General features: G+C 46.7%; 2 protein-coding genes across 5 annotated transcripts; both read right to left on the bottom strand.

The window, feature by feature from the left end:
• Window positions 1–2,291: 2,291 nt before the first annotated feature.
• On the bottom strand, window positions 2,292–13,877 carry CDC6 (cell division cycle 6). 3 transcript variants are annotated; one of them, XM_075561787.1, is made up of 12 exons: window positions 13,733–13,876; window positions 12,040–12,259; window positions 11,150–11,434; window positions 10,826–11,025; window positions 10,379–10,551; window positions 9,891–9,997; window positions 9,353–9,492; window positions 8,163–8,263; window positions 7,017–7,081; window positions 4,030–4,232; window positions 3,400–3,540; window positions 2,292–3,051 (listed from the first exon to the last, which is right to left on the bottom strand). In XM_075561787.1, exons 2-12 carry the CDS (start codon window positions 12,215–12,217, stop codon window positions 2,962–2,964), a joined length of 1,683 nt encoding a protein of 560 aa, XP_075417902.1. In that variant the 5' UTR covers window positions 12,218–12,259; window positions 13,733–13,876; the 3' UTR covers window positions 2,292–2,961. The 3 variants fall into 3 exon arrangements, with proteins under 3 accessions (XP_075417902.1, XP_075417901.1, XP_075417899.1); XM_075561786.1 differs by having other exon boundaries at window positions 2,294–3,051; window positions 10,379–10,554; window positions 13,751–13,877; XM_075561784.1 differs by having other exon boundaries at window positions 2,294–3,051; window positions 10,379–10,554.
• Window positions 13,878–17,349: 3,472 nt separating this feature from the next.
• WIPF2 (WAS/WASL interacting protein family member 2) lies at window positions 17,350–58,858 on the bottom strand. Of its 2 annotated transcripts, none has more exons than XM_075561782.1 (8): window positions 58,696–58,858; window positions 34,273–34,404; window positions 31,307–31,439; window positions 30,480–30,596; window positions 29,332–29,988; window positions 22,908–23,117; window positions 21,846–21,947; window positions 17,350–21,147 (listed from the first exon to the last, which is right to left on the bottom strand). In XM_075561782.1, exons 2-8 carry the CDS (start codon window positions 34,333–34,335, stop codon window positions 21,107–21,109), a joined length of 1,323 nt encoding a protein of 440 aa, XP_075417897.1. In that variant the 5' UTR covers window positions 34,336–34,404; window positions 58,696–58,858; the 3' UTR covers window positions 17,350–21,106. The 2 variants fall into 2 exon arrangements, with proteins under 2 accessions (XP_075417897.1, XP_075417898.1); XM_075561783.1 differs by lacking the exon at window positions 58,696–58,858 and adding an exon at window positions 58,382–58,511.
• Window positions 58,859–62,903: the final 4,045 nt, after the last annotated feature.

Raw genomic sequence — 62,903 nt, 5'->3', positions numbered from 1 at the left:
CCGCCAGGTACCAGGGGTTGTGCTACTCCTCAGTGCCAGTCACATTGGCCTCCAGCTAAGGACTATCCTCAAATGGAAAGGCAGCGTCCCATCTTATCAGGTGCGGGGAGCTGATGAAGCCCCTGGGGGCGTGAAGTAGAAGCCTCCTCGTGGTGGTGATACAGAAGGGCCTGGCAGCCTGCTGCCAAAGCCCACTGCCTGGAGTCAGTCCCAATCCTTTGAGACCCTACAGGAGAGCAGAACTGGCCCTGTGGGTTTCTGAGGCTGCACATCTTCATGGAAGATGCTCTCCTGTGGAGCCGTGGGTGGCACCAAACTGCTGACCTTGCTGTTAGCAGCCCCACAGTCCATTTTGCCACAAGGGCCAGACCGCTCAAAAAAAAGCCTACAGAGCAGTTCTGCTCTGGGATACTGGCTCATCTCACTCTACAGCACGCTTGGGTGGTTTTCGCTGGTTACCCTGCATATGATTCCCAAAGGTCTAACCTGACCGACTGTGAGGAGGGGCCACGAACAGGTAGCGTTTGTGAATGGGGGGTACAGTATGAGCCCACAGGGCCTAACAAGCAGGGATGGGGACAGACACATGGGACTCTAACTCCAATCCTGGTGCTGTCAGTTCTCCTGGTGGCAGTACTAACTCGAGTATTTTCAATCCTTTGGTGGTCTTAGACCCTCTTTCCCTGTTCTTACTGGCGTATCGTGTTCGGGCAGTCCACAGAGGGTGGGCAGTGGGCTGTGGCCACTCTTGTGATCTTGGGGGAGCCTGGACCTCAGTCTTGCCAGCTCTGTAGCCAGAGGCAAGTCTTCATGGAGCCAGCTCTGGGGCTGAAACCCAGACCAGCTTTAACATGCCTGTGTTCCTAGAGCACTACCTCCGTGCAGATGGTGGGAAAAATCATCATCTGCTGCCGTGGGGAACAAAAGGAGCCAGAGTATAGACACGCAGCCCACCACCTTCAAGGTCAGTCAGCATCTTTGACACCACGTTACGTGAAGCAGCTTCTAGCTCTTCCCAGCCCACTGAAGACCCCACCTCACCCTACAGCTCTGAGTTCAAGGTAAAAAGCGAGCAAGAAAAAGCCTTCCTTCCTTTAACTGTTCAAATGACACAGGTCCTCCCTGACATGTCTCTGCTCCCGCAAGGGCGGTGGGCACCACACAGGGACTGGAAGTCGGCTTCACGCTTCGTTGACAGAACCAGCCCTGTTCCACTTGCTGAGGTCTTAAGAGCAGCAATGACCTAGAAATTGACAGTGGGAGGGAGAAAGGAAGAAAACAAACCAATATACGGGAACCCTCTTTCTAAATACAAGGGGAGAGAGGGGAGGGGGCGGGGAGAGAAATGTGATCCTGGCTGGCAGCCCTGAAGGAGGATTCGCAGCAGCCCCACTGGGAGGCAAGCCTTGTTCCCAACTTAAGCTCCAGTGAGGAGGCAGGCGCCGAGCCTCCAGCCCAGCGAGGTGGGGAGGCCACTCGTTTCTGGGCAGGAGCCCACTGTGGACACAGAACAGACAGCAGCTGCCCACAGTGTGGAAACAAACTGTAAAGCAGTCACGTCTCTTAAGGCTGCAGCATCCAATAAAATGTAATTTAAATCAAGCCTCGCATCTGTTCTCAATCCCATTCAGTCTCTGCTTTCCGTCAGCCTTCGGACAATCTTTGCGATTATGCTTAACCCTTACAGCCCCAAACACCTTCCAACCTTTTCAGTGCTGGAGGAATGAGGCTCCTAGTTTGTGAATGGCTTCAGAGAGGCTGGATGCTCTCGGGGAAGGTGGGGGTGGAGGAGGGCAGTGTACATTTCAGCAGGCTCTGCTTCACCCATACCACCTGCCATAACCCAGCTCACATTGCAGAGATCGGGGGGCAGGACGAACACAACAGTGGCCGGGCGGCCGTTCGTGCTCGTATCAAGTTCCTAAATGTAAGGCCTTGTTGGGGAGGCAGAAGGCAAGCAGCAGAGCAGTTGGGGACAGCAGAGGCTTGGTCCCTGGTCCTCAGACTGATGCCACACAAGCAGTTGCTTGAGTTCTAAGAGCACAACAACTTCCCACAGGAATCCAGTCCCTTTGCCCCTCCAAAAAGTACCCCAGCCCCAAGCCTGCACTTCCTAAGGCAGCCAGTGTTGTAATGGTGCCCTCTGCTGTCCTCAACCAAAACTGCCACTTGACGCCACTGGAAACCAAACCCAGGAGAGGCACCTGGAGTAAACATATGGATTAATTTGCCTAATGAGATAAATAGGTTGCTGTACACACACACACCCCACCATCCCACATTCCCAAACTCAGGAGTCTTGACACACGCAGCTTCATCTGGGGACAGCTTGAGAATTTTCACATTACCACCGGAAAGCTTCTAGATGCTTAAAGTGCAAGTGCTTAGACAAAGACCATGACTGGAAACGAAACAGATTCACAATCTGTAGCATTCCGTTTTCCTTTGCCACCGGCCCGATAACACGACGAATCTCTAAAACGTCGGCGTGTAGTCACGCTTGTGGTGTGCACACGGAATACTCCCAAAGAAATTCTTTGACCAAAGTGTCCTCCAAACCGCCGCGAGGGACTTGCTCAGTGTTTCCTGCATCATCCTTTTCCAGTCTTCATACTCCAACCCAAAACACATGAACCCCAGAGGTAAACAGGTGCACATCCCACACACACACACCCCTGGATACTTGCAAGAGTGTTCGTAGGAGACAGAGGAATGGCAGAGGTAGTAAAAGAAACTGACAAAGATTGGTCTACTTGGTCCTTGTTATGGGTAAAAACAAAAAGACTCGAGGATACTTTTCTGTGCTAGTGTTCACACGTCTGTAGATTAAAATTCATTCGTTTCCAGTAAAGAGGTGACACTTGTTTCAGGGCCTGAAAATAAAGTTCACAATTGAAGACTTCACAGCTCCACAAATGGCAGCTGACCACTTTCGGGTGGGGCCTTAAGAGCGAGAGGCGGTTAGGACAACCCAGCAGCTAAGATCGTCCCAGTGAAGGTTTTGTCTTTCAGAGCATGTTCTATTTCCTTCTCTTCAATCTTCAAAAACACCTGGAAAAAAGAGAAAAGTTTTTCTTTCCATGCAGAACCCAGAAAAAGCTATCACCACACAAAGCTCCATCACAGGAAAAACTCCTCCTCCAAAGGAAACAAGTTACATACTGTCCTTTCTTCTGGCCACAACCAACTATTTTGTCCTGTAGAATGGAACTAACGCCAGAGGCAAAATCCTCCTTGAAAAAAAACAAAATCGCCTCAACACCCTGGCCCCATCCTCATACTTTAAACCCCACCTAACAAGAACCAGACTGTTTATCTAGTTTTTTATTTTTTCCCTTTGGCCAAGAAGTTCTCCAGAACAGAACCATGAAAAGCGCAGTCAGAAAGCAGCAGCTATACCTTTGTGAAGCGGGTTTCCTTGTTTTTCTTTAACCCCAAAATGCCCCTGGCCTCCAAGAGCCCTGAAAGTGACAAACACTCCGACTGGTCCACAGCTGTCACCTGCTGTTTCTGACAGACGGTACTATAGGCTTCATATAACTAGGAGGAAAAAAGGGAGAACAGGTGTTAGCGAAGTCACAACTTACGAGTTACCTTACAATCTTAAAAACACACGCCTGGGCTTGCCTAAAAGAGATCTGAATCCCTTTTCAAGATGCTAAATTCTCAAGCACAACCCACGAGAAGGCCATCAGCTGGTTCTAGCGCCAGAACTTACAGGTGCCCTGGTGTCGCAGCGGGCCATGCACGGGGTTGCCAGCCAGTGTTGACTGTGGCTCGAATTCACGGAGACGAGGCACTGCTTCCGTGAAGGTTACAGCCTCAGATACCCTAGGGAACAGTTTCACCCTGTCTTCGAGGGTCACTCTGAATCGGCATAGACTTGACTGTGGACTGGTTTTAGCTTTTACTAAACAAACTGAGCTTTCCTAAATCAGATCAGCTGGGGCCTAGTCGGCCTTTTGGAAAACATCTGCTCTGTGAAGCAGCTTCTCGCCTCACCTCCGCCAGCTGACACTCCTGACTTACCTTCCCCAGAGGGACCTCTTTGGTTTTCAGCTGCCTGGTCAGGAGCAGAAAAGAGCAGACTAGGATCTTCTGTTGGAGAGGGAAGGAGTCTTGCTCTCCTTCTTGGCCCAAAGGCATCCCGTTCCCATTAACTTCTGAAATAACTTGGGCTATGTGAGCAAGACCGATTCGCTTGGGAATCACAGGCTCAGAGGACGATTTACCTAGAAAGTAAGTAAATCAATCACGCTTAGTTAGCTTTTTAAAATAGGGTGTGTACTTATGTGGAGATAAATGACACTAAGGTTTAGCGACAGCAGTGGTTCTCAATCTGTGGTAGAATGATCCTTTCACAGGGGTCACCTGATTCATCACAGTAACAAAATGACAGTGATGAACTAGCAACGAAACTAATTCTATGATTGAGGGGGGTCACAACACGAAGAACTGTATGAAAGGGTCGCGGCATTTGGAAGGTTGAGGACCGCTGAGCTACAGGAAGTTCAAGGGTAGCTGTATGGGGGCAGAGCAGAGGTTCCAACTCCCTGGAAGCCCAAAGATGGGAGTGGAATCACAGGTAGGGGTTGCATTGTGCCCCCAACCCCCTGAAAGTGTACTGGAACCTCAACCTCAGTACCCATGTCTACGTTTGCAGGTAGCTGTGCCAATGACGTCATGTCAGAACAGGGTGGATTCCACCTACACGTCGTCTGTGAAGAACAGGGGAGACTGATGACGAGAGCAGCCGCATCTTTAATCTGTAAAGGATCATCAACTACGAGACCCAGAGAAGGGGCTGACACAGTGGAGAGCCGGAGTTGGACTTCCAGTCTCCAGAACTGGGAGAAAATAAATGTCTGTTCTTTATAAAGAACACCACCCGTTTGTGATGTTTTGGGTATGGCAGCCCTTGGACAGGAAGCCAGGAGTCCTGGTGGTGTAGTGGTTACGATTTGGGCTATGATCCGAATGGTCAGCAGTTTGAAACCACCAGCAGCCCCCAGGGACAGAGATTGGGCTTTCTACTCCCATACACCGTGAAGTCTCAGAAACCCACAGGAGGGTCCGCTCTGAGCCAGCACTGACTCGATGGCAGGGAGTCCTATTCTGAGGACGTGAGGCAAATACTACCATGAGAGAGAGGCCCACATGACACCAGGGAGGGAGGGTTCTTGTTCTGGTCAGAAGAGCAAGCTCTTTTGCCCTGTGTAGCAGAAGTTCAATCACAGACAAAATCTTCCTCAGAAAACAGTCATCACACAGAAAACTACCAAAGTTCCTGATATCTCAAAGGTAAAGAACCGAATCTTAAAGCAAAGATGGCGGCGATGCTTGGAAATTAAGAAGAGGAAAAAAAAGTTTTTACAGAGAACCCAATCCCCTGAACCCAATGACGGGGCTCCCTGTGGTCTGTAAAGTCAAACGCCACACCAGTCCTCTGGACGGCCTCTCCACACGACCTGTGAGATTTGGTTCACTTGCCCACACAGTCCAGCAGCACTTGTAAAGACGGCGTGGGATATATCTTAGTAGATAGCCCCGTGGCAAAAGTTGGAGGTTAGGAAGCTGCCAGGAAGCAGGCCCAGGACTATGGCCCCATTGTTGGGAGATGCCAAGTGGCAAGATGGGGAGGGATTGCCCCAGAGTGACTGCCTGAGATGGACTGCAGCCCCCTGACAATTCCTGTCTCCTTGAGTACAATAAGCAGGATGCTGTAGACAACTAGCCGGCAGCACCAGAGATCCCTGACCAAACAAAACCTGCACGTTGAAAGGAATCGAGAGATCTGTTCTTGCTCCGCACCAGACAGCAGAGCCCCCTCTACAAAATCCCACCACGTGATCATCTCTTCAGTGCCGGAGAACACCCTGTTTCACAGAAACCCAGGGAATTCTAGGAGTGGAAAGTTCCTTCTGTGATCTAAATTGAAGTCAGGTCCCTGTAGCCTTCTGCAACCTTTAAAAGCCAACACCACGCATTCTAGAAGTCAAAAGACAGGAATTGGGTTAGTCTACTAATTGATGCCAAGAACTTACCTCCTCTTTTATATTGGAAAGAGTGAAATAAAAAACCCCATTCTGTTTACCTAATGTGTTCCTGCAGGCCTTTAGGAAATTAGAGAAAGCCGGCAGCCGTAAAGCCACGTTACCAGCCCGAAGGATCACTGAGATCTTTAAGGTCCCTCAAAGCGGCTACAGTTCCTTTTCATGACAGGAGACTCTACAAGGCTGCGACGGGTGCTAATCAAATTCTAAGATTCTTGCAATTTTAAATAGTAAGAAAACGATTTGTCTTAAAAAAAAATTGGAAAAGAGAAAGAAGAAACCAGCACCCAGTTTACACATTGGCATGTATTGCCTACACCATCAATCAGCCCAAGCATGAAGTTTGGCTACTTCTTACATACTGATTTTATTGTAACAAGTTGATGAAAAGAAGTTCTAAGTGAAACTATAGTGCTACCAGCAAATGTAATCATTCCTGGCAGGTATAGAGGTACAGGAAATCAGCAAATCGATGGGTCTCGTTTCCAAAGGTTACCACTGGAAATCAAAGACTGGGAAGACACTTAGTTTGGGGCCACAGATGACAGCGAAGCGGAGAGGGACATTAATCTCGTCAGTTTTAAAAGCCTGCAGTTCACTGTAGGAAGAGGATCTGTGATATCCCGATTGAACTCCGCTCCGTCACCTGGCCGGCCTTCATTACCAGAACCTCCCAGCACCGAGACCTTACATGCACTCAGCGTACACACCCAGAGGACAGCTGACCCAGAGTCTCATAAGGCAGGGCTGGCAAGGACACGTCCTTGGTCCCAGCCATGCATGTTAACGCCCGAGGGAATGCGTGTCCAGTAAGGTGTGGAGGATGCGGTGCTGGCGGGCAAAAAAACTGAAAAGGACCAAAAGTACAGACACACACATAAAACAGGCAGTTGTGGATTTCACTCTGTTCATTTCACCTTTCAGAAAAGCCAAGTTTCCAATACAGAAAGATCAACTACTTACATTCGGAGTGTGGTTTGAGGATAGTTTGGCTTTTGACATCTGACTCGACAATTTCAATAGCTCGCCTATTAAAAAAACAAAGTTTTACTTATAACCAAGCACCTTAATTAAAATTGTTTTCTTAATAATGTTTAAAGACTCGCTCTCCCCTCAAACAAAACAGGGTTGTCTCAGCTGAAAGGGGCTTCGCGGCCTTGCAACAATTCATGATTGGAGCATTTGAGAAACTCCAGTACTGCTGCTTCCTCTTGCGGAAGTCAAGAAGGTCAGCACACATGCAGCTGAGGGTCACAGCTTGGATACAGGGAAAGTGGCCTGGATGGGGAGAGCAAGTACAGGGTGGGCATCTCTGAAGAGTGAGCTCAGGCCACATGTACTAGACCCACGCTCGATTTCGGCTGCATGGAGGCCTAACCTCCCCGCCTGCATGGCCATGACTCACAGCTGCAGTCTTTCCCCAAGTTCCTTGCTGATGAAGGGACTCTCAAATCCAGGATCATGCCATCTAGCCGAGGAAAAGCTCTCTCCCACTGCTCTCTCCAAAGTGCTTTGCCCACAGGAAGCCATAAGCCAGACCTGGATCTTCTGCATGACAGTAGCAGGAGGCTGGACCAGCAGGCTAGCACAGCGAGTATCGTTTTAATGGACCCAGTGTCCCCACTGGGAAAGCAGAGTTTCCATCAGTCAGCATGGTGCGCTCCCCAGCAGGGGGGGCAGAGGGATGGAGGAGAGGGAGGCCTGGAGGATCACAAACTGGAGGGCAGGGTGCTCACAAAAGCAAGGGAAAGGGGGGGAAACTCTAACGGCAACGATGGTTCAGGTCCATAAATAAACCTGCTTGAGACCAGCTAATGGAAAAGTAAACTGGAGTCTTTTTTTAATACAAATGTAATTAACCAATCTATAATCACCACAGGGAGTGCCAGCAACATCTCATTTGTTTCTCCCTCCGTAGGTAATGGACTGATAATGCTTCAGACATTAACACGGTGGAAATGCAGAGCTCCCCACTGAGACACAAGCCCTCCTTTCTGAGCATAAAAAGTCCCAGAATGGAGCCTCTTAGGCCATCGTCACTTGAGTTACATGAGACAATTAACAGTATTTCTTTTTTTAATAAAAGCGACCCACAGGGCCATAACTCACCTGCAAACATCCAGCGCTTTACGAACGTCACCCGACACAGCTGAGACTTTGCGGGCACAGAACTGAATGGCAGCATTATCCAGAACCTGCTCTCTAGACACCTTTGGACAACACAGAGAAAGGGACTAGGAGATTTCCCTTTTCTGGAATCTAGGGCCCAAGTCATAAACATTTTCATAGCTAAGCCTAAACGTAATGGACCACCCTGTTCCTCTAAGACAGTGGCTCTCAACCTTCCTAACACCGTGACCCTTTCCTACAGTTCCTCATGTTATGGTAGCCCCCAACCATAAAATTATTATTGTTTTATTTTTTAAAATAATTTTATTGGAGGCTCGTATAACTCTTATCACAATCCATCCATCCATCCATTATGTCAAGCACATTTGTATATTTGTTGCCATCATCATTCTCAAAACATTTGCTTTCTACTGGAGTCCTTGGTATGAGCTCATTTCCCCCTCCTCCCTGCTCCCCCCATAAAATTATTTTTGTTGCTACTTCATCACTGTCATTTTGCCACTGTTAGGAATCAGGCGACCCCTGTGAAAGGGTCCTCTGACCGCCCCCCACAAAGGGGTCACGGCCCACAGGTTGAGAACCGCTGCTCTAAGAGATCCTCTTTTTGCCTAGAAGTAGATGGAGGCGTTCATGATGGGTTTCACACGGTTCAGCATTTTGTAGGAATATGGTAGATTCAGAAATGGGGAATAGTCATTAGAATACAAAAAAAGGTTCGATAGGCCCAATTTTTAACAGCCAGGAAGCACTGCAGTGCCTCCTCTAATTGCTACTTTCATTTCAACCCGGGGGCAGCCAGGAGAGGGCGCCAGATGCGGAAGTGCAGGTATGCGCTCTCACTACAACCGTAAGAGCCCCACCGCTGGTACGGAAAGCAACCTAGGCAACATACTCTTGACGCATTGTGAGTAGGTTTTCCCGGAGCCCTGGTGGTGCAGTGGCTAAAACATCCAGTCGCTAACCAAACAGGGTGCTTCAACTCGCCCAACGGCCCCATAGGAAACAGACTGGGGCCACCTGCTTCTGTGAAGACCCACAGCCTGGAACATCGAAGGGGACAGCTCCACTGCGCCTTAGCGCTTGACTGTCTTGTAAGGTCGGACTGAACATGGCAGGGGGCGATGCTTTCCCACCACAGGTGCCCCAAAGAACATATATTCGGCACTTACTTGATTAAGCCGATCCTGCAAGATAGTGGTTATCTGATTTCTGGTGTAAGGTGGGAAGTTCAACAGTTGGGGCTTGTATTTTCCAACAGCTTGAAGCCTGGGCAGAATCCTGTCTGTAAGATCCAAGGTATTAGCAATACCTAAGGAAGAGATGAAGACTAATCATTAATCAAATCACCCTGGAAGAAAAGCCAACCATTTGAAAGTAACAGAAAATTCCCAGTTAGAATCCAGCACCCCGATGGCTTCACACCGGGCCCCCGGGAGTCATTAGTTAAGTCATGCAGTCATCCCAAAGCACTCTTTTTAAGTGAGATATAGAAGGCATTAACACCAATCAGCAAGACCAGATTCTCCAAAAATTAATGACCTCTGAAATGTAGTATAATGTAATTCCTATTCAGACTTAAAGTACAATTAAAAGTTACTGCTATCTTAAGCACATAGGTGGTTTTTAGAGAAAGTAGGAGGTAAGTAAGCTGAAGAGAGATGATGGTACTTCTGAGTCACCATGTAATGTCAGCGAACAAGCACTAACCAATCAACACCAATCGAGAGCTGCTTAGCCATGGCCATTCAAACAGTGTGTACAATACGTCCTGCCCCTTGCTGTCCAGCTGGTCCATCTCATCCAACACCAACACACTGCAGAGGGAGAGCAATAATTAGCATCTGGCTCCACCTTCCCAAACCCCCAATCTGCTTAGTCTGGGCTGACTATAGGTTCCATTCCTAGAGCCCAGACCCGTTCGAGAGTATCATCTCCTGTCCCATGTACAATCCACTGTTGAAATGACATGACAACCCTGATCACGAAATGGGAACACCTGGGTACCTTCAAGTCATTAAAAAAAAAATAATTTCCCCTCCCAATATGGAATTAGAAATGTGTTTTTCTTCTTCGCTTTGACGTTTATCTACCTGCCTCCTCTCACATATCAAAGATAGGAAATGTTCTTTACGAGCAAACTGGTGGCTCAGATGGGAAGGTGTGGGCAATAGGCCTTGCAGCAGTGCAATGCTTACATCATCGGGCCCTTCTCTGCAGTTACGTGTTTTTCCAACTTCCTCATCATGTCCTTCCCAGCTGGCCTGGATCCTCCTTCCTGGTAAATCTCCTGAGCAATAGCTGGGAACACGGCCTGAGCATTCTTCAAGGACATGCAATTCAGCATGATAGTTTTAAAGCCTTTCAGTTCCTTCTAGAAAAAAAAAAATAAAATCCAAGAGTTACTTTGGCCTCAGATAAAGATTTGATGGAAAGAAGAATGTTTTCCCGGAGCTAACCACATACAAGACCAAAAGCTTCGCTTTCATTTGAAAAGAAACAGGAAGGAAGGAAGGAAGGAAGGAAGGAAGGAAGGAAGGAAGGAAGGAAGGAACGAAGGAAGGAACCCTTTTTTGGGAGTGTGACAACCCCCCCCAAGGCCTTTTATTTTAGCAAGAGCACCGTAATTTGAATTCTCTGTGTACCTCGAGGTCTCGCAGAATTCGGCTTAAGCAGGCAGTTTTTCCAGTTCCAGGAGCACCAGAAAGATAAAGACTTCCAGCTCTTTTCCCACAGATGTGCTCCTTCAGGAAATTCCTGATGACATCCATCTCCTTCTCCCTGGCAGGCAACCGATCCGGAACGGCTGTATTCAGGACCAGCTTTGCTTGCTGGTAGCAAGTGCCTGTGCCAGACGTGAAAGGACAATTAGGCACAACGGAAGGTCACTAGGAAGACCCACTGGGTTTCACTTACAGCCATCAGCCTTTTTACAAGAATGCATGGGCAGCTGCCAACTGTAAACGAACCTTCCTGCTTGAACAGTCTTATCCCGGCTGCTTCTTTCTCCAGTGGCCTTCTCTGCTCAGGCTGTGTTGCCGCCTCCGGGCTCTTCTGGACTGGAGGAAGTGCCTTGTTTTGGTGAGCTCTGACTTGTTCTCTTTTCCCGGGAGACTTAGTTGCCAGCTGATTGTCAAATACCAACCTGCGCCCCCCCTTCGGCATACGTGAGCTTGGGGGCCCATTTTCTTTCTTGCCTTGCTTTGGTGGCGAACAGGACGGTAAACGGGGAGTGTTGCATAGGTTGTCATCCCCTAAAACAGATGAAAGTCCATTTGTGACAGCGGCGAGTAAAAGGATTCCCAAAGACCTCTGCTTCCCCATCAAGGGGGAAATTTCAACCTGGGATGGAACCATGACAACCAGAAAGAGAATGGCCTCGAAATCAGAGTACTGACCACCAGAGGGCACCCCTGAGTCTCATTACTCTCAGAGACTCCCAAACCGGCAAGTTTTCACGGGAAGAAATCCTAAGACTGTTCCACTCAGTATTTCACAAGCTGCGCACCACTAGCATCCTGAAAGGGAGCATTCTTTGTTGTGGGTCTTTCCTGTCCACTGTAGCACCCCTGGCTTCTCCCATTATGCCAGAAGTACTGGCTTGATTGTGTCACTCCCCAGGATTCTGGCAAATCATCCCTCCTCCCCATCAGAAACAAGTGCTCAGCTGTTCTAAAACAGGAAAGCACTGCCACCACTGCTCCACAACACGGAGGAAAAGGTACCCAAGACGCCACCTACTTGTTTTTCCTAGTTTCATAAACCTTTGAGACAAGTTACAAAATCCTACAGGGCCATTGGCAATAGTGTCAGATGAGAGATTTGTCCAGAAGTTGTACCTAGGAGACAGACAGCTTACCTAGCCGTTTCCTGGGGCTGAGAGGCAGGATTTTTTCACAAGGAGAACGGGAAGGAGCTTGAACATTTGCGAGCTCTAGTTTGGTGTCCCGACCGTTTTTAGCTTTCTCCGATGACCGCAATAGCTTCTTTTTTGGAAAATTGATTATAGCCTGCGTCTGAGATCGGGTTTGAGGCATAATGGCAACTCGGCTATTTGGTAGAAAGAACAAGACAGCCAACTAGTATGTAAAAGAAAAGGGGAAAGAACACAGAATTTAAATAAAACAAGTTTTAATGACATAAAGTCCACCTACCATTTAACTTAAATTTAAACATATTTAAGAGTTGAGCAATCACCACGATAATTTTAGAACATGCTCTTACTTTTTTCATACCATCAATTCTTTTATATTGATTACATGCTAAAATGATAATATTTTGGGTGTATTGGATTAAATTGTTAAATTAATTTCACTTGGTTTTGCTTTTTAACTATCGCAAAAAGAAAATCTACAATTATAGACCATGATTGTAGTTTGCATTCTTGTACTCATTCTTAGCGCAATTCCCTTCAACCTCTGGCATAAAAACAAGAAACTATTAATCCAGTTACTGTCTCTATAGATTCAACTATCCTGGATTTCATATGAAGAAAAACATACCAAAAAAAACAACAAACCCCCAACAGTAACAGAAAACCTCAGTTAAAAAGATAACAGAAAACTTCAGTTGAAAATATAACAGAACATAATAAAAACTAAAACAAGTTTAAAATGGGTCAAATGGGAGAGCAAATGAAATGGTATTAAATTTTAACCTAACTACCTCGGCATCAGTCGTTTCCTTAACACTCTGATAGCCAGGCTGTTCACATCCCTGGTCAATGGTCAGCGGGGATGTTGACGATGGGGACCCTGCAAATGGATTTTGGGCTCCCACCGTCACCTACGGCCTTGTGCAAACTGAATGCTCGGACTTTAAGATCGAGTCCCATTCCCTCCTTTGGTCTTGGATTTTTTTCACGCACAATTCTTGAATCACACAAGCTGTGTTTCTTTTGTGTGGACTTAGCCGTCACACCTCACGTTTTAAGACAAGCCTTGAACGCCCCAGAGGCTCTTCTTTCTGAGTGCGGGACATCACCGATTCGAAATTGCTTGCTACAGTTGTTCATTGGAGCTCATGGTCAACACCCACTTCAGGAGTCAATTATGTGACAGCAATAGCTTAGCGTTCCTTTCCGCTGCGTGACCAAACAAAGCGATCGCTACCTACTGAGTGTCCGAGGCAGTTATCGGCACTTTACGGGTAGTTTTGCAAGGACCCAGGGGCTTGTGCGTTTGAACCGCCGACTTCGTGGTTCGCAGCCCAAGTTATAGTCCACCGCGCCATCCGGCCTCCTACCCCAGACTCTCGGGGTCCCCGGGTCCCACATGAGGAGAAGGTACAGAGAGGCCCGAGGTGAGCCGCGCAGAGCAAACGTGGCGCAGACGCCGCCTCCAGAGCCGTCCCGGAGAGAAACCTTCCGCGGGGAGACTCGAGCGCTCGGCGCCCGCACGCCGTTTCCACCCCGCACCCCAACCCCCCTCCCTCAGCCCCCGGCCCCACGCACTGCGGTCAGCACCCCTCCGAGGATCGGCTCGCCTCCCCGCCCCGGATCCCGCTGCCCTCGCCCCGAGCACCTTCCTCGTCCGCAGTCCCCACCGTCCCACCTCACGGGGCTTTGTCACCTCAGCGCAGGCTGCTTTCCGTCTCGCACACGAAGCTGCTACCCAGACGCCGGCAGCAGCAGAGGTCCACCGCGCTGGCGCCAAATCTGCAGGGTTGCGGCGTTCCTGCCTCCCGCCAAAGCCAGGCCAGGCTTCCGATTGGCTATCGCAGGAGCACGGCGCGCCGCAGCCACCGCCCCCTTTCCCGCGCCTCGTACAACCGGAAGGCCCAGAGCCAATGAGAGACTCTCAGGGCTCAGCGCCACCCTGAGGCCACGCCCACGGAGCCCAGGCGGCATCCGCATCCGGGGCCCCCGCGGAAAGACGCGCCGTCCCGCGGGGACGGCCCTGGTTAAGGCGGACCCGCCGCGCCGCAAAGCACACTGGGAGATGCAGTCTCTACCCTCCGCAACTGAGCCCCCGCGGTCTGCTTTGCGTGCAGTGTTGATAGAGGTGGTGACCCTTCTCCGTGCCTAACGCACCCCTCTTAATTATTCCTGATGGGCTAAATTTTCAGAGCTACTACGTAATACCTACCCCTTATTGAGTGGTTCTGCGCGCCAGGCGCGATGGAGGCTTATCTCCTAGTCCACCAAGCAAGTCACAAAGCAAATGAGCAGAGGCAGATTAGAGGGCAAGGCACCTTGATGTTGGTTTAGGACCCAGATTTCATGCAAAGTTCGACGTGTATTTAAATTACACTGCATCACAGGGTCTCGCTGATGTATGCCTCAGAGGTGAGGAAACCGGGCCAGACTTTTGCTTTTATTCAAAGTAAGAACTATTAAAGTCTATACCCATAATCCACACATTGTGAGTGGCGAGAATTATGGTCCTTTAATTTAAAAATCTTTTTTAATGACTAGGGTTTCAAGGCCAGGAAAGACAGCTATTGAAAAACAAGCAAGCTGAGCCTTTAATGAAAAGTATAAATTAGAGCAGTAATTGACAGGCTAGTTTCCGATGTTAATACTTCATCTAAACCCCAGGTTCCTTTAAAGGCCCAAACCTAATAATTCTAGATGATGGTAAGCATTTACCTTTCATCCCTCAATATCAAATGAAATGGCAGTAAAGCTGAGAAGTAGGAAAAACAACGATTACAACCGGCATTTAATTGTAGTTAGTTCATCTAAGAGGAAAGAGCTAATGTGGAGTGCTTTCAGTGTCTGCCAGGGACGAGGCTCAGTATTTACCTGTAATACATTATTAATCCACACAAGCACCCTCAGGTTAGTATTTCCATTTTACAAAGGAGGAAACCAAAGTAGAGGGGGATTGAGTAAACGTGCCCGAAGTCATGAGCCTTGAGAATTGCGAGAGCTGGAATTGGAACCCAGGAGATCAAACTCATGACCACTTAATCACAGTGCGTTTAGACGGGAGGTGCACAGGTTCTAAAATGACCTAATTAGGAAGAGAAAGTGAAGGCTTTCTACCAACTATTGGGGGAAAGAAAGTAGTTGCCAGAAAAGGAAAAAGAACTTACATATCGTTAAGTAATGTGCATTAGAAGGCAGGAAAGGGGCCTTGGTGGTGTAGTGAGCTAAGAACTCAGCTGCTAACCACCAGGCCAGCGGTTCAAACTCACCTGTCCCTTGGAGGGACGGCGACGAGACTATCTGCTCTGTAAAGACTCAGAAACCCAAAAGGGCAGTTCTCCTCTGCCCTATGGGGTCTTTCTGAGTCCAAATAAACTTAATGGCAGTTGGGTTATCACCCAGGGTGTAAGGTATCGCTTCCGTTCTTAACCTAGACACCTAAAAGGTTACCCACAACCTGAAATGTGGAGGTGTGCCCAGCTTTAGAGATGGTACGAACAGTACAGGAGGCGCCGAGGACTTAATCTGCATACTGGAGCCTACGAACACACATACCCCGCAGTGGCTAGAGAAAAGCCTTCAAGTGTAGATGGCCGCCATGGGAGCACATAGAAATGACCGAAAAGGCTCCTGGCTATCTACTTGAAGCTAACATCATGCGCACCCCACCACTGTGTATTGCTTCTGATACTTTGTCCATTCTGTTTTCCACCTGGAATGCCACCCACCATCCTCCTTCCCTGGCTCTCCTCTCACTCACTGCCATTGGATGGATGCCAACTCTTAGTGATCCTATAGGATAGGGCAGAACTGCTCCCATGAGTTTCTTGACGGGAGAAGCAGAAAGCCCTTTCTCCCAAGGAGCGGCTGGTGGTTTTGACCTGCTGCTCTTGCAGTTAGCAGCCCAACGTGTAACCACTATGCTACCAAGGCTCAGGCTGGCACCTTTGGGCCCTTTCAGTGCGTTGAGTAGGGGTTCTGGAAGCCGCTCCCTGTACTCTTCACCTGGTGGATGTCTGCCAGAAGGTGCGGTCCCTGCTTGCTGAATGAAGGCGGGAAGGGACATTCCTGCCAGGGAGGCACGCACACTTTGCACCAACGCTCTAAACCGGAGTGAAGAGCGAATTCAATGACATACAAAACTAACTAAACTGGCCTCCAGTGACATCAGAGGTGAAACATTGCCCTGTGGTTTGTGGTTGATTTGGCCTGGGAAATACTTCCTTTTAAAAAGCTCATTTTCTTGGGGTTCTTATAATAACCCATACATCAATTGTATCAAGCATATTTGTACGTATGTTGCCATGATTATTTCCTAAACGTGCATTTTCCATTTGAGCCCTTGGTATCTGCTTGGGAAATCCTTGTAAGGATCGTTCTCCGTCAGCAGCTGTGCCACAGTAAATGGATGAGCGAGTGTCCCAGTCGCCTGCTAAGTCACACTGCGCTGGGGAGGAGGAATCAAACAGGATCTGTCTGGCAGAACCCTCACCAGCACCCTTCCTATAAAGCTTGGACGGTTATGAAGTTGAGGGTCACTGCGTTCCCCTCTGAAGACCATTTAAAGTCACAGGAAAAAACTAAATCAATAAATAGGTAGTTTATTAATAACAATGATGGATCAAATCATCTAGTCAGTATGGATGAAAAGAAAGAGGCCTTCCTTCCCCACCCTCCCCAACCCTCAAAGGCTTTATATCTAAATGAGTGATTCATTCACACACACCCTTATGAATCAATATGGGAAATAATGTCGAGACCTTTGCTAGTACTGAAAGTACAAGTTGAGTTCAGTGGCTAAGTCAGTGGACTACAGTAAGCAGAGAAAGGCTGGTTGAATTTTTACACCTAAGGTCAAAGTTCAAGCAAGTGAGCTAAGGTTTCGACTAAAAAAGCAGTGAAGTTAACAGCCCAAACCAACGTAGCTTTACAACGCCCCCGCCCCACCGTCTCACCTACTCCTCAAGAACGGTGTCATGCGAGAGGTAGAAATAACCAGAAAAGGGTATGGCAGAGGGCACACAGGCCCTCCTTGTGCTGGAAACCCAAGGCAAAGGGACCTTAGGTGGTACATAAGCAGAACGTCAGAACCACCTGGTCAGTCTGTTAAACTACAAGGAGGTTTTCAAAATAGATCAAAGGGAGGGAGAAAACACGAGAGAAGCTCAGGAGCCCCTGCCCCAGACAGTGGGAAGTCTGCTTTCATTGGAGCCTAGTGTCAAACCACTGCACAGCGACCAGGCCCTGGAAGCTAGTGTTCACCCCCTCTGAGACAGTACTCCAGACAAGAGGACAGAGTTTTTGTTTTGTTTAAAGGTTTAATTAATTAAGCTGCATGGCATCCAGAAGAAAATGTACCAAAGACTCCATCCTGAGACCAGATTACACATCTTGGGGAAGGTAGGGGATGGGGTGGATGGGGGGCATTGATGCTGTTTGGAAGAAAGGAGCACTATAATCAGAATATATCTCCAAAATAAATCATACAATAAATTATTTTATAATTGATCCACGTGCACACACACACACAGACTTCACACACCCATTCTAGTCTTTTATTCAGTGTTGACTGTTGACTTCCATGCTGGTCACCCTGGGGAAGGGCCAAGGTTTGAATAAGTACGAAAAAAGGCTAGGCCCCTCTGCCACCGTGGAATGACATTTAAGACAATTAGAGAGGGAGCCAACTAGGCTGCCAGGAGCAGGAGCAATCGAAGGGACATTACCAAGGAAGGAGGAAGCATAGAAATCTAACACAAGTAAAGGCACAATGACCGTGGAGTTGAATGGAACCAAACCCTGCCATCAGTTTTTGAAGGTGATTGTAGTTTTGCTTCATGTTGTTTTGAAGAGATGAGTCAGTCAGTCTCAAAGGCAGAGTGGTAATGGCCCTCCTCTTCCCCCTCCCATTCCCTAAAGGGTAGCTGGTAGAAAGCCAGCTGGGGCCACAGAGCCAGGGACAGAGACTCAACAGGGAAAGACAGATTCAACTGGAATGTGAAGAATTCGATTTGCAGTTGCCAGCAGGCAGGTTGGGTTTCCAGAGGGACTCGGCTAGATGGCCTGCCATGGAAAGGCCTCCTCTATGTACAATGCTCCACCCCTAGTCACCCTTCTCCCCACTCCCATAAGCACTCAGCCTACAGATTATTTCAAGTGATCAGGAGAACAAAAACACACCCCAACCCTGAGTTGCTCTGGAGTAAGTCTATTTACAATGTTTTCCTCCCCTCTCCCTGGAGATCAGTCTGGGTTCCTGTTGGAAGGTCACACCCCCCCCCCACCCTTTGACAAGTGGGAGGTTAGGGATGGGTTGCTGGAGGCCTAACAGGTGGGCTAGCGCAGGCAGTCTCACTCTGGACCCTGACTATGGCTCCACGGGGCTCTGCAGAGTAGCTGGGACAATCTCCCCACCCCTATCCCCACCCCAACCCCCACTGACGAAAACCACAACTGGAATATCTTAAGTGCTTTGGTCCAGGGTTGGTGACCAAGGGGAGGGGAAGTGGGGCATTTAGCTCACTTAAAGACCTGCAGGCCACTACCCTGCTTACCAGACAGAGCGCTGAGAAACAGCTATGAAGTTTTTCCATCAGGGAAAAATATCACAAAACCAAACCCACACAAGGGCTTTTAACACAGCTTCCTGACGCTAAGCTGGGCAGGGCCTCTTCCTCTGGGAGGGAACAAGGGAGTTAACAGGATTGGGCCGCAGCCTCAACATGAGGCCACCCAATCTTCCACTGAAGAGACAACGGTCCCCCAAGCAGTTAAAAAACAGTTTACCAGGTGAGGCGTTTTAGTGCTCTTGCAGTCGGCTCACCTTAAACCGAATACAAGCTTTTTACAACATACAAAATAAATCATTAACTATGAGGATCCCATTGGTTCCCGTTCTTCAACAGTAAATATACATGACAATAAATCTGTTATTGACATTGAGACCAAACAGCATGTAAGGCAAAAACATTTAAATAGGTACTGTGTCTCCACCATGCTCTTCAAGAGAAAACCCCTCTGACTAGATGTGGGCCCAGCCTTTTTCATGAGCTGAGACTGCACAAGTACCATCAATACCCACGTGACACAGTCCAAATGCTGGGGCGTCCCAGGGGCAGCAGGCCCGAGGCCAGGATGCTGTCAGCCCAAGGAGAAGTTGGGGGCTTGGCTTCCCCTGGTGACACTTCTGTGTGAGTATGGGGTGGGAGGACGACACACTTTTGACAACATTGTACAAAAGACATCCATTCCCATTTCAGAAATCAATGGGAAGACTTCACAGTCACAGTTGAGGCACTCATCAACTCTTCTACCCTCTCCTCTTCTACCCGCTCAGACACATCAGGATCCCGGGAGCCCTTCCGAGACCACTGCTAACAGGCTTGAACGTGAGAATGATAAATAAGAGTGATGAGAACAAGTCTAGTGGCTGAGCTAATCAGGGTTTGGCCCCAGGGAGAAAGGAGAGCAGACGCTGTACACATTGCTCACTCAGCCCACACCCTCCCTCACCTAGCAGTGGGCAGGCTTGGATTGCACCTGGTACCACACACAGCTCCTCACTTAGCCTAGGATTCAAACGATTGGGAGGGCCTTAAGGTGTTTACATCTGTGAAGTGGCTGGTGCAAATTTTTACCTAACACGCCAGCGCCCGCGCCCGCCCCCGCCCCCCCAATGCACTTCAAGGACTAGCCAAGCTCTTACACCAGGATTGAGGAGCCTCTGGCTCCTGGCCACAGCTGTAGCAAACCAACCCATCTAGCATATGGAATCCAGGAGCAGGGGAAGCCCCTTTCTCCTCATCCATGCGCTCTGTGTTCTGTAACGCGAGGTTGGGAGATGGAGACACACGTACTGCAGACGGCCAAGGAAGAACTGTTAGACTGAGGCATATCTCCCCCAAAGTCTTCACACCCCCTGGCATGCAGGGATCCCCAAGCACCCTAAGATGCTCCTCACTGTCTTTCCCTGGTCTACGCTGTGGTCCCTGTAGGAAGGTGAGCGTGCTGGAAGGAAGAGGAGGAGTCTGTTCAGTCAGACGGGCTGTGAACCTCTGAACAGTCACAGTTAGTCTTCTCCAGCCCCACAGAGCCGGTCCTTCCATGAGGTACTGCTTTGTCATGCTGGAGCACCGCCACGGGTTAACGTTTTGTGGAACGGAAGGAAAGGGCCACTGCCCTTCAGGAGCAGTCAGAAATCTGCAGTGGGGTTAAGGTCAAGCTCAAGCTCTATCTTGTTATCTGCCACCAGAAGTGTTTAGGAATGAATGATGTCTCCCATAGCACCCACACAAAAAAAAACACACAAAAATTAACTTTTCTCTTGAGGCATGGGGGCTCAGAGAAAGAAAAAGGTCCCTCAGTCTCAGCACCCTGGGGACACAATGCAGTGTCCCAGCAGATTCAAATGCTTCCTGGTCCCCTTGCTGGCAAGGAACTGACTAGCTCCAGAAGGAGTCCCAGTCTATTCCACACCTTCTTTTTATTAGACGATCAGTACTTAGTGTTGACATCCAACTTACCAAAATATACCCCAGAAAATGAAGCAGACCCAGTTCCGTGCTGTATCTCCAAACCAGACCTCTAAAACAGATCACACCCCAACTCCTCTCCCACCTCATCCCCGAAAGTCCTGACCATGCCAGCGTCCTGAAGGATGGAACAAGCTGGACCTACCACGCTTCCCCAGTGGGTAGGAGGAGGTAGGAGTCCCACTCTCCACCTGCCCCACAATGAGTTAGCTCATCACAACAAGGCACCTTTCCCCAGGAGGAAAGCAGGAGACATGGAAGCTTGGTCCTTATCTGGCGAGCAGGGCCGCTAGAGGAGGGATGAAAGCAGGGTGTGAGGCTCTCCTGCCAAGATAAGAGTCCGATCAAGTCCAGAGACAAGATGCATAGATGGAGGTGAACTGGGGATGGTTGGAGTCAAGGGGTCAGGTGCACTGGAGACACATCAGGAGCTCTCATGCAGGTTTCACGGGAATGGAAGGGCTGTGTGAGCCGAGGAGAAGGTCCATCCTTTTCCTGAAGAACAAGAGCAAGCGAGCGAGGCTTCACCTGAGAATGGGCGGCAGAGGTGGTGCTCCACGGGCAGCTGTAAACAAACACACACACCCAAATTCCAGAAATGAGCCACAGGCATTTAGTCCGTCTTTATATTAGGGGAGTGGGTTTTGTTTGGCTTTAATAAAATAAAAGTAAAATTTCACCCATACAAATACATGAATTTGACGAGCCAGTCAGGGTGCAGTATAGCACTGATGAAACATAATTTTCCTCTAGTTCTTTAATGCTTACCCCCCCCCCCACTATCATGATCCCAATTCTACCTTACAAATCCGGCTAGACCACAGGATGTACACTAGTACAGATCAGAGCTGGAAACAATGGGAATCTGGGACTGATAAACCTCTCAGGACCAATATTGAAAGTAGCCACACCAGGAGGGTAAGGGGAAGGTGTGAGGAGAAAGGGGGAACCAATCACAATGATCTATCTATAACCCCCCCTCGGGAACAGACAACAGAAAAGTAGGTGAAGGGAAACATCGGTCAGTGAAAGACATGAAAATAAAATAATTTATATATGCTCTAGGGTTCGTGAGGGAGGGTGGGGAACGGAGGAGAAAAATGAGCTTTAATCAAGGGCTCAAGTGCAAAGAAAGTGTTTTGAGCAAGATAATGGTAACAAATGTACACATGTGCTTGACACCATGGATGGACGGATGGAGAAAATACTACGAACTCCACGTCCTGCGCAGTCACAGAGGAGAGCTCGTTGCCCGCTCCTCACCTCGGTGGGTTTTGCTGGGATAGGTTCTCTGAAAGTGTCTGTATTCCTCTGGAGCAGGGAAATCTTCTACGGGATGGAAGGAATACTTGGACTCAAAGTCATCTGAAAAAGAACACGGTGCCCACGTGATCACTGGCTCCCAGCTGCCCCGAGAGCGGGAGCACCGCGCCCTGTGTGCTGCCGCAGGTGCAGAGGCTCTTCAAGTGCCAGAGACAGTCTGTGCACTGACCCTACACTGGGGCTTCAAACCAGGGCAGACTCGTGTAGTCAGGCTGATGGAGTAAAATCTGAACAGGTGAAGTGGAATAAAGCCTGAAATTGGAGACTCTGAAAAGGTATCGTGAGCCCTTCTGGGAACCTGCTGCAGAAGGCTGGACTGTGAAGAGGCACACACCAAGGGCATGCATGTTGGCCGCCATCTCTGAATCAGGCACTGCTGTTTCTCAAGACGCTGCTGGTTAACCGACTTGGTTGTTATGTAATGTGCGCACAGCCTTGTTTTCTAAGAGGGAGATTAAGATTCTAGCTGGGCTTCAACCTGTCATTTTTCCTGGTCCAGTTTACCCACAGTTCACAAATTTGGGTCCGTTGTGGTTTCACTTGGTTGCCCACGACTGAGCTGCCCCAACAGAATTCAGGTACAAAATGGGGACGCAGTCCAGCTGTTCACAGAGCCCCAGGAAGAAACAGGGCCTATGTCTCAACAACACGCTCCTCTCAGAGGCGTCACCAAGGGAAGCCAACCGAACTACGGCAACGAACTGGTAGAAATTAACCTAAACCAGGAATACTTGTCTGCAGCTAGTGAGAGATCTGACCAGGTTAATTCCCTTTGACTCAGGTTACCCTCATCCAGCTCAGCAACATAGCTGGAGAGCCACGTCACAGCCCACCTACACTTCCTGTAGCCCTTCGAAAAGGTGGCTCCAATTTTCTGCGTGTGGCTCAATCACATTCCCAAGGTTTCCATACTAAAGTCCTATCTTCAAAGCAAAAACCCTGCACCACTGTCATGAGTGAATCAACACGGGAACCAGGACACTGACACGGCTGGCTACTCACCCAAGAAAGATCGGACAGTGCTGATAGAATCTCTGTGGCCATTCCTCAGGGGGGGTGGAGGAGGGGGAGGTGGCCCAGCTGGCGTCCTTGAGGGCGGAGGTGGAGGTTTTCCTCGATTCAGGGGCTCTGAGCCATGCATACGGTATGGTGGGGGGGGAGGTGGGGCATCCCTGGCACCATTGCGAATCATAGGTGGTGGGGGTGGAGGAGCTGCAATCAAAATCCAAAGTAATTAGATTTGGGCGTGGAGAGAGAGAAGGGTGGAGGGATTTGAGACATGGGGTAGATAGAACGCCTTGGTACATTGCCAATGAACCAGGCCACGGGAGCCTCTGCGTGGCCTTGCATACGTCCTATCCACCCTCCCCTGCATCCCTGAAACCGCCTCACCTCTCCCCAGGGACCCCGGTTAGAATCCTGTCTTGACTCTTCTATCCCAAGTCAGTTCAGAACCCTGCTGATTCTTGATGCTTTCCCCTCAGTTCTAATTCAGGTCTGGACTCAGTCTAGTCCACTGCAGAAGACCCTCAAATATCTGCCTTGTTTTCAATCTCTTGCCCTTCCCCCCTTCTGTTCCTCACCAACTCACGCGATCTTCCTAAACACCAGGGGGCTTCAAAGAGTTTGTGGAAAACAAAATGAAAAGACACTGAACTTTTCCCCATGGGTTTTTAAAGCCCCTTCATACTAAACTTAGTTTATTTTTTCAAGAGTTTTATATTTCCTCCATCAAAAAAGCTCAACTCCTGAGCTTCGACTCATCTCAGCTTATCTCTCTCATCTATTAGTGACCTGCTTCATTAGTTTGACCACACCTTCTCCTCCATCTCCCTTCATTCCTAGGGTGTTAGGTTAGCATCCTCTCCCACACACCCACTGCAGCCAGTGCAAACCGCCACCACGCCACTGTCCTGCAGTTACTCTGTCCACTGAATGCTCCTCTCCCCATACACTGTGTGAGTCCTGAGAGTCGGGCCCGGGTCAGTCCCACAGCCAAAAGGTACAGCTCCATGTTTGCTCAGGACACAGAATCACGTGCATTTGGCTCTTGTGACTCCCCCCTTTTCTGAAATGCCATCCCTCACCTTTATTACCAAAGTGTATTTCTCCTTCAAGGTTGAACTCAAGTTCCATTTTGTTCAAGACTTCTCCAAACCAGCCCACCCTGTTCCAGCCCTGTCTGCGTTCTCACAGCACCGTGTACGACTGATTATGGCCCAGGGTCATATTGTGGTCAGAGGCCACTGAGTTGTTCTACCTCATAGTGACCCTATGTAAAACCGCCCAGTCCTGCACCACTCTGCAATTGTTCTTATGTTTGAGTTCATTGTTGTAGCCACAGTTGTCCATCCACCTTCTCAAGGGTCTTCTGCTTTTTTGCAGCCCCTCTACCAAACATGAGGTCCTTCTTCAAGGACTGGTCTCTCCTGACAACATGTCCAAAGTATGTGAGGTGAAGTCTCGCCAGCCTTGCCTCTAAGACACATTCTGGCTGTCCTCCTTCCAAGACAGGGCTGTTTGTTCTTTGGACAGTCTGTGGACCTCTCAAGATCCTCGGCCAGCACCAGGATTCAAGTGCACCCCTTCTTCGGTCGTCCTTACTCAACGTCCAACTCTCACATGCACTCAGTGGAACACACTAAAACGAGCCATTTTCCAAATACATGTAGGTGGCGCTAACCAATATTCACCCTGGGAAGTTCCATATTCTCTCATGTTACTCCCATCGTTCAAATAAAAATGAGAACAACTCTTGGAATGACTAGCTAGGGCCTCAGGTGCTATTTCATGATGATCACACCTCATTTCTGAGACCACTGCCACCAACACCAAGAGTCATACTCAGACTGACTCTGCACTTGGGCCATTTGTGAATATCAAAGCCCGTATGAAAGTAGCCATCGATGAGAAAGTAGTGTTACGAGCAAGTATGCAGAAATGGAAACATCCATGAAAGATTAGGTGTAGGAAGCTTCCCAGTGGCAACATTCATGGACTAGATTCTGATGTGTTTAAATTATATCACTCCTATGCTTTGTGTGAACCAGTAACAGCAGGGATCATTTCTGAGTATTCCTTATGTCTGAGTACTGTCCTAGGCACTTCATATGCATTACACTTTTAAAAACTCTTACAACCACCTCTGGAAGGTATGTGGAAGCAAACCTAGTACCACCAGCCCCAGCATACTCCCGCGCTCCCCAGTCCCAGCACCCTGCTGTCCATAGCTCCCTCTTAAGCTAGAGTTACGATCCAGTGCGTGAGAACTCTGTCTTGCAGACTGAGATGGTCCTGAATGCCTCTAATAGTACATGGAGAGACTGGTCAGCCTGACAGATGACACTGCTGTGGTCAGAAGAGGAACACAGTGAGTAGATGATGTACAAGACAGGGAGAAGGTGTCCATAAGGCAGACTCAGAGGCTGGAGACGTAGGGAGGGGGCGTGGCTCTCGCGGAGGCCGGTGGGGGTAGGAGAGCCGCGGGACATGCGTGACGTGGCTTTAAAAAACTTTTAAAATAAAAATGGCAGACTCAGAATATCAACTTTCTCTCATTCTTTTCAAGGTCTGTTTATGAACAAGAGCTGCTAGAGCAAGCACTTGGATCTCCTTAACATCTCCCAGCAGATCTCTGAGTCTTGCTTTCTTTGGAAATCTGGCCAAGGGCACGCTCTTCCAGATCACATTTCCCCCAGACTTCTCAGGGCCTTTTTGAGTGTCTGCAACTACTTGTAGGGCAAGGCAAAGGGGACTTGGTGGGCAAGCTCGTTAGGACACCAGCTCAGCAGTGGGCAGTGATGAAATCCAGCCGAGGCTGGAGAGAGATCAGCGAGCATGGCGTCAGGGCCGTCCGCTCCCTCGCTGAGAAAGAGGGTCCGGCCAAAGCACTGGCTATCTCAAACAAGTTTTTGAGTCCCTGTCGGATCCCATTTTAGTATCGATTCAAGTGAGAGAGTCAGAATTGAAGAAACAACCCGTTTAAAGCAGCAGCCCTGGGCTGGGAGGTAGCCTTTTCAAATTCAAGATCATCCAGATGTTGACGAAAGCATGATGCTGTAGTCTTTCATTTTACCCATACTATCTTTTTAATTTAACCTACACAACACTTGAGAGATAATTTTATCCTTACTTTACAGGTGCAATTGAGGCTGTCAGAGTACAAACAACTTCCGGAACATGGAATTCTAATACCAGTCCAGTAAACAAGATGCTGTGAAGTCCATTTTGACTCCAACACTCGGGGGCTTTGCTGAGACAACTGGGAAGGCAGATGACTCCATACCCTTTCAAACATAAATAGCCCAGACTAAAAGCAAGAGAACACGCTGACACACTATTGCCATAACATGACTAGTACATCCATGCACTACAGGAAGCTTGTTGCATGAAACCACTAACATCCGCACACAACACCTGACAAAACACTTTTCATGTCTACCTTTCATTTCATAAGCAGCTCTGAAAGTACTAGTAAAACTCCCCTATCAACAAGGAAATAAGCTCACAGAACCAGAGTGCTCACAACAAACAGTCCTAACGCTGACGATCTCCCTGGATGGCTCTTTAATCCAGGCTCTGGTCACTGTTAAGAAAAGCAGCCTCTGGGCCTCAAGGCTGATGAGGGCCAAGGAAAAAGACCAGGCTATCACTTCAACATGTTCTTTAAACTCAGAGAATGGACTGAGGAGTGGGAAGAGCCAGGAGTCTGCAGGTATTCCCAGCTGTTCAGCTTAGCCCACTGATAGCTGCCTTCTTTTCTACTTTCACTCCTGGATGGCGTAGGAAAGACCTGGGCTCTGCTCTGAAACCCACCACCACTGCTCCAAAGGAGAGGGCGGAGCAGTCGCACGGAGAGCAGAACTGAGCATGTTTACTGCCTGCCCTTCGGAATACACAGTGTTACTCCGACCACACCATGTCCCCGACTGCCTTTCTTTGTGGGAATAGACTTGTTTTCTTGTATGGAAGATACCACTCTTTCAAAACGTCTTCATAAAACCACGTGAGAAACATGGGGTGGGATGGTCTGAGGTGCTAACAAATTTTTAATTCCTAAATCAAAAGTTAGGAGTGTAACCCAGGGCAAGAGCTAGGGAGCCAGAACTCAGGAAAGTAGTAGGCTATGCGCTACTTGGACTGCAGAACACACATCTACATCTGTAAGGCCCTCGCCAAGCAGCTTTGAGGGCTTCTTTCTGCAGGACTTCCCACCAGGGCTCCCGACCTACAGAGGCTGAGCATTTAAAAGCAAAAGGCCAGTCCAGAGTCCAATGGTCCAAGACTAAGGGGACCCCAGTATTAGGTCTAGGAAGGCCTCTTTCACTCTCCAATTTCAGTCAAGCTCCTTTTATCTTTTTTTAAGATTGCACAACCTCTCTGATCTTTTCTAGGGTTCCCTGGGAAAAGTTCATGTCCTTAATTCCCTCCAACAGCAGTTTAAGTTCTAGGGTCCATTATCATCCCTTCCCCTCTTTCCCTAAATGGCCCTGGATAAACACAACGCAGCACCTACTCTGCACCTGCAACATTCCAAGCTGCGCCCTCCCTATGCCATTCACCTCGCTGTATGCGCATGGCCCCAGTCTCCAGTGGGGTTTCAGCACTGCTGGCAACCTGCACCGAGCCCCGCTCCGCCCACTCTCCCACTCCCAGATGGCCATTTCACTCTTCCTCCTCCTCTTGCCTCCCTTACCTCCTTCCCAGCTGACGGGCTTGCTTGCTTTTTTACTGAGAAAACAAGCAAATCAGAAGAAACTTTCCACAAGAGACGCGTCCACCTACATACTGTGCCTACGCTACGGGAGGCGAGTATCAAAAAGTTTGTGGGGAAAATGCCAGTATCTTTTCATTCTATTTTCCCATGAGCCTTCAGAGGCCTTCCTTCCTTCTTGCTTCCAGGCTTGTCTTGGGCCCATTCTTCACACCTGTGGGTCAGATCCATCCCCTCTTGACTACTCAGGGGCATCACTCAGGCCATTTGTGTTTTCTCTCTCCTGCGTCCCTGCCCCATTCCCACACCGCCCCACTCTGCACTACAACATTCCATCAACATACACACAAGGGTAGGAGTAGGGAGGCAGGTAAGGGAGGGTGGGGGGTAGAGGCCCTTCATGTCCATCATCCTCTTCTAGAGCCCACTCCACAGGGAAACAGAAGAGATGTTTACACTCCTGCCTCTTTATCTTTCTCCTCCTACCCCTGCCTGAACTCACTCCAATTGGGCTTCTAACAGGCCCCTCTACCACATCATCAAAATTACTCAAAAAGATCCTGAGTCACTTGGAGATCCCCAAACGACTCCTACATTGCTAAGACCAAACTCTTCTCTCCGCCATCAATTCACAGGGTGTATCTGCAGCACTGGACACACTATCTTCCCTGAAAGAATTTCATTCCTTCTACGACACTCCTGGTTTTCCTCCCCCTCCCGTCCAGCCCCCCCCCCCACACACACACCTTCCTCACTGAAGGCTGTTTCTCCATTTCCTTGGCTGGGTGCCCTCATCGCTCTGACCGCTGAGAGATGCACTCAGTTTTCTTCCAGAGGATCTCATCTCCCACACGGTAGTCCTAAAGTTATCTCCCTAGCCCAGCTCTCTCCTCGAACATCAGAGCTGAATCGCCAACTGCTAATTCAGTATCACTTCTTGAGTGTTTCTGAACGTGAACATCTTCCCCTCCAACACCCATCTGCCTCATTCATTCAAAAGCCTCTCAAGTGGGCTTTCTGCCACACCCTTGCCCTCCTGTAGCCTATTCTCAAGATAGGAGTTCATGATCTTTCTAAAGATCTATCAAATCATGCCTCAAACACTCTCAAAATTCTCCAGTGGTTCCCTGCCCCACAGAGCAAAAGGCCATTTGCACAACACCCTGCAATGCCCTCCCATACTCCCTGCTGCCACTGTTCCCTCATGGGTTCTAATCCTGCCACCAGGGCCAACCTGCTCTCTCTGGAGTATGTCAGCAGTTCTCCTGCTTCAGGCTCATGTCTTTTGTCCCCAGTGTCTGCAATAGCTATGAGCTCAGATCAGTTTAGCCCACTCCATCAACTCTCTTCGGGTCCCTGCCAATCTGTCACCTTACTAGTAAGGACTTCCCTGACCCTCCCTGCAACCCCGATTCAAACGGTCACTGCCTCCCCACCTCAGTATACCCTATTCTTTTATTTGCATTCTTTTTCGCTATAGCACACTCATACATGGATTGATATGTTTATCTGACTGCCTGTGGGAACAGGAGTGTTTCACCTTTCCTATGTACCGTCCCTTCCTTATAACAGAGCCTGATGTGCACACAAAAAGCATCAATGAACCTGTCGGGATTAAGCACGCCTGTTCCTTCCCATCGCTGAAGGGGAGCTTGGAGAAACATGTAAAGTTGCGCACAAGGCCGGCGCTCAGGGAGAAAAGCATGCACTTACCTGCTCCTCGACTGGGAGGCTCTCGGGCTGGGGGAGGTGGCCTACTGCTCTGTAGAGAGGGGGAGGCTGAGGTGGGCGGAGGAGGCGCTAGACCTCGGACGGGCCCTGGAGTCTTCCTATGCAAAGAATTGTGTCTCTGTGGCAGCTCAGGGGCTGACTCATTCGTGGGACTGGAGGGTCCATTGGGGACCCCAGGAGGCTGGCGGTAAGGTGGTGGAGGGGGGGCCAGAGAGTGGCCACTTGGTCCTGTTCTGATATTCACAGGGGAGGGAGGTGGTTTGACTGGGGGTGGAGCAGGAGGTCCCTCTCGGCCGGGGTGAAGCCTCTGTCCAGGTGTCGGCGGCAAAGGTTTCTCTCTATTGTAGGCAGGGGTTTTACCGCTGTGCATAGGCAGAGGTGTGGGGGGTGCGTTGGCACGCCGCCCTGGAGGTGGCGGAGGAGGGGCAGAGGAGCTGTGCTTCATGCCAGGACTGTTGGTGGAATTAGGCCGAGAGAGGTCCGGCAAGGAGGGTCTCTGCATCCTGGGCAGTTCTGGGAGTGAGGCTCGGCTGCTGTCTGTGTCGTCTTGAGGGCGGCCGCTGGCTGCAGACCCTGGAGGCCTGGGGGCCACCGCTCGGGAACTGGGGACTTGCAGTGCTGGCTTACCAGCTAGGTTCTCTACAAATACACCAGACAAGAAGGGGTCAGCAGGATTGGGTATATGCTGGTTCGTTTATCTACCTCACCCACCCCCACAGTGCAGTCTACACGGGGGCACGGTGCTCCAACAATTCTGGATCAGGGCTCGTTCACAAATGTTACTGATGTAAATGAAAATATATTTTTATGTAATGCCTCAGCTTTTGCTTTATTCTACTTTCCATGCTCCTTCCTTCCTTCCTTCCTTCCCCACCTCTACCTCACTCCTCAATCCCAGATGTCCTACTGCACGTGTTGATGGGACACGGAGCTTCTGTTAAGGGTGCTGATGGTAATGGGTGGACAACATGATGACATGTAATATCACTGAGTTGTCTATGTAAAAACTGTTACACACAGATTTACTACAACTAAAAATGATTAGAAGACTATATATATAACTGGAAGAGAAGTTGGGGGGTGTTCATTAATAATACTCGGAGAACCCCAAGACGACAGTAATCTAGTACCTGAGAGGTCCTTGGCTCCGACTGGTCTGAGTTTCGGCACTCCTCCGTGGAAGAGCGCTCCCTTGGGCTGCAGGGCAGTTGCTCCAGAGACATGACCACCACTGCTCCCTTTGGGCTCTGGAAAGGAGGCAGCCATTCAGCGTTCCTTTCACAGCCCTCAGGGGGTGATCAAATCAATCCTAAGGAGAAACCCCTTCTCTAGCTGGCCTTTAATTTTCAAATTAACCAATCGTGCTTTTTGCTTTTCCATTTAATAATTTAAAAAGCTAGGTCTCTCTGCTCCACAGCAATCTGTGGAGTGGAAATGAACCCTGGCTGTGACGCAGGAGAAAGTAATAAAGGAGTGCGGCACCCCCCTTTTCTGGGTTAGGACACAGGGATCACTGGAAGCAAGAGGTGGAGGGGGTGCGCTGGAACTCTACAACTCTCTAAACTCTCCTTTCTAAGTCCACAAGGGTAAGAGGCCAATAGCTCAGGGACCCAGGTGTGAGAAGCCCACAGGCACGAACACTTGTGACGATTATAAAACCATACTTGGCTGCGGCTGAGAAGTTTTTAAGAATGTGTGTGTCTGTGGGAGGGGGGTCTCCTCAGCAAACAAACAGTGATGTGCCCCTAAAAAGTATGGGTTAGAATAGGAGATGGGAGTCTTAACCTTCAGAATGCTTCCCAAAGACCAGGAAGAAGCTTCGAAGATATTTAAATGAAATAGATGGAAGAGAGCCAAAGGCTATCCCTGGACTCAACAAAAACAATCCACGCAAGCCCAGCTAAGTCAATCCTGAGACCGAGGTGGTTCAGGTCCAGGAAATGAAGTTCAGACTTACTCTCCAGGATGGGAGCACTCCGGTCATTAGTGTTGGCCACCTTCTTCAGCTTGGTCCCTTTGCAGATGTCCTGTAAGAGGGCACCTCTGCCCCGCTGCTCATCTCTGCTTAGCTTGGGCTGCACTGTGTTTGCCTGGAGAGGAAAATGCAAGTAGGTCGCAAATGGTTCCTGCTCCTTCTATCACAAGCTCGGATACATGCCTTCAGGCAGACTGGGCTCCCTGATAAGGATGACCTAATCTCTGCCAGCACCTGGGCTGCCTATCCTAATCAGACACGCAATTGATACAATGACCCTCCTGTGACAGGTCCAGCCGTCCCTGTACCTCAGGAGCTCAGGACAGGGGCCTGCACTAATGTGAGTCTTCATGTCAGATGTCTAAAGGGATCATCTCCAGGCAAATATTTATTGAGCTCCTACTATGTCTGAAGTATTACTATAAGCACATTACTTGCATTACCTCATTTAAATCGAACTCTGCAAATACAGTCATTCAGATCTCTCTCCTGTCTCTTGAATTCCTCCTCCACTCTCCATCCTCATTGCTGTAGTGCAGACTACACTCAAATTTCAACTGCAATACCCAACCACTGTCCACACTGTTAAGAGTGACCTTTCTAACACAAAACCAAACAGGTCACTCCTGCTGCTGTTGAAATGCTTCCACACCTTCCTAGGGAAAACCCTTCCCACCCTCAGTCAACACTTCCACTTCACCTTTGCATGGCATTTGCTCGTGTCTGCACTGCATAGCTGCCGGCTCTCTCACTCTGCATCCTCGACTTCAAGTGCCCGCTGTCCTCTCTGGCTCACCTCTACCCCCCTCTAAGACTCAGCTCATGTAAAATCTCTCCTCTAGAAGCCTTCTCTGACTGCTTCCTCCAGCGAACCACTAAGCCAGGTAGCCTCTTCTCTGGCCTGCCCACGTATCTGTCCTCCTCATTATGCTGTGGCTCCTATCTCTGGATAATGGGACTACAAATGATGTTCTAGTAATTATCTGCGTACTTTTCTCTTCGTTATAGAATATTTTCTTGTTGTAAAACACTAAGCAATACACAAAAATGGAGTACCATAATCTGAATTTTCTAAACTGCACCCCAACCAGAGTCCGACTCTGTCCTTGTGATGAAATTAGTATTTTCTCTGGGTTCAGTGAAAAAAAAAAAAAAAAAGGTTGAGATCCTCCCCACCCCCTGCCCCCTCTACACCCCGAGGAGTAACCTTTGCCCTGGTTTTCTACCCCAGATGGTTACTTTGGTCCAGGTTGATTAACATTTCCTGGGAAGCCCTAAACAACTTGTGGTTTGATTCTGTCAGTCTGGTCCTGGGTTGCGGCCTGCCCTGTGATTGTTATATAGCAGGAACCAGTCAATATACTACGCAAATCGAGCATCTGGCCAGAGAAGAGAGTTCAGTTCAGTTCGCGGGGGTGGGGGGTGGGCCTTAAAACTGATGAGGAGTCTATTTTTGTGTGGACCAGCGGTTCTCAACCTGTGGGTCGAGACCCCTTTGGGGGGTCAAATGACCCTTTCACTGGGGTCATTTCATAACAGTAGCAAAATTACAGTTATGAAGTAGCAACGACAATAATTTTATAGCTCGGGGATCACCACATGAGAAACTGTATGACAGGGTCGCGGCATTAGAAAGGTTGTGAACCGCTGATGTAGATGATCCCACAGAGCTTGATCAGACAGGAAGCAGCAAAAAGGAGAAAAGGTGAGGGAAAGGAGGCTGAGAACCTCCTATAAGGGCTCTCACACTGCAGACAGGCCCTGGAGAAGCCCAGCAGCTGAGCAGGAGCGTGAGGGATGGCAGGACCGAGCCCACCTGCTTCCTGATCCTGACTTGTACCCTACTGTTTGCATTAATAAGCCACTTCCCTGTCAGGGCGTCTGAGAGTTGTGTGGCCGCTGCAAGGAAGGAGCAAGCCCAGAAGAGTGGAAAGTGCTGCAGGGGCTGCTGGCGTCAGACCTGGTGAAAGGGTTGGAGAGGGAGCTGTGTTTGTGCACGACCCCCTCCCCTCCAACCAGCTTTGGGCAGATTATCTGGCCATTCACTAACCCCCCTGGAGTGGAACAATTTCTGACGTGTCCCCAATAAAAGTCTACTGAGTAAGCAACTAAAATGGCGTGATTTGGGACAATCATCCACAGGGACAGTCAAGAGACACCCTGGGCTCTCAAATCCCACAGCAACCAGAGTCCCAACTTTCAGCTACTCCACTTACTGGGTGGCTGTCACATGAAATTTCATCTAAAGAGGGGACTAAATTCATAAGTAAATACACGCAATCAACTAACTGCGGAAAAAAGCACGGCCCAGTTGCCAGGCCTAGCTCTGAGGAAGTCACTTCTTTTTAGGGCACCACCCGCGGCTACTGGTTCTCAAAAGCTTCTTTACCTTACAATTTTAGAGAGCCAGGGAGCACATGGGGTCCCACTCGTCTGTAGTGCCTTTTTCCCTCCGAGATCCAGGTTGACATCATCTTACCACTAAGACTTCAGAAACTGCTTTCTTTCCTGGGGGCCCAGTCAGATGTGATGGACTCAGAAAGGGAGGGGACCAGGAACTTCAGAAATGAATGACACGGCCCTCGAAGGAGCAAATACTAATAGGGGAAACAGTGTCACAAACTACATGTGACGAAATTAGGACAAGGAAATAAGATTAGCCTTTACGGTCCGGAGAGGCTCTCTCTGAAATCTGAAGGAGCTGTTTATCTTCCATCTCTATGTACCACATGGTCTTTGAGCCCCTGGGTCTCATTCGAGGTAGCGCTAAGTATCCAGTAACACCAACAGAGAATACTCAGATGCAAGAAAGTGAGGATTAAAAAGCAACCTCAAAATAATGCTGTGCCAGGGAAATCTAGACTGTTAAACAAGGCAGTTTAAACAAAAACGAACACCCCCCACAATATGTGAGGGTCACTCAACCATCTGATGGAAGGCCTACCTACCTGAGTAAAAGTGGGAGGTGGAGGAGGACCAGGTGGGGGTGGTGGGGGAGGAGGAATTGGCATCCTTGCCCTACTCCCAGTTGGCACTGCTCTCTCTCCGTTTTAATTTGCAGCTTTAGGTCACTCATATACCTGTAAATGAAACAGAAATTCATTAAAACAACCCGTGACCAGAGAACCAGGCAGGGGACTGGATGTGACACTAGATCGAGGGACTAAGCACCTCCTCTAGATCCACTGAGATCATGGGACAGCCTGGGCTTGACAAACTTTTTTTTGTAAAAGATCAGATAATAAATATTTTAGGTTCTGCAGGCTATAGTCGCCGTTGCATATTCTGTTATGCCTTTTTTTTTACAACCCTTTAAAAGTATGAAAGATGGTCTGAATGGACACAAATTACTGACACCTGGTACAGTCACATTCCTGGAAGCTGATTAGAGAACCAGCTACTTGTCAGGGCTCAAGACATTTAACACAAAACTATGCAACTATCTTCCTGGTACAGTGTGCTAGGTGGTCCTCATTTTACTCCCCAGTCAACAACTCTCCCTACAACCTGTCCTGATGAAACTCCATTTCTTATCCTTAAAAAAAACAAAAAAGGAAGCTGGGAGACAGCGGTCAGTCTACGAGATGAAAAAAATAGTAATTTACACATTATCAAGGGCTCATGAGGGAAGGAGGGAGGGAGAGGGGGAAAATGAACTGATACCAAAGGCTCAAGTAAAAAAGAAAATGTTTTGAAAATGATTATGGCAACATATACACAAAGGTGCTTGACACAATGGATGGATGTATAGATTGTGATAAAAAGCTGTTTAAGGGCCCCCAATAAAATGATTTAAAAGGGGGGAGGTGCCAAATTAACCAGCCAGCATGAGAACAACTTGCTCCCAGATGACAAGTTCAATACAGAATAGTAAACTTCACCAATCAATCCATGAAAGAACTGATTTTAAGCAATGTGATTAATGAGGTGAGGATACAGAGAGAAATTAATGGTAACACTTAACACAGGGGAAGACCTGTGTCCATGCCAAGCCTGAAGATCAAACCTGCATGGTAACCTACTGGATAGACCTGGCTCTAAACTCCTTACACGAGGGATCAAGCCATCTGGGACAAATGGATCCCTCCCTCCGACATTTTTCTCCTAGGTCTCGGGAATGGTGAGAGGAAGGGTACATTTTCCAGAGAACAGCGGGATCAGAATTATGACTATGGTGACCCAGTCAACCAGCACGACAGACTCAGATGAAGAACTTGACAGTGCTTCAGTTCCTGGGGTAGGTCATTCCAGGGGCAATCGTGTCTGAACTTCCCCCTCCATGGGAAATAACCTTCCTGCTTCCCGTTTCAAAGCTTCATCTTTCACTGACAGGGATCTAAGACATCAAAATAGTAAACCTTCATACACAGAACATCTATCACCAGGGGGCAAATTGAAAATAAAAGAAACATAAAGAGAAAAACTTTTTGTTCTTTTTGAATATTCTGAACTCGCCCCCAAGCTCCCATAGGTTTCTCCAAGAAGTTAGCAGGACTCAACAGGAAAATAATGGTCTGTTCAGAAGCCCCATCTTTCTCCTGCAGAGCGGCTGGTGGTTTTGAACTGCACACAGCTTACAGTAAAAGCAAATGAACCAAGAAGACTTCATAAAGCTCCGTGGCATGGAGGTGGTGGGTTTACAGAGCTGATTCCGTGTGGCAGAGCAGACCCTCCCCGCTGGGCGTGCTGGTCCGAAATCACGGCCTCAGTTGGCCCGCTGGGCGAGCACTAGTGCAGCATGACCAGGGCTTACGCGGCGGTCCTCCACCTTCCTCACGCCGCGACCCTCTCGACAGTTCCTCCTGTGGTGCTGACCCCCCAACCTCATCACTGTCATTTAGCTACCGTTATGAATCAGGGGACCCCTGTGAGAGGATACTTCGATCCCCAAAGGGGTCGCGACCCACAAGTTGAAAAATACTGGCTTAAAAGTTCATGGTAGAAAGACAAATTTCAGTGAACTATTTTTTAACCATAAGTCAAATTCAGGCCTTCTGGAAGCATGATTTCAATCAAGAATGCAACAATACTGAGATTAATTAAACTCGAGATTAGATTTTAAGAGGAGAAAAAAAGAGGACTCTCTCCAGAATCTTAAAAAGTTTTTTATTTCTAATCTATTAAGAGATACAAACCACACTGTGCTCTTCAAAGATTTGGATTCTCGAAAGTGTTTTGAGATGGCCTCTTCTTCAGCAGTGAGTTAATTCTCATTCCCTTCCTTTTTAAAAGCCTTCCTCGGGTGTTTCACATCACTTCCAGATGTCACGTTTGTCCCAGAACTCAAAGGTAAGGCTTCGTAAAACACAAGCAGTGCATCTTTAAAAAGCGCCTTCTTGTACTCAAAAGAGCAGCCCTAATTTTCTATTAAATTTCCTAATGTTTCTCTCTACATCTTCCTATATCGTTGTCAAGAATTAGACCCTTTGAATTAAACCCCTTGTCAAGAATTAGACATCTTTGGCCTTAATTAGAAAAGTCACTGACTACTTGCTGCCTTTTATATTTAACATGTGAAAAATCCAACTGAGTTTATGTACGTTCCTTATATTTTGAAATATCTAAGAGGTATCCTAGTTACAGTAAGAGCTTTTATTCATATGGCATTCTGCTGCTATAAAAGTCAAGTTTGAAGTACAAATTATTTTTAAAAAGAAAAAAAACAAGAAAAATGGTAAATCTTGATGCCATCTTCTACTTTCAATCTGAGATCTCAGGTAAGAGGCACGTTCCTTTGATCAGTTTTGATTAAAGAATAAGTTACAGTTTTTGTATCAACGTACCCCCAAAAATCCCATGGGGGTGGGCAGGGGGATGACCTCAAAAAAGTAGGCTGCTTTCCCCAACAGAGTCTAAACCAAAAAACCCAACCCAATGCCCTTAAGCTGATTCTAACTCACATCAAGGACCCCGGAGGGCAGACGGCCACCTCCTTGTCCTAGGGGGCAGCTGGGGGGCTCCAACCACCAAGCTTTCCAGTCAGCAGCCAAGTGTTTTCATAACTGCACCATCAGGGGTTTTCAATAGACTAAAAGAGCCTCACTTCAAGGCGTCAACAAAAACTTCTCTTTCTTATTTATTCAGTTCCTTAATAGCTTATTAAATCTTCCAATATAAAGAAACAGAGAGAGGGCGGTAAAACAGACATGGGACGCTCTCCAAAAGACCACAGGTTCTAAGGGAAAAAATACCACAGTTCTGCCTACTGTGTTTCTAGATCCTTAAAGACAGTTGTAGCTTAAAAAAAAGAGTTCCAGCTGTTCCCTGAATGGAATTCTTCTGTTCCCATAGTTCAAATCAGGTGTTATCTTTCAAGTGTCAGAGACAGAACACAAATGTTAGAAGGCAGTGTTCTAGGACAGGGAAAAAAAAAAATCACATAATGGAGACCAGGGGGTTGATTTGGTATATTTGAATCCTGGCCAGGAGGAAGGGCAGCCTGCTGTGGCCTCAAGAACCCAGTGAGGCAGGATGGCGAGACTGCCAACACGGACATTCACAATCCACTGTTGAGCGTCCTTCAGCACAGCCACGAGCGGTGAGCCATTCACATCTCCCAGGTTCAAAATGGACAAGTCCACTTCGCATATTTCTCAGTCAAGTCTTCAGTCAAATATAATAGCACAAAATTAAAAATAATTGCAATAAACAAAACAGCAACAGCAATAAACAAAACAACAGCAAAAACCAAACTCAAGTGGAAAGAAACCAGGAATGCTGCTAAACAATCTACAATGCATAGGATAGTCCCACAACTGAATTATCTGGTCCAAAATTTCAATAATGTTAAAGTTGGGAATCTCTATCCTAGATGATGAACAAGTTCCTACAATCTTGGGTCTAGGGGAAGAACAAGAAAATCAGTATGGTAGCATCTCAGTCAAAAGGAAATGAAATCATAAAGGGAGAGGCCATGAGCAGGGTGGAATGTGCTTTTGGAAAATTTTCTGGGGGAGGGGGGAAAGGGTGAACTCTCTAAAGAAGTGAACAGAGCAAGCCATATGAATATGGGGGGAAGAACACTCTAGACAGAAATCATTTTAACTAATTCCCCGAGGTGGATGTGAGTTTGATGTTTTAGAGAACAAGCAGAACCCGAGAGTGGCTCCCACAGAAGAATGGCAAGAAATAAGGCCTGAGGCCTTGTTAACCATCCTCCACATCCAAATCTCTAGCCAGCAGGAGTAAAAGACCAACGAACCTAAAAGAACAAGCTCCTTCACACCCAAGTAAGCCAGCAATTCAATCAGGTATCACCACAATCCCACAAACTGCACGTGATCCCTTGACTTACTCAGTTAAGAGATCCAGAAACTAACTGGAAGTCTTCCAGGCTTAAAAGTCACTGGATGACAATGGGACAGACTGTCCTCTTGTCCTTCAACTTTGCTCCTGAAAAGCAATACAGTGTGGGGTCCAAGTTTATTACCATAGTGGTATAATGACATCCAGTCCCAGGGCCAAAGAACCCAATCAACATGGGAAGAGAGTCAGCAGCTGCCCAAAAGCCTCCCGACTGCTGTAGGAGCCTGACAGGTTTCTGTGAGTAAGTAGAAACTTATGTCAACACAGACTTAAAAAACACCTCCTGTGTTCTTGGACAGACTACAGTAGGGGCTTTCCACTAAAGTATGCTTGATTTCTCTAAAGTAGAATGGCTTATCTTTTTTAAAAATCATTTTGAGGGCCCGTACAATTCTTATCACAATCCATCCATCCATCGTGTCAAGCACAAAGGGGAGAATGGCTTATCTTACATATATGTAGCACAGCAAAGAGACCTTTACGTAGTTTGAAAATAATCCATCGCCCTGTTCTCTCAGTTGAAAGGGTGCTACTTCCTCCATGAAAAGCAAGCCAATGTGGTAAGAGTTGTATGAACCCCTAATAAATTGTTTAAAAAAAAAAAAAAGCAAGCCAAACCTCTGAGATCGAAGTTTATCACGTGTTGAGGCAGAATTAGATAACATTTTAAGGTTATTTGATTGGGGGGGGGGCAATTTTTCCAGGTGCAAGCATTTTTACTCAATGGAAATCCAACAAATTTGATTGATCCAACCTTCCCAACATGATTTTGAAACTGAGAATCTTATGACTTGTATAAATAAATGGAAACTGGGTGTTTTATTCTTTAGATCAATAAAGAGGGCAGAGGCAGAAGAAATTTAACTTTCCACATGATGAAATCCTGTCAAACATAATTTAACTATGGACCAGGGATGTGATACGGCCTTGCTAACATGCAGAAGACACTGGAAAGTGGATTGTTGCAGGTGCAGTGGGTTAAAGTGAAATACCCTCTCATTTGATCTCCCTTTCATAAAGGACTTATTTAAATTTGTTCTGGTTTTTTTTTTTACTGTTTTCTGCTTTCTTTTCGATTGAGGCCCTTTATCTGCTTTATTTTGTTAGTGTTTGTCTGTTTGTCCGTATATGAATTCTCTGAGAGGTAAACCCTTAGAGACAGGAACTGGATGAGTGGTTCCTTGAGCATGGCAAAAAAGGTTGTGGAGAAATGGGGAGCTCATAACAATGAGTACGAGAATTAAGAAAACATTCTGATACCAAGGGCTCAAAGTAGAAAGAAAATGCTTTGAAAATGATGATGGCAACATTATGTATAAATGTGCTGACACAATGGATGAATGTATAGGTTGTGATGAGCGATGTAAGAGCCCCCAAATAAGTATTTAATAAAATAATAATAATAATCTAAAACTGATTGTGGTGATGACTGTACAATACTTCTTGATTTGATTGAAATGTTTAATTTTATATTAAGTGAATTATATGCCAATAAAACTGTTGGGGACAATATCAGGATCTATCCCAATAATGCAGTTTTTCCCTCTATGTAGCATTTTTCTCTTGTTTCAGATTATCCTTTTTTTATATTTGTTTTTTTTTTTAAGTTGAGAGCAAATGCTCCGAGAATTTTTTTTTTAATATTTCAGATTATCCTTTAAAACCCAGAAATGTAAACTCAAAAGTGCATTTATTCGTATAGCATTTAAGTGGTATCACAGGCTATTCCCAAATGCAGGGCAACCCAAAGCCAAGTTCTGTCATCTTAAATTATAACAAATCAATGAGATGACTACCCTTGTGTTCAATTAAATAACCACAGCCCGAAAGAATGGCTTCATTAAAATGATGACTAGAGATAACTAATGTAAGAGCAACTGTAAATTAAATGTCTGAAAATCATCCAAAACAGAGCTTAGGGAATGATCTCACCTCACATCCCCATCCCTCATCCCACCCTTAAAAAGCAAAGAGAAAACCCTTTGATTGTCTCAATAATTGATGAAACAAAAACTCTGATTTAGCACTATTTCTGTAACCTCATTCCCCCAAACTGATTCAATGGCACTTGCAGACATGTAAGAGCGTTCTCTCTAAAGAGCTGTTCCTCTTGGAGGTGATCCAGCCCACGTCAAAGCCAGCCTGGAGTTTGGCTAGTAACAGGACAAGTTTCCAAGAACTGACTACTCGGGTACCTCTACTAAGGTTGCTGTTTGGTTCCTGAGCTCTGAGCGATTCACAGCAACCAAGGAGCAGCTGCACACCTCTCACGTCCAGAAGCTTTAGACAGGCGGTGAAGAGAATGGAAGGAAGGCAAAGGCAGTCAATGGCAGAAACACACTTCCCATCACATGTCCAAAAAAGATGCAGCGTACATTCAGGGCAGATTAATCAGTACATCTGTCATCGAAGTCTGAGTCAGTCAAAATTCAAATACTGCGGATAAAGACAAAATCTTAGAAACGTATAGAGAAAAATCAGCTCCCATGCAAAGAATCCAGTCAGAACACCATCAAACAACACAGTACAACTAAAAGTTAAAGGACCACAAAGCAGAAATACTATTTCCAACATAGAATTTCTACCTCACCAAACTATCAACATGTGGGAGGGTAGAAGGTAGTTACTTCAGACATGCAAGAAAGACCTCAAAACAAGGCACCCCTACTTATCCTATGGTCCTTTTCCCACAAAGCCCATGAGAAAAGGTGCCCGTTTATCTGTGCGACTGTACTGTGAAAAGATTTATACTTCTGCCAGTTTGGAGACAAATTAGTGATTGGTCATTTAAGGAAAAGAAAAAGATGGTAGCCATATTTAGAGAAAATAAAAATTGTAAAAGAAAACTCACTGAATTGGCTACTGAGTTTGTTGTCTTCTTTCAGTAAACAAACATTCACTTCTACTCCCTTCTATATTGGAGGGGCTGAAGGTCTGGAAACTACATTTCCCAGAATCCCTCGCTAGAGGGCTGTAGTTTTGATTCCACAAACACAAGTCATTCATTCAAGATTGGGAATCTTTAAAAAAAAAAAAAAAAGGTTGGGAATCGTGTGAAGATGAAGAAAGGCATGTGCTATTCTGCTTCTCCAATAGCAGGGCGTGATTTGCAACAGTTTTCCTAAAAAGCACCTGCTTTAGTGTCTACGCCAGCCAAGGTCATTGATGGCAGTTTCTTGCCATCTCTGTAAGGTGGCTCTCCCTTACTTACGCCTTCCAACAATTTTATAAGCATCTAAACCCCTGTATTGAATGTCTTCCTGTTCAAAAGCCCCTGAATAATGTTTTCTTTTTTTTTTACTTTATTGAGGGCTCTTACAGCTCTCATCACAATACACACACACACACACACACATATATACACACATTGTGTTAAAGACATCGGTACATACGTTGTCATCATCTTTTTCAAAACATTTTCTTTCTACTTGAGCCCCTGGCATCAGCTCATTTCCCCCCTCCCTTTCTAGTCTGTTTTCGTGATTGAACCCTGATAAATAATATTGAAATATGTATTATGTTAGATGGATTAAAATTATAACCTATCTAAAATTGGGAGGAAAGCAGAGTTAAGAGAGTAATTAACAGCAAACAAAAACAAGTGTCATCTTTCAAAGTGGACAGTCAACAGATGGTATCTAAGAAATGACAAAACTCAAGAAACAGCAGTACCCGCGAACTGCTTAGGAATCTGAGATCACCTACATCAGGAAAAAACTAGACTACTGAAAGTGCTCTGCTGAGGAGAGCGAAACGGAGCAGCTGTGTTCCTTTTATTTTAAGTCTTGTAGGACTATTTGACTTCTTAAACTATATTTGCTTACTACTTTGATGAAAACAAACATTTGATTAAATGTTTAAAAAATCTTAACACTGTATATGCAAAATCAAGCTTTGGACTGATCAGATTTTCAAAAATACAGTTAACACTGGGTATGTTAACAAGACAGTTAAGAAGAATAAAAATTTTAACACTATAAAAAATTAATAGACCATTATGCTTGTGTGGAGTAAAAGACTTAGTTTTACCCTAAGTGTGTAGCTTAGTTAGGCTTTGGGCTGCTAAGCATGAGGCTCAGCAGTTCAAACCCACCAGCCATCCTCAGGAGAAAGATGAGGCTTGTCTGTTCCCATAAAGAAACCCCACATACAACTATTATAAGTCTATTTGAATTTGGATTGGTGAGTGACTTATGCCCTTGGCTCCAGACAAATAGCCACAGGAGAGCGCCTGGAGTGCCTTGGCTGGGTCTTCCAGGCCATATCTAAGACTACGTGGTGGCAAGCAGGATCTGGCCAGACCAGAAAAGCCTCACCTGGGAGGTCAGTATCAACCAGTCTCAGGAGGCATGATTTATCCTCTCCCGCCTAATTGGGCAATGAACTGAATTCTAAAACTCAGAGTGCTTCCTGATTAACCACAACTTGGACTCTCGGGAAGGTAGCCCATGGGTTAGCTGTAGTAGCTTTGAATTGGGAGACTTGCCTTAGGTGTCTCTTCACTTGTATCCTTTTGGTTATAATAAATTTGTAATTGTAACCTGTTACATTCAGTGAGTTCGCTACATTGATCCAGCAAGTTATCAAACCCAAAGACACAGCAGAGCCAGTAAGTCATCAAGGGAGTTATTTGAACTCCTTATGTTGCAGCTGGCATCCTGAAGGGAAAGTGGGAAACCAGCTCCAAATTAGCAGATGGTGTCTACTTATTTGGCTGTGTGAAGGATGGTGTCTTTTTAACTGGTTAGCTCTGACCTCCTACAGGTGGGCTAGGGTTACAGAGAATGCGCCCTGGGGTTAACTAATGACAAAACGGAGAGGTAGAAAAGCGAAGGGTAGCGCAATCTCTGTATTTGAACCCTGAGTTCATGCTGATTCTTACCACACAGCTTGATTGTAGAACCTGTATCTCAGATCCATTTCAAATGGAAACTGGCTGACTGACGTGACCTGAATTTCTGCTACAGCCTGGGTGTAACCAGTGTTCACCACCCCATAGCTTCCTCTAGGAAGTTCCTGTGAGAGGAACTTCCAAGTCATGATAAGAAATGGACCAAAATTTAATGAAAAGAACAGAAATAGAAGATGAATTCTACATCAATCACCTACCTTTGGGTCTATTTTTAATAGGACTATTGAAATATAAAAACAACTTGGCAGTGAATGTACAAATGTGCTTTACACAATTGATGTATGTATGGATTGTGATAAGAGTTGTATGAGCTCCTAATAAAACGATTAAATTGTGAACACCCGATTTGTAGGACAGTTAGGGCAGCTGGAGCCCAAAACCTGTCTGCAGAGTAGCTAATCAGATTAAGTCTCTGGCAAACCCCCTCTAGCCACAGGCAAGGGTCTCCAACAGGTGTACTTTCAGATAGCGATCACTGTAATTGGGATACATGGTCAATTGACCTCCCTCTTGACCCAACCCAAAGTTGGTCTAGGTGCAAGTATTTCTTGCTTGTTCCATGACAAAAATTCCTTCCCTGGCTTTTAAAATATTGATAGTGGTCTTTTTTTTCTTACTCACTATTGTATTTTTATCTTTATGTTACTATAATTTTATCGTTAGTTTTTTGTCCTTCTGTTGGGTCTTCCAGTTTGGGAAGCACAGTAGTAGATGTACAGAGATAATGACTGATGCAAGGGTGTGTAGGGGATGGAGGAGTTGGGGGATGGGAGGTAAGGAAGGGTGAGGGGATTTGGGGAACAAACAATGAATGCAGGAGGTGGTAGGGAGCACTAGAACTGTGATTATACAACTCATTTTAAAAGCATTTTAACCATGGAATTATGTATGTGATACTATATCAAGAAAACTATGGGGGGGAATTAACAATCTGGAGGGGGAAAAAAAGGGACTGACAGTTGGGGGGGGGAATAGGAGAGGGGAAGGTAGGGAAAAGGAAATGGGTGTTAACAACCCCAGGGATAAGGAAACAACAAGTGATCCAAAATGGTGTAGGAGGCCTGGTAGGGCTTGATCAAGGGCAATGTAACTGATAGGAATTACTGAGACCCAAGTGAAGGCTGAGCATGATAGTGGGACAAGAGGAAAGTAAAAGGAAATAGAGGAAAGAACTAGGAGGCAAAGGGCATGTATAGAGGTCTAAATACAGACATGTACATATGTAAATATATTTATATATGTCAGTGGGCAAATAGATCTATGTGCATATATTTATAGGTTTAGGATTAAAGTAGCAGATGGACATTGGTCCTATACTAAAGTACTCCCTCAAATGCAAGTATACTTTGTTCTATTAAAATGGCATTCCAAGATGCTCACCTTCCTGAAATGATCACTGAAAACAAAGTGGGTGCGTAAGCAAATGTTGTGAAGGTCGCTGATGGTGTCTGGCTATCAAAAGAAACAGTGTCTGGGGTCTTAAAGGCTTGAAGATAAACAAGCAGCCATCTAGCTGAGAAGCAGCAGAGTCCACATAGAAGAAGCACACCAGCCAGTGTGATCACTAGGTGTCGAAAGAATCAGGATCAGGCATCAGAGAACAAAAATCATATCATTGTGAATGAGGGGGAGTGCACAGAGTGTACACCCAAAGCCCATCTGTAGGCAACTAGACATCCCCTTACAGAAGGGTTGAGGGGAGGAGACGAGCCAGTCAGAGTGTAGTGTAGCAACAATGAAACATACAACTTTCCTCTAGTTCCTAAATGCTTCCTTCCCCTCTATCATGATTCTAATACTATCTTACAAATCCGGCTAGACCAGAGGATGTACATTGGTACAGATCAGAGCTGGAAACACAGGGAATCAGTGTGGAGGGAGGTCAGATGCTTACAGACATCCTCCCTGAAGGCAGTCACTGCCAGATTGCTGCCTCACCCCACCACAGGGGTGGGCCTGCTCTCTGCTGCTGGAGACAATGGATTAATGGCCTGAGCCAGGGAACAGGCCAAACTGGCTCTGTGACATCCAAAGTTAGGCTGCCATCCTGTATATAGGATCCGCCCAGCTTGCTTGCCACATGTATACCCCCAATCCCTCTTCCTATTGCGTGGATTCCCCCTAGATCACCCCCTCCCATTACTATATTACCTATAGCACAACCCCTTCCTGTGACATACATCTTCACCTGTAATTAGGGGGCTTGCATGTCCCCAGAGAATATAAAAGCCTGGGTTGGCATTAAAGATTCTCTCTCTCCCTCCACGTGGATCACCAAGAGGTGAGCATGCTACCATGAATTGTGTCTGACTCCATTTATTTCAATACTTCTTTCTCTCATGCTCTCTATAACTTTACTATAATCTTTACTTATTATCGCTGTACAATTGCGCCTACGGGACCCGTAATGATGTGTTAGGGGCTGGCTTCCCCTGACAAATCAGGACAGATAAACCCCTCAGGACCAATAATGAAAATAGAGATACCAGGAGGGGAAGGGGAAGGTGGAGGAGAAAGGGGAACCAATCACAATGATCTATATATAACCCCCTCCCAGGGGGGTGGACAGCAGAAAAGTGGGTAAAGGGAGACATTGGATAGTGTAAGACATGACAAAATAACAATAATTTATAAATGATCAAGGGTTCGTGGGGGAGGGAGGGGAAAAAATGAGGAGCTGATACCAAGAGCCCAATGTTGGGAGTCATCCCAACCATGCTGTCTAGCAAAGCTGCAGCCTGGCAGAAGAATTTTGTGCACTGTCATGTTTACCGCACCTGGAGCGGATGCTAGGCCTGTCTTGAGAAGTACAAATAAAGCCAGATCTAAAACTTGCTTCTATACGATGGGGCTTTCCTTAACCTGAGGCATTGGAGAGGCTTAGACAGCGAGGCATCTTTGGGAATTCTGAGGAGGGTACGTGGGAATTGAGTGAGGAAGAGACCCAAAAGTTGAGGTCAGAAGAGAACATGAAACCCACCGAAAAACCCTGGATTCCATTCAGATTAGGTAGTGGGAGACTCTTTTGCCCTCCCCAATATAAAGGACCTTATAGACCGCCTCCCCCAACTGACGCCCCTTTTACCTTGGACAAGGGCTTACATAGAAGGAGAGAGAACAGTTAACATTAATAGAAAACACGTAAAAGGGGAAACATTAAGTCTTTGGCAAAGAATCAGACGGTTTGGCTCCCCATGGTGCCTCAGGAGTATAAAAAATAAAAGAGACATAGGTAGACAATGGAACAGTTATCATGGGAGAGTTTGTAAAGGAAAATATTTAACTCTGAGAAGCATTTAACTCTGCTTGTAGATATTAGGCTTTGAAGTAGCACATGAGGTGGTTTCATTATGTTAAGTTAGTCAACCAGGAAAGAAACATTGTGAGCAAAAAATAGGGCAGTGAGTAGGATATGAGTCTAACAAAATTTTCTGAACACTTCAATCAAGAATAATATGTGACCTATAAGACCAGCAGTATAAAAAAAAAAGACCAGCAGTACAGGGGGAAAGAACCAGGGAGAGGACAGAAAGTGACAGAAAAAGTACAGACCTTACAATGGTCTTTTTATCAGGTTTTAGTGGAAACAATAAGGGTGGCTTTGGAGTTAATCATCAGGCATTGTTTTTATGTACTGGTCTGCAAAACTTTTTATGGCATAAATAAAGTTGTTTGGAAGAACTCAGCAGAGAATGCTTCCACCAGAACATCTCTCGGGTCTGTCTTGTCTGTGGTTTGCCGACTCCACACCTCACCTTCTGGTATCCAGTTCAACCCTCCCGGAGCTGGACTCCGTAGGCTCAAGTACAAAGAAAATGTTTTGAGAACGATAATGGCAAAAAATGTGCTTGACACAATGGATGGATGGATGGATAGTGATAAAATGATTAAATAAAATGATTAAAACACTATGGGGAAAAAAGAAACTAAATTTGACCAATGGTTACCACAGGTGAACAGAAAAGTGTTATTGGTTGGGTAGGGGGTCCTGAGTTTATGTCGATGGTGGTTGAATAATTTGGAAAAGGATATCAATAGTAGCTGTATAATACAAAGAGTAAAATCAATAGCAATGAATTATACAAGCAGGAGTTGTGGAATTGGGAAAATGCTCTGTTGGGTATACTTTTGCCACAATTAGTAAAAAAACATGAATAACAATGACTATAAGAAAGAAGAAAATGTTCTATAGTTGAATATGACAATTGTGTAACTCTTCTTGATATTATTGACTTATATGACAAGTGGATAAAGTGCTAATAAAACTGCTAAAAAAAAGAGAAAACCTAGTAGTCATTACTTATAAAATCTGTTCTCACTGGTGTTGACAAAACCAAAAGCTCATCTGCATTCTAGTAGACGCTGAATCACAGCGATTACACACACACACACACACACACACACACACGAATTCTAAAGCTATAAATCTTTGATGTAAGTAGAAAGCCTCATCTTTCTCCCTCAGAGAGGCTGGTGGGTTTGAACTCCCGACCTTGCTCACCCACCAACACCACAGAACTATTGCTGAAATGTGCTGTCTAGTCTATTCTGACTCACAGCAACCTTATGTACAACAGAACAAAACGCTGTCCAATCCCAATCCTGTGCCGTCATCACACCCACTGCTGTTTGAAACCAGTGATGCAGCCACTGGGCAAGTCACCTTGCCGAGGGTTTTCTTTCCCAGCCCCTCTCTGTTCCACGCCTGAGGTCCTTCTCGGGGGACGAGCCTTCCGATGGAACGTCCAAAGTATCTGAGGTAGAGTCTCACCAGCCTCATTTGCTGTCCTCATACAGCTCATGTCTGGCAGTCCACGGTGTTTAACACTCCCCCACCACCCTAAGTCAAAGGCATTGGCTCTTCAGTCTCCCATACTCACCGTCCAGTTTTCACATGCACAAGCAACTCAAGTGGTCAGGAGCACTTTAATCTCGGGGTGACATCTTGCTTTCTGACACTTTAAAGAGACCTTTTGGAGCTTTGACCAGTGCAGTGTCACTTGATTTCCTGACTACTGCTATTGTGAGCACCAATTGTGGATCCAGGTAAAATGAAATCCTTGACAACATCATTATTTTCTCCACTTATTATGTCGGTCCGGCTGTGAGAAATTTTGTTTTCTTTATGTTGAGGTGTAATCTGTACTGATGGCTAGAATCTGTGACTTCATCAGTAAGTGCTTCATGTCTCTTCCTTTCCTGCAAACAGGGTTGTGTCATCTGCTATTGAAGGCTGCTAATGAGCCTTCCTACAATTCTGATATCGCATTCTTCTTTCCAAAGTCTAGCTTTGGGATCATCTGCTTAGCATACAGATGGAAAAAGTACAAGATGCAGCCCTGCAGCACACGTCTCCTGGTTTTAAACTAAGCTGTCCTCTCTCCCTGGTCAGCCACTGGCTTTGGGTCTATACGAAGGTTCCACATGAGCACGAGCCAATGTCCTGAACTTCCATTCTTCACACTGTTATTGATCATTTGTTTTGATCCATATGGTTGAATGACGTTGCAAGTCAATATAATACAGACAAATGTCTTTCTGGTATTCTGTTTGTAGCTAAAATCCATCTGATATCAGCAGTTAGATCCCTCATTTCACAACCTCTTCTATAGCTGGCTTGAATTTCTGGCAGTTCCCTGTCCATCTACCATGGCAACTGTTTTTTAATTTTCTTCAAATTTTACTTACATGTGTTATTATGATAATTTTTACAGTCGGTTGAATCACTTTTCTTTATACTGGGTATAAATATGGATCTCTTCCCGTCAGGTGACCAGGTAGCTGTCTTCCAAATGTGCCACCCAAAACACAAAAGTACAAAAGTATATACAGCTATCTCCTGCTTTTCAATCGTTCACTTTATGCCATTTGACTTTTACAAAAGATCTACATTATTACCTGTATTCATAAACCAAAAGAAATCCGAAGGTTTTTCACTTTTCAAAAAAAGGGCAAAACGTTTAACTAGTGTTCCAAGTTGGTTTTGCAGCATGCCCTTAGAGAGGCAGTGTGTACCTGGGCGCCAGAGTGGTGTCACCAAGCCCCTCCCCCAGGAACTACGGCAGCATCTGAGCATCAAGTCTCTACAGCTCTGAAGTGCATCTGTGAGCACTGTATGTTAGTTAGTGTTATTTCAGGCTTTATGTGTTGTTTGATATGGTTTGGTCGGTTATGGGAGGAGAACACTCAAAAGAATTTTTCTATATAAATGCATGGTGATTGCATCATCTTGGCTGAGGAAAGGTGTCATAGGAACACTGCTTTGGGGGAGCAGGGACAAGCTGTATGGAGAGCTGTCGGGAGAAGGCAGACCCTGTGATGAAAGGACCAGGAAGAAAGCAGAAGCCGAAGCTCCACAGAGCCGAGCCAGTCTTTACAAGGAGAGAAGCGTCATGCCTCATTTCAAACATAATATATGAAGTCTCCACTCACCACGGACAATCCAATTTAACAAAGCTGTGCCTTTCACTGTAGCAGTCTCACTCCAATACCACGCAGCCTCAGAAACACAGATGGCTCCCTGCTGAGAGCCTAGGAAAATTTGCACGTTTTTGCTGCTTTATCACAAGTTAGGGGCGGCTAAGACAAGAGTCTACTTTTAAGTTAAGGAAACAGGGCCAGCTGATCCAATTACACAAGAAAGGTATGAAATTAAACAGGGTCACCTGGGCTTGCGATTGCCCCACAAAGGTCAATATACTTGAAGATAAAAATGACCTCATTTATTCAGAGTTATAATACCCCTTAAGCTAATGATTCATTTGCATGTTCAACAAGACGTATGTGTTGTGTGAAGATGCATGCCTTCTGAGAGAACGCTGTATTCACCAGTCCATAACATCTGCAATCTACCCCTGTCAGTACTTCCTAAAAGCAAGTGTTTTCTGTTTCCTAAACAGCAGGTCTCATCATCCCTATAATCGAAGAATCATTCGATTATCACTATTCTCTGAAACAATTTCCCAGAGCCCAAAAGTTTAAGACCTGGTCCAACCACAAAACGTTAAGGAACTAAATCAAGAATCAGAAGTCCTAGTAGTGCAATGGGTAGGTAAGCACGGGACTGCTACTAATCTAGAGCTGGGGTCAGTGGTCTGAATGCACCAACCACTGTGGGAGAAGAGACCTCTCTCTGCGCAGTTCTTCTCTGTCACATAAGGTTGCAATGAGTCAGAATCGGCACAGTGCCACCTAACACCACTACAAATTAAAAATAGGTTTTGTCCAGCATGTTCCACTACACAGTGCCTAAACCCCCTTACAATATTGATGAGTCCAACATCAACACTAGTAAACTAATACACGAAGAACCGACAGGGGGAAAAAATCACCATTGTCAAGAATGAGTTCAAAATTCACTATGCTATTTATCATTTATGAGTGCTCACTCTCTGAGCTCCAACCAAGGAGCCTTGATGACGCTAAAGTGCTTGGCTGCTAACTGAAAGGCCGGCAGTTCAAACCCACCCATGGGTCTGTGAGAGAAAAGACCTGATGTTTTTCCATAAAACTACAGCCTAGAAAACCCGATGGGGGCTGCACATCTCCCCTTGTGGTGCTGTAACAAGAGTAGTGAAGGAGCTTTTGAAACTAGAGTCCCGGCAGGACATGTGTTTAGAACCTTTGTCCCTCTTGGACAGAGTCTTAGTTGAAAGGAGTGCACATAAAACTGTAACCAATGGAGTCCTTTTCTTCCAGGGGGAAATCTCAAGGAAAAGAGCCACAAGCAATGGTGACAGCTCTTGGATCTGGATGGAGAGCTCCAACCAGTGTGGATGCTGTTAAGGTCCACTCCGAACAAACACTGCACTGTCCTGCCAGGTCTGAGCCCGCTGATGAAGCCACTGTGTCCATCCAGCTCGTCGGAGGTCTTCCTCTTCAAGATGCCTGGTTGGCCAAGTGGTTGAAGGTGCCAGACTCAAGCTTCCTCAGCTGCCTCCAACCAGTTAGTGAGTGGGAAAATTGGAGATGCAGTTCTTCTTCCAGAACATGGAAGCACCAAAGTAGTTCTAGATAACAAAGGTTACTTTTCATTTAAAGATAACATTCTTGGGATGTTTGTGGACTGAAATAAATCACTGCTATCGCTACTGAAATGGCCTCAGGTACTCTCTGCTTAACCCTTCCTATGACAAGCTACATAAAATCATGCTGTGGCAGCCAGAGCCCTGAAGATGCTTCCACCACCACTGGATCCACAAGAATTTTCACCCACCATCCAGTCACCTTCCTGCGTTAGGCTTCATTGTATGTGCTGTGTGAGTCTAAAGGATATATGTACTAGTATCAGACATATGGGTTAATATTGGATGTGTGGACTTGATCTGGACTGGGCTGGGATATTTTCTCAATATACAATTGATCTTTGATATAAAGCTCTCTCTTATACATTAAAAAAAAAAAAAAAAGAAATGGCCTCAGGTGAAGCTGCCCATTCCAATGAGGGTCTGAAATCTTTCATCAGGTAAACAACCTTCATGTCTCTTTTCTAATAAACTAATTACTTCCAGTATCCCTAAAATTTTGTTTTGCTGTACTGATATAAACAAGTCCAAATCAAAATATGTAAATCAGTGATTTAAAAAAAGAAAACCCTATGGGGTAGTTCTACTCCATTATGTCAGGTTGCTATGGGTCAAAATGGTCCCCACAGCACACAACAAGGAGCTCCAACCACAAATGGGATTTCTTTCAGTCCTCAAAGTGCCCAGGTTCTTTCATTGCCCCACATCTCAGTGCCTTCGCCCAGGCCATTCCTCCCACCTAGAATATTCTTTTCTGCTGCCACTCACCCTCTAGCTTCCAGCCTTGAAAGTGACGTACTTCCTCAGGGACCTTCCCTGATTCACTCCATCCCACTAACCTGAGTCAGGCTTCCCATTAGCTGTCCCCACAGCATTTATAAGCAATGATAATTAATTACCTGCTTAATAGATTTTCCCACTGGAGTAGAATTTCCATGAAGGCAAGGCCTGAGTCAGTTTTTGTTCACTGCTGGATCTCCAGCACCTAGCACTATGCTTGACACATAACAGGAGCTCAAACATTCCAGGTGACTAAGCGAGTAACAGGGTCAAAAGCCATGTGCTTAGGCAATTTTAAGAATTTATCCTGAGGGTGGGTTGAAAGGGGGAACCGATTACAAGGATCTACATGTGACCTCCTCCCTGGAAATGGGTGAAGGGAGACATCGGACAGTGCAAGATATGACAAAATAATAATTTATAAATTATCAAGGGTTCATGAGGGAGAGGGGAGCGAAGAGGGAGGGGAAAAATGAGGAACTGATGCCAGGGACTTAAGTGGAGAGCAAATGTTTTGAGATGATGAGGGCAATGAATGTACAAATGTGCTTCACAAAATTGATGTATGTATGGATTGTGATAAGAGTTGTATGAGCCCCTAATAAAATGATTTTTTTAAAAGGAGAAAAAAAGAAAATAATTTATCTTATAAATCTAACATATGCCAAGGGTAAAATATACATGGTTATTCACTGGAGCATAGTTTGCAGAAGACTGGAAGCCGTTTATTAAATTGATATTGGGCAGGTAAATACAATGCCTAATCTCATTAACATTAATAGGGATAACATTAAGATGGTATGAACAGTGTGCTACACTTACTTGATTTTAATAAGTAAGTGTACTTGCTTTATATGTACATGGTGCCTATGGAAAGAATCTTAAGAATCTTAAACTACCAGTTGCCCTTGGGAAGATAACTGGGTAAAGGGTAGACTAGTCATTATATTCCATTTTTTACCTTTTGAATTTTAACCCTTATCTATTATCTACTCAAAAATTAAATTTGCTAAAAGCATTCCTAACTTTATTTCTAAGATAGTGATGAAAAGTTTAAATAGCTCCTCTTCAGATCTTCATCAGTTATGAAGATCAAAGACTAGCCCTCAGAATGGATTAAATTCACTGTAAAACAAACAAACAAATAAAACACCCCAAATCCTCACAACTGGACCAACAGGTTAACATCATGGCAAATGAAGAAAAAGACAGATGTTGTCAAAGACGGCGTTTCCACAGTCCAGAGATCCTAGGACAGTGCACTGGGAAAACCTACTGCACAAGACCTCGTTAAAATGAAGAACAAAGTTGTTGAAGACTCAGCTGCACCCGAACCAAGCCGTGGTCTTTTCAATTGTGTCACATGCATGTGAGAGTCGGACACTAAATAAGAAAGGCTACAGAAGAACTGATGCACTTGAATTACGGTGTTGGTGACAAATTCCAGAAGACAAATCTGTCTTGGAAGAAGTACATCAGAATGCTTCTTACAAGAGAGGTGGCCAAGACTTCATCTCAAGTACTTTGGACATGGTACCAGGAGAGCTCAGTCCCGGGAAAAGGACACAGGCTTGGCACAGTAGAGGGGCAGTGAAAACGAGGAAGATCATCAAGGAGATGGGTCGACATAGTGGCTGTAACAATGGTTCAAACATAGCACACTGACTGTGAAGAGGGCACGGGACCAGAAAGTGTCCCATTCTGTTGTGCAGAGGGTGCCATGAGAAAGAATCAACTCCACGCACCAAACAATCTGCATCTCGAACAACAAACTCCAGTCTGTCAGCTGAGCACTGGGAAGGCCAAAGTGGTGAGAAGTAAGCTCATTACCCACAAACCTCAGGTATCTGGTTCATACAAAACTGCACCACACAAGAAAATTTCATTTTTTAAAACTAATTGACCCAAGCTAAATGAATAGGGAGAATGTTTTAATGTTTTCACAATCAGAGATTATTGGATTCATCGGGTGTATATGTACAAAAAGTAGGTTAGTGAATTTGTACTAGAGAAATACCATAAATACTGATTAAAAACAGGAATTATATTCATGACCTTTGACATCTGAACCTGCTAGACCAAACCTGCATTATCAGAAGAACAATTGAGACAAATGATGGCAAGAAAAAGCTGAATCCAGAGCCATCAAAAGAGGCTTTGTCTGGGGGGTAGTAGCTCCACTATTAAGAGAGCTACTAACAAATACTGCAGGAAATCATCCTTATAACCAACCTCAGATACAGTTATCTTCAGCTAAGAGAAACACACTGTTAACAACCATTCTAAAGTACAACTTTGCCATGCCTAAATGGCCAAGTGGGGAGCCAATTCCTGGCTTTCTATTTGCTCACCTGAACACTGTCAAAATCTTAAGCGATTGATGACTGACATGTTGTTACCTACCATCAAGTCATCCTGATTCCACACACAGGGTTTTCATGGACAGATTTGCAGAAGTAGAATTTCTTCCTAGTCTGTCTTAGTGCGGGAGCTCGCTGTAACCCATTCAGCATCACAGCAACACACCAGTTTCTGTTCTGTCGGCAGGCTAGTGGTGGCCGTGAGGTACAGTGGCCTGGAAATGAACTCAGATCTCCCATGTGGAAGGCCAGAATTCTACCACTGAACCACCACCACCCCTAAGGCTGGCACAGGCATTAACGAGCTATCACCTTTTGTTCCCTCCTACCATTGTTTACCTCCATAAAGTTCTAGTCCTTTTTTTTAAGTACCCCTCTACAGATCATATAAGGACCTCTGCTCTGTGGTTTAGGGCTTGGTTGGTAACTGAAAGGTCTGCAGTTCTCTGCAGGAGATATCTACAGCTGTCTAAGCCTCATCTCTCTCCCAAGGAAGAGGGGTGGTTTCAAACTGCTCACCTTTGTGGCTCATAGTCCAACCCATAATGACTATACCACCAGTGCTCCTCTGTAAAGATTATAGCCCTGGAAATCCTACTAGGTAGTTCTACTCTGTCCTATAGGATGGCTTAGAGTCACAATCAACTTGATGCCAGCAGGTTTTAGTTGTTGCTGTTGTTGTTATAGAACCTATTAAGAAGTCCTCTTGGTTTCAAACTGCTGACCTAGCAGTGAGCAAGGCCAACGTGTAAACCATTGTGCCACCAGGGCTGCTAGCAGGCCAAAGCTCTCTCTAGACATGCACTCGGAGCCAACCCTTAGAAAGCAAGACCAGTTCAACACATGGAACCGGGGAGACAAGAATCTCAGCCACATCCCTGTCTTTCTCTCAGGCCAGCCCTGGGCAGACTGGTGGTACTAGCGTCTGACTTGTGTGTTTGCTCCAAATAAAGTAGCTGCTAACACCTCCCCCACTAAAAAAAGGGGAGTCCTCACAAGCATAGCCAATGGTGGCTCCTTGGGCTCAAAGGCTTAAGCGTGAGCGTGGACGAGGTTGGGAATGGTGGGGCTGTTGAAAATTCTAAGTCTTCCTCAGTACCCAGGGCATTCAAACTGGGCAAAAAAATGATTCTGCATCAAAATCACCAAATGAATAAGAAACAGACTTGAATTTAGAAGATCCATAGAGGGTTCCAGGACCACTCGGCAAAGAGCCCTGCCTCTATTGCCTTGCAGAGCCAGTCCCCAGATCTGCCAATGAACCTCATTTTCACACAGAATGCCCCATCTACTCTAATCCGGGGCATAGCCCTCAAGAGACAGTCAGCCAGAACTTCTGCCAACTTCTGCTCAGGGGCCCTGTGCAGAACAGTAGCAACAAGAGCCTACTTTGAGCAAGAGATTAACAATCACACTCAAGAATAAAAGAAGCTATTTGGCAAAAGGATGCACGTTGCCAGAATGTTAGTCACAGCTTCAAGGTCCCAGCTGTGTGTCTCTGCAGCTATTCTTTGCTTTGATAGACTCGGTTCTCTGGCCCAGGGAATCCAGCTCGGCTTCGGTCACCCTCTCCATTGGGAGCAGTCAAAATCCTTTCACTTGCTGGTATCAAACGGTGACACAGACAAGATGTCCACCAGAGACTTAAAAAAAAAAGGGGAGGGGGGAATGTGTAATTCACTGTTTTCCACGTAGAAGTGGTTCCACGGGGGGGAAAAAGTGACAGGACAGAAAAACTGAACATCATTATGTTGAAGCAGGCGATACCAAATGCTTGCCCAGAGCTCTCTGAGCCTCCGTAACATTTCTCAAAGCCCTCTTTATAACAAATTGAAAAGATATACTATACGTTGAAATGACAGTATAATATTCAACAGGTTTTTAGTTCAAATAAGTGTATGCATGTCATAGTCTAGGACTCATCCTGCGTTAATATACAAGACTAGGGTTAGACGTTGCAGCCTGAACCAGCAGTCCATGAATTTCAGAATTGCTTTTTATCAGTAGGAAACCGACCCGAGTACACAAGGAACTCTCATCATCAGACAGCCCAAGGTGGTAAGAACTGACTGTTGCCTCCACTAGGAACAAGGATCTCTCTCTCTCTTCCTTCCTTAGAGCCACTGGTAAAGCCTGAGAACCCTGGACTTCAGGATGCTGCCCACCCTCCTCTGCATTGCACCTTTGTACGGCTGACATCACACTGCCAATCAGTATCAACTAAACACCACTCTGAATCATGCATGTGGCAAAACTAGAACCTGCCCCCTTTTAAGCAAATCCACATCAGATTTCAGCAATTCCAAGACTTCCAGGAACACGTCTTCTGGGCTAAACAACTGTACCGCTGGGCAAAGTGTCTAGAGCATGGTGCCCAAGGAGAAGTTCTACCACAATAAATTATTTCAAAGGAGTAACCATTTTAATAAGCCCAAACTGTCTACAATCACATTGGCCCCCAACAACCGACAGACAGCTATGCTCCAGTGATTAGATCAGAGCAAAAAACTCAATTATCTGAGATATGGTTTCTCATTAACACTCAAAAGATTTGTGAAAAAATTCTGTTTGTCAGGAGTAAAACACTTTGAGAACTAGAAAACACACACTCTCTTCTCCCTAAAAACACTGCATTCTCCCATAATCCCAGCACCAGTTATCGCCAACTCTACCCTTGCTCTCTTCATTCTGATGGCAATCAATACCACACAAGACAATCATATGAAGTTTTGATTGACAAAATGTGGATGTTAAGAATGAAGAATTTAAAAAACCAACTCTTTCCTGCAACATAATCGTGCAAGACCGCAGAGGGAGAAACGGGTGCATTTCTCCCAGACATTTTGTTCAAAAGTCACTTCTGCCCTCCCTTCAGAGGTCTCATTTGATTGGCACAATCTCTGAGAGGCAGAGAGGGACCAGACCTCTCTTTCAAAAAGGGAGTGGGATTTAGGGAGGGCGGCAGGCCGAGAGACGAATGGTGATGATTTGCCTCAAAGTTACTCAATAAATCGATCGGGGGTGGGGGGGGGGGGGATAGGAATCGTTCTTAGTCCCCCAAGGTTCTCTTCTGGGTTTGTAAAAGGAGTTACAAGTTTCCAAAAACATTCAGCAATTCGTCATTCACAAACCAAAACTGTTCCGCCAAACAGCAAGGTAAGGGAAAAATAAAACCGGGGGGTGGGGGTGGGGGGGCCCTGGAGGCCAAAACACTAAGATCATTCAAATCCCTTTTAAATTATTCACTCCTGCCCATGCCAGCTTCTTCCAGGTGCTTTGTCCAAGGTTCCCCTTCAAGACTTTCATCCCGATCTGCAACTCAACCCCACACACTGCCCACGTCCAACACCTGCAGGTGTGCATCTGCCCCCTGGCCACCTCTCCCCGACGCCAGCGGCTCCCGTGCGCGTCTCCTTCCAGCGCTCAAGCCAGCCTCACTCCACTCGGGGCTCCTTCGCGACTAGACGCCCTCCCTCCACGGTCACGGTAAGCAAATTCCCGAGTCATCCTCCCAACCACTGCTTTTCACCCAACTCTGCCCCCCGCCCCCCCAAAGTCGTCCTGGCCGCCTCACCCAGAGCATCCTGCGAATTACTTGGTCCCCACAGGTCCTCCCTCCCGCTCCATCTCCCGTTTTGCGCACGGCCACCTCGGTCCCTCACCCGGTCGTACTCACCTCACCCACCCCTTGGAGACCCCTTGGTTCCCGTCCGTCAGGAACCCTCCCCTCCATTCCCCCAGCCCCTGGGGTCCCACACCAAAGCCGGCCGCTCCCCGCGACCGGAGACAGACTCCACGCCCACTCGCCTCGGGCTCCGCCGCGCCAGCCCCAGGCCCGCGCCCTGGCCCCGCCCCCAGGCCCCCTGCTCCGCGCCCCGGCCCCTCCTCCACGGCCCCGCTCCAAGCCCCGCCCCCACTCCCCGCGCTGCCTCCCTCTCGGGTCCGCAGGTCACCCCGAAACGGACCCGGCCGCGCCAGCCCCTCCCCAACCTGGCCGCCGCTGCCCTGAGAGCGGGTCCCCTGCCAGCTCCTCTCGGGCCTCGTCCCGCGCCGCTCGCGCCCCGGCAAGCTCCGCTTCCAGCCGCCACTGCCGCCGCCCCTTTTGCCAACCCGGAAATGGATGTGCTCCCACCGTCCCCTGCGTCCGCAAACAAAATGGAGGCGGGGGGAGGGAGGGGCGGCGCGCGGAGACGCTCTACGCATGCGCGCCCGGAGCCCCGCCCCCGCCGGCCGGCCACGCCCCCGCCGAGTCGCCGTCCTGCGGGGCTCACGGGAATTCCGCTGGCCAGGGGAAGGAAGGGTTTGCGGGTTCGACTGCAATTGGAATCATCTGGGAAATTTCAACAGACCATTGATGCCTACTTTTACCCAGTTGCCAGGACAACAGAGAGGCAGACTAACAGGTCAACGTCATCTAAACCTGACCCCAAAGCTCGCCTCTCTCTTGGGCCAGGGGTTCCCTAGCGTTGTGCTTTGAGGGGGGTGGTGCTGCTGATGTTGCTTGGAGGAGGGACATAAATTCTGTGTTCTCCCTGGCGGGGCTGCTATTAGCTCTGTCCCAGCTGACTCAGGACCTTTGCCTAGTCCACTGGCAAAAGCGTTTTCCAAGTGAAACCAACATCTTTGCTTTATAGCCTCGAAATGCGCTACGTCGGGTCTCTCCTGCGTCATCTTTTCTTGCACTGAATCCAATGTAAAAGGACAGGATTGCGATTGAGGAGACAACCCACAACAACGACTTGCTGCTGAAAACTTCATGAAGAGAGTAACACTTGGGTAGGACCCGGCAGTGTTTCATTTCTGTTTTGTTGTATATAAGGTCACTATGAGTTGGAACGGACTTGATAGCACCTCACAACAATCTAACCCGCTTGCTAGGTCAGCAGTTCAAAACCACCAGCAGCTCGGCTGGATAAGGATGAGGCTTTCTACTCAAGTAAAGATTTACAATCTCAGGGAAGCTTCACAGAGCCTGTGCTACCCTGACTTACAGTCACTGTAAGTCAGAATGGACTCAGTGGCAGTGAACTTGGTAACTAGGGAGTCCTGGTGTCAGACTTAAAGGAAGGCTGGGGAGCCTAAGGGGAACTTGTGCCCTGTCCTAATAGGTTTGCTTTGATTCAGGACCCACTCCATGGCAATAAATTTGGTTGGGCTTTTACTTGCTAGTGGTATGGCCTTGGGCCTCAACTACTTTATCTGGAAAATGAAGCTACAAATGCCTGTCCCACCTGCCGCAGAGGATTGTTGGAGGGCCCAAATCAGATAATGAACATGGAAGCACATGATGAACCTAATAAATGGTTATTGTTTTTGGTTTCCATCTGTTCTGTCATAAGCAGCACTAGGCACCACCTACTAGTCAAGTGAATGTCACAACATTATTGCATTCATTGAGTACCTGAGGTGGGCCAGGCACTGACTGACACACCAAGAGGTGGCTACTGGGGTGACTAAGTCACGGTGTCATGTTGTAGGTGGACTGGCATGTAAATATCTAGCTAATATACAGATCAGCTCGTGCCATAGGGACATGCGTGCTATGGGATGTCAGACAAGGGAGTGACTAGTTCTTGCTAAAGAATGGGCTAAGATTTCATAAACAGTTTTGAACTTGGCCTTTAAAGATGAGTAGAATGTAATGACTGGTGAGAGAAGACAGGAAACTCATCATAGGCATAGGTATCAGTGGAGGCAAATACTTTCAGGTATGTAGTTTTTGCATGCCTGAAGGTGGTTGTGATTCGTCCAGAGAGATACAGGTAGATCTGAACTCCTTAACACAGCCTCCCAGCTATTCACCCCACTCTCCTACCGGCCCCTCCTCACTGGCTACAAACTATGGGGACCTGTTTCCTATTGCTGCAATCCGTCCAGCAGTTCCTACCTCAGGGTCTTAGTTCTAGGCTAGTTCCTGCCTCAGCCTTATGTTTTTCAGGCCTTGCTCAAACATTCCCTCCTCTGAAGCACTCCCTGCCCACAACCAAAGATGCCGTTAGTGATGTGATCTTCTAAAACAATGACAACTCCTGGTACAGTTTTGAACAATACAAAACAACTTACAAAGGGCTCGCATTCCTGCAAAAGACGGGTTATACGGGAAATACATGCAAAAATATTTTTTGTGTGTTTATGAGTTACGGCAAGCTAAGTCCCTGGAAAACCCTCCCCCTAAAATCACCACCAACAACAAAATCCTAGATCAGATATTTCTAAAATCTTAAGTACCAGTGGAACGACTGAGCCAGCAGGGGAAATAAAGTCTTAGTACATGCTGCAGTTATGGATGGACTTGGAAGACATTAGGCTGAGAGAAATCAGTCCATCACAGAAGGACACACAGTCTATGACCTGGCTTATGTAAGGAACAAGGAGAGGCAGATTTGAGAAGAATTTCATTACTAGTTATTAGGTGTGGGAGGGCGAGAGAAAAGATAAACGATGATGGAAAAATCACATCGATTAAGGGCTGGGTTACCCAGCCAATTATTATAATTGCTGCCAATAAGCTGTACACCTGTAAAAAGTTGAATTGGTAAAAGTTGCATGACGTATATTTACAACCATGACACAAAATAAAAGAGTATTCGATGAGCCTGGGAGATTATATATATATAATGAGATTTTATTCTTTAAATTTTAGAGGTTTAGGGTCACGGGTTCATGGGCCCTCCCAGTTAACTGGCCTAGTGATGCATTTAATGCTTTGGTTTTGCTTCCTGGTGTCTTAAAAACTGGCAAGCAGCAACCATCCAAAGCACAACACTTGCTCTCTGTTCATTCGGAGCAACAGAGGGAGGAGACTCAGGAAAAGGAGGTGGACATGCAAGGCGCTTCTTTTTGACTCCACCAACAACTGCCTGCTCTGCCAGAGACCAGAACCTGATCAAGAGGGGAGGCATTTAGGAGAGAACTTCAAATCCTCGTGGACATTAGACTCTCCAGAGCCACAGACGGTGAAGTCTGGGACCCCTTGAAATGATTGCCCTGAAATAATCTTTAAACCTAAAGCCCAAAACATCCCCTGATGTCTTCTTAAAACGGAACAGTCTAGCTTAACTGCTCAAGAATGTCTGCCTTGAACATTGTGCTCTTTTTAGAACTATCTGTGTGGGATCAGAGGACCCCTAGTGGCATCGTGGGATAGGTGTTGGGCTCTGAACCACAAGGACAGCAGTTCAAACCCACCAGCAGCTCCGCAAAAGAAAGGTGATGCTCTCTGCTCCCATGAGGATTCACAGCCTTGGAAACCCAGGGACAGCTCTACTCTGTCCTGTAGGGTTACTGTGAGGCAGAATGCACTTGGCGCCGGTGAGTTTGGTTTTGAGTTTCTATGAAATCAATAACAGTAACTCAGAAGATTAAATAAGAAGGTTAGCAGGCCATGAGCTTATGCTAATTAGGGGGGAAGGAACGGGGGACTAGAATGGTTGCACCACTCAAAAGAACCCACCAAATAGTAGAAACCCACCCCCAGGGGAGGAGATGAGTCCGTCAGGGTGTGATGCAGCACGGATGAAGAATACAGCTTTCCTCCAGTTCCTAAATGCTTCCTCCCCCCCGCCCCCCACACACACTACCATGATCCGAATTCTACCTTGCAAGTATGGATAGAGCAGAGGATGTATGCTGGTGCACACGGGAGCTGGAGGCACAGGGAATCCAGGGCAGGTGATACCTTCGGACCAGGGGTGTGAATGGCAATACTGGGAGGGTAGAGGGAGAGGGTATTGGTTAGGGGGAACCGATTACAAGGATCTACATGTGACCTCCTCCCTGGAGGGACGGACAACAGAAAAGTGGGTGAAGGGAGACATGGGACAGTGTAAGACATGACAAAATAATAATTTATAAATTATCAAGGGCTCATGAGGGAGAGGGGAGGGAGGAGGCAAAAAAGAGGACCTGATGCCAAGGGCTTAAGTGGAGAGCAAATGCTTTGAAAATGATGAGGGCAATGAATGTACAATTGATGTATGTATGGATTGTGAAAAGAGTTGCATGAGCCCCATAATAAAGCACTTTAAAAAATAAAAAAGAAATAAAGTCAGGAAGAAAACAAAAGAAATCCACCCCAAGTAGCCATCGGTGTGTTTTTGCACTGTATAGTCCTAACAACAACAGCAAAATAAGATTTAAGGGGAAATTAATATCGTTTAAGGGACAGATTAAATGGAGTGCATTGAAAGTGTTTACAC

The sequence above is a fragment of the Tenrec ecaudatus genome, chromosome 10 (assembly GCF_050624435.1).
Source record: "Tenrec ecaudatus isolate mTenEca1 chromosome 10, mTenEca1.hap1, whole genome shotgun sequence".
Classification (NCBI taxonomy): Eukaryota; Metazoa; Chordata; class Mammalia; order Afrosoricida; family Tenrecidae; genus Tenrec; species Tenrec ecaudatus.
Note: the sequence above shows the minus strand (reverse complement) of the source record. Positions and strands in the feature narration are given on the sequence as shown.

Excerpts from the sequence above, each read along its gene's own strand:
- CDC6 (XM_075561786.1), bottom strand. The coding sequence starts at position 12,217 with ATGCCTCAAACCCGATCTCAGACGCAGGCTATAATCAATTTTCCAAAA. Across the intron at positions 9,493-9,890 it reads CTCTCGATTGGTGTTGATTG|GTATTGCTAATACCTTGGAT; the intron begins GTTAGTGCTTGT and ends TCTCTTCCTTAG. Across the intron at positions 7,082-8,162 it reads AAAGCGCTGGATGTTTGCAG|GCGAGCTATTGAAATTGTCG; the intron begins GTGAGTTATGGC and ends TTTTTTTAATAG.
- WIPF2 (XM_075561782.1), bottom strand. The coding sequence starts at position 34,335 with ATGCCAATTCCTCCTCCCCCACCACCCCCACCTGGTCCTCCTCCACCT. Across the intron at positions 29,989-30,479 it reads CGGAGCCAAGGACCTCTCAG|AGAACCTAGCTGGTAAGCCA; the intron begins GTACTAGATTAC and ends GTGTATTTGTAG. Across the intron at positions 21,148-21,845 it reads TCCCAGCAAAACCCACCGAG|CTGCCCGTGGAGCACCACCT; the intron begins GTGAGGAGCGGG and ends GTTTGTTTACAG.